At 35.1% G+C, this 72,089-nt stretch overlaps 1 protein-coding gene and 1 long non-coding RNA gene across 2 annotated transcripts; one reads left to right on the forward strand and one right to left on the reverse strand.

The window, feature by feature from the left end:
* Positions 1-561: 561 nt before the first annotated feature.
* LOC139975934 (uncharacterized) lies at positions 562-56,176 on the forward strand. Its single transcript, XM_071984230.1, has 2 exons — positions 562-1,034; positions 52,961-56,176. The coding sequence occupies exons 1-2, from the start codon at positions 888-890 to the stop codon at positions 53,231-53,233; spliced, it is 420 nt and encodes a 139-aa protein (XP_071840331.1). The 5' UTR covers positions 562-887; the 3' UTR covers positions 53,234-56,176.
* Positions 34,826-38,393, reverse strand: LOC139975872 (uncharacterized). The gene is made up of 3 exons (XR_011795936.1): positions 38,098-38,393; positions 37,206-37,367; positions 34,826-36,803 (listed from the first exon to the last, which is right to left on the reverse strand). It is a non-coding gene; the product is annotated as an uncharacterized lncRNA (long non-coding RNA).
* Positions 56,177-72,089: the final 15,913 nt, after the last annotated feature.

Here is a 72,089-nt window from a genome sequence, read left to right on the forward strand (position 1 = left end):
ACTGGGACCTTGCTCCAATTAACCGTCTATTATCTCCTCGCTTCTGAATGCATTGTACATATTCAACGGAAATTCCTGTTGTTTTATTTCGAGTGTAATAAAAAATATTTCGTTGAGCTTTAAGAGTACTTTCGTATTTTTTTTATTGCCAGTTGACTTTTCATCCTCACATCTCAGGTGTGAACGGATAACCTCTCATGCTGTGATCTCAATAGGTTAGAATACTAATAACATCACACGTGACCTTCACAAAACGTTTTCCTGTCGACCAAGTTTACCTCTTGTACGTAATAACGATGAGACTTCTCCTTCCCACCTACTCATCATATTCTCTTTTCATTCATTTCATTTCACAATAAAAAAAAAATCATATTTAAAATAAAACATTCTGTTTCCTCTTTGTACACCGGATATAGTACAGTGTAAAGTCCTTTTCAACTCTTTCAAATAACATTCCATTGTGTTAAGAGTTGCCGTTCCATTCATTTTAATGATGGTTCTTAACGGCCACCGTAGATATAAGCTTCCGATAGTCAGGTGAATTCTATAAAACTAAGGAATCAACAACGGATCCTTTCTATTCCAGTCCAGTCGAAGTACAAGTGGGTGATCGAAGAAGTCTTAATTAAAGTTCCGTCATCGAGAACACTTTTCAACTCCGAGGAAGAAAATCGAGCCTCTTTTTTTTCATCGAGTTTTATTTTTCAAAAAGATCTTTATTTTCTCAAGCCGAAGTGAAGATAGAATCCGTATCAAGAGATTTTCAATTTTCCTTGGTCGAAAGTACTAACACCGACATCTTGGCCTTAAAAAGAGATCACTTGTTCTTCTTGACTTAGAAAACAGCCAAAGAAACGATAAGTAAAGACTTAAAAACAGAAGCAGAAATGATCATGTCAGGTAAGACGAATTTGGTTATCCTGGTGTTTGGGATCGTGATAACAGTGGCCGCCGCCAGAAGTCTGGATTTACGAGACTTTAACGGAGCCCCTCAAGAACCAAATGAACAAAATTTTGAAGATCTAGTTAATGAGGTAAGTTTGATCATTGAAGATGACTTTAGAACATGGTGACGAGACGAATATGAAGAAAAGTACCTTATCATCATAAATTCAAACAATGTGCATCAGAAAAGAAGTTTAAAACGGCGTTATGTTTGTTTAAAATATTGTCAGGAAAAAAAAACATCATGGCCTGACTGGTTTAAAAGTAAGCCGAAAACATTAAAAAAAAATGAATAGGCCTGCCACAATTGAATGAGCTTTAATGAGTTGTGTTTTTAAAGAGATTTTTATAAACTGAAAACTGGCTTAGTATGGTGACAGTTTATAATACAATCATTGACAATATATTGTTCTAGATTATCAACAGTACTTTTGGTGTTTAACAAAGCACACGACAGTAGTGACCAAATATTAAATATTGCTGTAAAAATAGTAGAACTAATTTTTCATATGTAATATGTTTTACAAACCTTTCTTTCCCATCATCGTAAAAAAAACTTTAAAAGCAAAGCTTTATCTGATGAAAACGAAATCTCGTGACCCATGATGCTCAGGTTATCAGTTGGTTAAATGGTTTATGTTTAGATACCATCTGTTACCGTTTATGCTTATCCTATATTGGTTCTTGTTCTCTGTTTTTGTAAATTGATTTTATCACTTCATCAGTGTTATACATCAGTATATTAGAACGCTACATTATACATGTATGGTCAGTGGAATCGTACCGTTTACCAATAACTCTGATAAAAGAAAAGATTAAAAATATACATTGGAAATAGACGAACATTTGTAATAAAATTTAATGAAACATTCAAAGGTTCGTTTGTCCCCAATTAGGAGGAGCATTTTTGCTTGATATATCTTTTCTTGTTAAATGGTTGCGGTAGAGTTGTCTTTCATCACGACTGCTTTCAATTCATCTGTGTTATCGTAATTAGCTTACGTCAGCTCAAAGACCACGGGGGCCTTCAATAGGCAAGATTGAATTTCTATTATTTTATGCCACGCTATGCTCTTTGCTGAATTATTGGGCTGCCAAGTGTTATAACCATATATCGTAAAGCTTGCATACCAACAGAACTAACAAAAAATTGCGTTTACTCGGTAGAGATATAAGCTACTTGTTGATACAAGAAAGAAAAACAGTTTGATAAAACTAATATGAGAGACCAATTTCCTGAAAGAAACGAAACGAAATATTGTCTTTAGAGAACAATTATATTGTGAGAAAGCTGAATTACAACGAGACAAAAATAAAATAAAAAATAAACAATCAAACACACATAGAAACTCGCTATATGCAAACGCTCTCTATACGAGTGATATCCAAATTCAAAAAATAAAGTTTGTTATGTATTTTTGCATCAAGAGTAACATTTTGATTATTTGTCGTCAACTTTCTTCCCTTATAACGGTTATTTTGCGATATAAATACCTAAAAATGCTATTAATTAACGCACTGTCACCTGACTACATGCTTGGCGTATCGTTAGTTTCGTTTTGTAAACTATATTTACCGTGAAATACCATATTTTCGTATCGTTTCTCAGTAGAATATGTTATAAAATTCGTATGTCATCAGAGTTTAAGTCTCATCATGTCTCAATAATAATATAGTAAAGTGTATTTCATATGCGAAATTAGCAATTTCATTGCTACTGTAAAAAAGTAACACGGAGATCATGTGAAGCACTTAATAAAGGATATATATATATATATATATATATATATCATTTATACAATGTTCAAGTTGAACGCCAATGTTGAAATGCTGATCCAAACAGCCCTCTCGTACATGAACGTCCATTTGTAACAATATAGTTATTAGTATTATTCCATAATTTTGCAAACTGAAAAGACACAATATTATTTCATCGCAAATTTACATATTTGTCTCAACAAGCACGATATTCAGATTTGGCTAATATCTTTAATAAGCAAATTCACGGAGCCTGACTTATTGAATTTAAATTGATACAATTGTTTCTTTTGGGGGATTAGTTTCATTCTTTACTACTTTCACATTGCGGTAATTACAACATATATTAAGCAGCACAGTATTACTCCGCACATCGCTGAACAAATACTCTCATCCGCCGTAAGTAATATAGATACACGCAATCAATATCTCCTGACTATAAAACAGACGTATCAACTGCATTGACCAAACTATAGATTGTGTTTCATACAGCGCAGAGTAAATTTGGTCTTCGTAAACACCACCAGATAGTCCCTTACTACTTTGGGAATGGTCGAATATGAACGTTGCTCTGCGCTTTGTGGGTTTTCTTGGATTCATTTAGAACATGACACCATCTTAAACCCAAAAGGTGATAGATTTGTCCTCCAAGTATTGTGCCGTGGATGGCTTTCCTCGGTTTTGTCATGTTGTGTCACTTTTCATGTAGATGGAGGGCATTTCAGCAGTGTTCTTAATGGTTAATACATCACGTTGAACTTACTCATGTAAATACGGTTAAAGAAAGAAGGAAGAAAGCAATAAATACATAAAGAAATAAACTGGTTAGAGGTTATACAGCATGTTGTAAAAAGTTGTCGTAAAATCCCAATTTCTTGATCACGTCCCTTATTTCTTAATTAATCCGACTTTCACGCCGTTTGGATTCGGTTTAAAGATGAGCTTAGTCTTAAATTCTAATCCAACATTAGGTGATTATTACGGTATATGACTCAGTGCTGATCAATATGAAAATTGATCGATTCATATAGAAGGAAATATATCCCTTAATTTGATCACTTTCTATTTCTTGTTCCGTAGTAAATGGAAAAAAATGTTACATAATATGATATTCGATTGTTTATAGTCATATTCCCATCTCTACCAATAACAACGTGGCAAACATTGAAAGAACAGGGTAGCTATTGCCAGCTACGTTTTTTTGACTACGTACTACGTACCGTACTATTTCGTCCTATACAGGCTGCGTGTTTCTCCAGCACTGTCATGAAGGACGATGGAAATTCTACTTACTGCCCTCTTGAACAATTATCATGAATGTTAATTTGCGAGTCCATTGACCACCTCAGTATGATACTACTGCCCTATTGAATTTGGCAATCCATTCACTGCCGCAATGTTCTAGTGACCGCCCTCTTCAACAATTAGCATGAATAATAATTTGCGAGTCCATTGCCCACCTCAGTATCATACTACTGCCCTATGTAATTTGGCAATCCATTCACTGCCGCAATGTTTTACTTACCGCCCACTTCAACAATTATCATGAATGTTAATTTGCGAGTCCATTGACCACCTCAGTATCATACTACTGCCCTATGTAATTTGGCAATCCATTCACTGCCGCAATGTTTTACTTACCGCCCACTTCAACAATTATCATGAATGTTAATTTGCGAGTCCATTGACCACCTCAGTATCATACTACTGCCCTATGTAATTTGGCAATCCATTCACTGCCGCAATGTTTTACTTACCGCCCACTTCAACAATTATCATAAATGTTAATTTGCGAGTCCATTGACCACCTCAGTCAGTATCATACCACTGCCCTATTTAATTTGGCAATCCATTCACTGCCGCAATGTTCTACTGACCGCCCTCTTCAACAATTATCATGAATGTTAATTTGCGAGTCCATTGACCACCTCAGTATCATACTACTGCCCTGTTAAATTTGACATCTATTCACTACTACCGCAATGTTCTACTTACTGCCCTCTTTAAAGTAATTTACATTGCTAGATAATTTGACAAGCCAGCTACCAGTTCATTATTCTCGGTACCTGTTCTGACTTGAACTTCCATACTTTCGACGCCTTTCGGAAGCATCTCCTTTTGTATTACACACCATCAAAATGGATATTGGCTTTTGAGTCTCAACACGCTGTCACTTGATCACACTTTAGTGCAGACGGATTTGTCACTTTCAGTTGTGGAATTGACGGCTGGTAACAGTTTAGACGTATCATATATGCCTTGGCGTTAAGTTAAGCGTTTAGCATGGTGCTAACATATGTCAAAACGATAACATTGTTTTCTTTTTAACTTTGCTTTATATTATTTAGTTTGATTTGTCAGATGTTAGCTCAAAAAGTAAACTATAGCTACTCTACTATGTGGAGTTTGAATAGCGATGATCGTGCTTGAACAAATCGAAAGTTAAAATACTCATTATAATAATAATAATATAAATATTAAAACAGAAAACAATAACACGAGAAGAAAAACCCTGTTACGTCCCCATTCATGCTGATATTATGACTCAGTATACACCAGCAGCCTAATCACACTAATGTACGCTGGCTAGTGGCAATGTGTCTGCCTTACGTGTCATCTAAAATTCCATTTAGGACACAAATGAATACAATAGATTGAACTTACTATATTCAGGCAACTGTTTAGTCCATTAGTTTCTTTGTCCTTAGAGAGAAATACAGTCCTCTAAATTATACGATTTTTGTCGAAAGAAGGAATTAAAAAAGCGACAGCCGCGAAAGGCTTTTACATGTTATTTTCTGTCAATGTCTGCATGTTGACGCCTTTGCGTATAGGCGACATTCGAATACCTTCTTACTGTATTAGTTCTACAATGGTTACAAATACGATACGTTGCGATATGGAGAAAATTAAATATGAGTTTGAAATAATGAAATATGTAACAACATGAGCTCTACAAAGAGGTGTGCCAAGCTGTTTCACCTTCTGTTGATACAAAATTATTGTCCGACCAAGTTAGTAAAATAAAGAGATTTCTGTTACCAGAGTATTATCATTTTTAATATGTGATGCTGAAATGATTGGGAATATAATTGGACGAAATTAAGCTTTTTTTGTGTGAAAAAGGTAAAATATAGAGATTCTTTGTATATATGCCGAAGGTTGTTATGAAATAAAGCGGACCTTGATAGCTTTGCTGAAAATGAAACTCAAATATGTTACATGTGATTAATCGATTAATTACCAGAAGATATCTCTCATACCAGAAAAAAAAGTCTATTGACTGTAAATCTCAACGACTGTCGTGATTTACATGTATAATCACCAAAACTTTTGCGTTTTTTTAATCAGAATAATCATACAATTTTCTTCACAAATGTACTATTTTCCCTTCAATTTTACTACCGTTGCAATTAAAAGAACATACTTGGTTGGATTAGACGAGGAAGATATTTTTTGTAAATTTCGTGCACAATGAAAAAAGAAAAGATAAACAGAGTACGATTTTTCTAGGTTGGTATAAGAAAGAAAATAACAAATATTGTGGTTGCACTTTTCCCTGCATAATCTTCAAACTGTTTGTCATGAAAGGAAGGCGAGGTATGCGAGAGGGTGGATGACTAACAAGAGAGAGAGAGGAGGTGTTAAGTGATATCAAGTACGTAACGAGAATAGAAAGACATTTAAGGTGATACCGAGTGTGTTAGGAAAATAAGATAAAAATACAGAGAAAAGCGGAAAATAGAGATCGATTATGAAAGTATCAAGCAAGAAGGGAAATCAGTGTTTTGAAAATCATATGTCAACTCGTGTGATGACGTAAGATCTGAGCGGTATTTGATTGTATTCGATAACGGAAAAGATATTGCATTGCTAATAATACATGTGCATTTTCTGGAACTTGCATATGTGCAGTTTATAATAGATTTGCGGTACGAATGCAAAATTCTGCACATGAGTACAATTGTAATTCCCGTAGCTTGAGTACCAATGCAAGTGTAGGCTCTAAGCGTGGGTACGAGTACGTGTGCTTAATCTGACATCTTAAGACCTACATGTGTAACTATTAGATTTAAGAATTACCTCGCGTACGAGTAAATCTCCATTAGGTGGGGGGGGGGGGTAGGGGGAACGAGGAAGGAATGCGGGTATCAGTGCGGACTCATGTACTCCTAGTCTGCTTTCGAACATATTTCTTCAAAAGGTCACTCTACTTACTTACAGTAAGTCTGCAGTGATAAATGAATCCTTTATTCCTCGTTTTTTTGTTTGGGCAGTGAGGCGATCCCCCCGTTTATAGCGCTGTACAGTTTCAAGCTTAATTTGATTTTACTGAAAAGGCTTAAAATGGCAAAAAGTAACAGCATATCTCTTAAAGTATTTTTGAAGAATATTTACATTTATGTTAATTTAAAATGTTGTTACGATGTAAAGACCAATTTACATGGTAAAATAAACTGTAATGAAGGCAGTATTCAATGTTATCAAACTTCGAACTTTGTCGCACATTATTGCTGCAGCGTATATATATATATATATATATATATATATATATATATATATATATATATATATATACTGTTAGTGCACAATGATCACGTTTTCAAGTCGTGATTTCAGTCTTCCCCTGCAGAATGAATGTCGGGCAAATTTTGGGCCATTTTATAGAATGAAATCGAGTTTTTAGGTGAATTACCATGCCGCCACTCCGTTACTAGAGTGATATTCACTCATCTCAGTGATCCTTACCAAATCGGTAACTGAGTGTGTGTTTAAAGAAGCTTATCATATTTGAAGTGATATATATATATATATATATATATATATATATATATATATATATATATATATATATATATATATATATATATATATATATATATATATATTTATACCGACACTACAGTTGCAATATACAGCTTAAATGCGAATATCAAAATTATCTATTTCTTTTCCGATGTTGATTTAAAGTAAAACGGAGACTAACCTGGCCAGTCAAAACCCCAACTGAAAACAATGCAGTCATCACACCTTACAACGGTTCCATCTATTTTGTTACATTAAGGCCTCTGGCGTCCCTATAAGTATCTAATATAAAACCGTTGACTAGAATAGACTTTCAAGTTTTATCGGTGAATCCAACTAAAATACAACATGCCTCTTTAAAATGAGATAAATTAATGAAATACAGTTCATAAAACTCTCGGGATCTCGACGATCAATCCTTTTATCCTACAACCCAATTCGATAGCTAACATTGTGTGTTTTTACACCTCAAAAACACATTTTTCTCTGGTGATTTGCTTAACCTTTCTATTCGATTCCATGACCATTAAATCTTTCAGGCTGTAGGATATGTTTCAATGTTGTAGGTGTATATATCGCCTGCAGTAAGCCTCAGGCATACAGGCATCTAACAGGCGTCCGAAAATTGCGTGCATCAAGCCTATTGAACATGCCTACTACTGTCTCAATCACGCGCACATCAAGCCTCAAACATGCATTGAGCATGCGTCAAGCATGCGTGCTGAAATATCAATGTTTATATATATCTTGCGCCAAACTTGTGCCTATATACGTGTATCAAGTATAGGTATAGGTAACACAGTTGACAAAACGAACAGGGAACCAATCGTGCAAGTATACTACACCATGGTCGTACATCTAAGAACATGCGTCATTTCTAAGGATTGGACGAGTAAATCAAGTACAAAGTATACTTATAAAATAATCACCGACAGACTATTGTATAGAGGAAAACGCTAATGGTGAAGTCACCAAGAGTTCTAAAAGTTATATCTCATTAGCGGAGTGTGATGCAAAGAGATGAGATTGGTACAGAGATTGAGAGATCGAGAATGAGACAGGGAGATGTCGTGAGGGGTTGAGGGGGGGGGGTGTCAAGGGGTCAAGATTAATGCAACCATAATATCAATAATGTTTTTGTGTCTACGGTGAATTGTTACTTTTTACGACTTTAAGATTACTAAACAAAGTCATATCATATACTGATTATCATATCCCATTTATAAGTAAACAATAAACAATGAACACATAAAGAGTTATTATTGTCCCTGAATCATATACCAGAAAATCCAAAACCTTTGACATGAGCTCGAAATTTATCCATCCTTTCACTGGCCTTTCCCACAGAGCATTTTCTATCGCCATAATATTGAATGTTGTTTTTAAATAATGCAAGTAAGGTTAAAGTACTCTTGTTATAAGATTAATTTAAGAGTAATACAAATAGCGCTTCATTCAGGAATAAACAACTTTCAGCTTTTTTGTGTTTTGATTCTATGTCATATTCTTCTTTGGTCATGTAGTAAAACCAAACAGACTTAGCTTCCCTACTTATCACGACTTGATAATCGATACAGCGCTTTTCATGAGTATATTTCCAGGTCTTATAAAAACGCAGTTCTCATCCTTTTAAGACTTTCATCACGAACTATACAAAAAAAAACGATGAAAACAAAAAACGATGAAAAAAGAAGAAGATGAAGAAAGAGAAGAAAAGAAGGAAAAATCGAAGTGGCCTTGTTTGCTCTCGAGTGATTTTCAATCGAGTCGTAGAGGTTGATATTTTAATGAAAGTGTATCAGACTCTACCGGAATGAATAACCGTTGGCAGTCTTTTGTATAAAGAGAACAAGTCCAGTATATTATGATTGTGTTTATTACATTTATTTGCGACCAGATACTGTAGGTAACAATTGTTGGTAGAAAAGGCAAGATAAAGAATGATGGAGGAAAACAACCAGGAGTCGTATATGGAAAGAAAGTCCGCTGTGTCCATCATCACAGTTTTTTATTTATTATTTTATATAAAATAGTAGGATCATATCAAATAATGTTTTTCATAGCATGCTTAGTCAGATATTATCCCCATTGGGAAAACTACTTTAATAAAAATTGCATATACATTGCAAATCTTTGTCACTTTGCTTTCAATTACAAGCCAAAAATAGTAATATGATACCCAAATAATGCATATTCGTAAAGTGAACTGTCTAAAATTTGTTGTCACGCCAATGTGGTAAAAAGTAATTTGCATGATGATGCCGCGACCACAAACAGTTTTGTAACTAATTATTCTGTGGTGTATACATAAAATACCTGCTGCAGGAGACAAAACACAAGGTTTGTACATAATTAAATGACAGACAATCAGTAAAACATATACAAACTTACCGATAACCTATACGGGAAGAAAGCCTGTGACACAAACACTTAAGAAAGTGAGAAAGTTGAAAGTAAAGGGTAACACGTGTTTTTGGAAGGTTAACGGGGCTGATTATGTTTCAGTAAATTGTACAACCCTTGTGGAGACTATCTGCCTTATGCTTTCCTTTTTGTTATCGCTGACGTCACTTGAACATTGTCGAAGGAACGCTGTAGGAACTTTTTTTCTCTCATGGTTCAGTCCATTGGTTGGCGTAATCACATTGATGCAAATAATATCATACATGGTCAAACACTTAATTCAATCCACAGACCTATGTACAAAGAAAAGTAAATCGGAGGACATCCAAACAATACACCTTAGTATATAAGGAAAGTTGATATATTGGTATGGGACTCTTACCTGCTATAAAATACCATCCTAAAATCTATATGCATTTTGATAGACCGTGAAGTTACCAAAATCAATATTCAACACCAACCCATCGGCTTCCCTTCAGTCTAAACCAAGCACAACGAAGCCACTCTAACGTGGCGACTGCAATTATTGTCTTACATACCGTTGCAGTTCGATTCAGTTTTAAGCAGTCTGTGACAACCGATACGTTAAAGTCATAGAAATTCTCCTTATTCCGTAGCTGTGACATATTTTAATTGACTGTATAGTTTTATTTGTTTAGTTCCAATACTTTACCTATGATAACTGTTGACGCAACACTTAAGTCATATGACCAACCGTAATGTCAACATTCTATCAATCTGTCTTTACTTTCCACTCCAGAAAAGTAATCACAGATTCTCTTATCAATCACACATACTTCATTTTATCGCATCCTTCAACAAATATAGCTTGTATTACAGCTGACAATAACAGTGAAAGACAACCCAATGTACAACGCATACGCAGTAAATGGCTAAATGTTTGGAAGATAAGGACAAAAGTCAAAGAAGAGGGCAAAAAGAAGGAAAGAATGAATAACATTAACAAAACAGCGAGATAAAATAGGAATAAAATCGAAGTCTCTGTTTTTTTTTTTTTGCGAAGATGTAGTTTAATATACAGAAGCGTACAACTCTAGATCCATAACTCATTAAATTGTTGAAAATATGCAGTTCCGAATAAACGCCATTCTGTATATATTTTTATTATTAGTATAAACTAGAAGATATAAAGTGTAAATGCACCGATTGTTCCAGTCGTTTTACGTATATTACTTTTGCACCTGAAACAGTCTGGACAAATTGAAAACATTTGAAACCAGGTGTGATGCCCACTGTCTATCAATCGAAACATTATGACAGTTTAGAATTCGCCAGGTTATTGGAGAGGTATATAGGTGTCTTTTCGTGTATACAAGTATGACAACAACAGTAGTTGATCTTTGGGTATGCGTTTTATGGAAACTGATGATTTTACATTGCAACATCTAAACATGTTACTCCTGCATGAGGTTCGGTGCTGTGGCCGAGTGGAAAAAGGCGGTGGCATTTGAAGCAATAAGGCTTAGCAATCGGGAGGATCGGGGTTCGACCCCCGGCCAGACCATAATTAGGTGGGTTTTCCATCCAAGAGCAATCTACGGTTTCCCCATCTGAAATGACTTTCTAAATTGAAAAGATTCCAAATTTGAGTTGAAATGTTGAAGTGCATGGAAACCATCGACGTGAAAGTTGTAAGCCCATCCGGGCTTCTCCCACATTCGTTGGGAATACATAATGCAGTAAACCATATTTCTATACCGTTCACGTAATTGACCTCAGGTCCAGTGACAGCGTTAAATGAAAAGCAACCTAGAAAGATAAGTAATTTAGATATCTGAAATGTTCATACACGATTGTTAGTAAATATTAGATATTGTATCCAAACCTATAACAATGGCTAACAGATCGATATGTTTGACACATATTGCCAGAGAAATATTTCATTTCAGATTTGAAAACTTTGTCAATGTGTCGGCAAGCTTTTTGTTCGAAGATTTAGTTGTGTCCTTGGAATTGTTTTCATCCAAAAATAAATATTTTCATAAACTTATTAAAATTTAAATAAAAATGTCCTTGTCTTTTTTTATTATATATCGATGACATCTATAAAGGTTATTTGTTCCACTGAATGACGAAAATGGCTTCAATTACACCGGAATTACGTCATACAAAATAAAACAAGGTCATTACCTACAAAACCCAAAATAAAATATTCTCTAGAACAACGTAAAATAAATATCCGCGTTTAATTACTTTTCTCCTGTTACTGAAAACATACAAATAATTAAAACTTAATTATAAAAGACAATCAGAGAGAACTTACATACATTTTATCGACCGCGTTTAAAAGCAATAATCTCACCGTGAAATAGTTGGTCTTACCTAGAAAGGTGTGGAATTTATTCATATGTTCGTGAATCAATAATGTATCTAATAAAACGAAACATGATATTTGTATAGAAGCATTCTCCTATGATTGAGAGACATAAGAAATTAATGTTTTTAGAGGTGAAATATGACGTAATGATAACGAAATGAATTTAGAATTGTCTAAACAAAGGCAGTGTATGATAAAACCAAGGTTTCGAAGAAGTTTAGAGATTAGAAAGAGACCCGATAAGTGTTCTAAAGTTAACTTGTTTGCAACTTAGTCAATCAAAGTATTGCATACATAAATACCAACGACGCAACAGTATATCATATAATGCCGTCTTGCAAGAAAGTTATCAACTTTCCTATCATTATCACGTTGAAAGTAGGTCAACGAATACAGATCTGTGCATTTTGACGGTCTATAAATGATTAATCGAAATATGAAGACCTTTCCAATAAACTTTCAAGACCAGTTGATGTTAAAGACTCAAAGAATTCTTCGAAATTACCAATTTAATGAAATTGAAGCAGGGCGTGAAGGAGGCTATGCATGAACACCATTCAAGTGTCATTCAGTCGCGTAATATAGAAAGAAAAAAGAAGAAAGATAATGGACATTGACCCTTTCCTACAATGATGACAACTTTGAATACACTAGGTCGGTTGATACTGAATAGATTTGATCTGAAAGAAAGCACAGAGGAATTCGAAAGACGTTTGTTTCAACACTCACTAATAAACACGATGTTACAAAGGTCAGTCTTGGCATATTTTTCTACACCAAATATCTCACTCACACGCGTAAACTAATCCCCTTTAGCAGTGTATATTTAATTCATCGTTTCCAAATTATATACTATATCTAATTAGGTCGATGCGAAATGTCCTATAACGAGCATGAAAGATTCCTTCAGAATATTTGAATGACCTTAAAGGTTTAGCATCAATTTGGTGATAAATTGTTTCTCCTGACCCCACATACTTAAATAAAATCTGACCATTGACAAATATTTTTTTTTTACGGGTATTGGTTCATCAATGCATATTTTCATAGTGCTTATTTAAAAGTTTAAAACAATATTACATTATAACTGACTGATATTTTGTCAAGCAAACTTGAAACAACTGAGAACTTGTTATCATATTTCTTAAGCGTTAACAATGAAAATAGTTTCATGTGGTATAAACATTTCTGAAACCAATTCACAATACTTTTATAATTATGACGACATACCTAACTCACATTTTAGAACTTGTTTACAGATGTTTTAAACATAACTCTAGTTTAAAAACATGATTCTTTTTGCTACTATACCTAGACTACTGCTCTCTGAAATGAATACATGTTTAGTGCTATTTGATACTTTACTATATATTGATTACATTTTCATGAGAATAATTGTCGATGTTCTTTGAGGTACACTTGTATTGTGGAAATAGTCTACGTTATTTGTATTTCATGGATAGTTATTTCACGTTAACACACATGTCGTACGCAACATAATTTCTACTTCAACACTCTTATATTTGTAAACGGGATTATCCTGTGTATTTCAGTGATCCTAGTCCGGGTAAAACTTAGGGCTGTACGGGGTGGTTATAAGACATTACCTTTAAACACTCTTAAATCAATGTTGACTTCTCCTAGTTCCTCAGTGATCTTGAAGTTATAGGATTGAACTCGAAACTACTATCGAATTTGTAGTTGAAACACTTTTAGATCAAAGATATAATCTCTCCCAGACCAACATTGATATTGTGTGTAATTACATGGATGTGTAGGTTATATGGATACATTGCTTTTAGGAATGTTTCTTAATTGCTAAAAAATAAATTATCAAAACTTTAAGCTCAAATATAATTTGAAAAACACTTTTACAACGCAGTCGTCAAAACAGTGCTTTATTGTTTATAGCAGTGGTGACATGTGCGGCGGAGGTATGGGTTGGGGCGGAGGTAGGGTGGGTAGGTGTGGGGTGGGGGTTGGGGAGTTCACATGGGTAGGAAGAGGTGCTTTGAACCCTTAGTAGTATCAATTATACCTGTATCTAATGTGACGTCAAGAGAAGTGCCTTTGATGTTTGTCGTCCTGTGAAGATGCTTATAACAAAATGAGGAAATGCTTAACGATAATAACGGGTTGATCGTAAGAGGAAGTGAGATAAAACTTGTGAGCTGATAGTTTAAAATATAATTCCTTTTGTACATGATCTGAGATATTTATGGTATCCGGTGAACCACAACATTCCCCTATTTCATAAAGAACTTGGAAATATGAAGACAACAGAAAGTTTATGTGTGAAATATGTTCCGCGTTTAAATTATGTTATAAAACGATGACAAACTATAAAAATATAATTCATATTTCCATAATTTATTAACACCAAGCCTTTACAAATATCAAGAAATTTGTTTGTTAGTAATACTCTGTATCCGTTTCCAAGTACTCTACGAATGAAACCCGTCCTTTAATCAGGTTAAATGGCTGGTGAAGTGTTAATTTTACCTTATATTTGATTAATGATCATATTTTTTATAAAGACCATACAACGTGAACTATTATATTTGCGATATTCTTTTTTGTTCATATGCTCCTTTTTTTGTTCTGTCAAGATGTTGACAAGAACCCTATAATAGTCAAACAACTTTATTTTCGGTAGAGAGTCACCTAACATGTTGGTGAAAGCTCAAGAGACCAGTGATAATCTCATTATAGGTATCAAAAAAAGAGCGTCAATTTGAAATGACACAGTCAAACTAGATGTACGATAACTAATCAACAGAGACCACATTGATCGAAACCTGTGGAAGAGAAAGAGGTAAAAATTCAAATTTTCCCCAAAGACTTTTCCTTCAGGAAACTCTTCTTCTTTTTTTTTTAAACGGTAATTACTTCTTTATTGATTAATGAAATTTCACATTAACCAGAGTATATTACAGGCGAAGGAAGTTCCCCGAAGCAAACGCTGAGAAGACTAATTGATTTAGCATAGTTCCATGGTAATTAAAGTCATGGAAACACGGCTTGAACGTTTCTCAAGGAAAAAAACCCTAAGATAGAAGGTTTATAACCTATTTTTTTTTCTGCTGGTTCCATTTGTTAATTGGTCGTCTCTTATACGCGTAACGATCTTTTATTTGGTTTTTCTATGGAATCTTATTTGGGTGAACACTTAAATACATTATGCTGTACTCAATATTTCACCGCAGGCTAGATATGACAATTTCCATTGACTTCCTCTGCGCACGCTCTAATTGGAAGCACTTTATCCGGAGATAGCTTGTATAAAAGTGTGAGGAACTTCAATGAACAAATGAATTGTAGAAAACAGAACATTATAGTTCGAGATGTCATGGGATGGGCAGATGACGTTTCGTTTATTTAGTTGAACTTACCATGAGTTTGAATACTTTAAGTTATGTTCATAATAACTTATAATAATTTATTTTTATGAAATATATAAATAGTGCTAAAATGAATGATGATTAATTTAAGCAAATAGTTAGTAATTAACATACAAAATTGATATGCTAATAGGTAAAAAATTATTTTACATAATATATTTTATATTAAGCTTAAATGTTACAGAAACGACTGAGTTATTCTTAAACCATTTTTTCTGATGGTTAAAGCAGACTCTTTTCTTTATTTTCATTACTGCTAAAAGCAAATCAACAAGGCAATGACACTACCACAAACACACACACGGTCATTACTCGAAAATATGTTCTAGGACTGGTACATTAACACATACTTTATAGTCACTGGCAATGTTATTCCATAACTGTCCAAATAATTAACCAGTTTTCACAGTGGCGGAGCTAGGGGTATTGGTCAGGGGGCGAGAATGGTCTGTAGGGGCGCTTTCGACACTACCTAAGCGGAGCGCCACCACAGGTTGGCGCGGAGCGTACAGATTTTTTTTGAGTAAAGATGCTCCCTAGATCGCCGGAAATGACCCTTGCTAATTTGCAGATAATGTGACAAATGTCAATAGGTAGATGAGAGCACAATAAAAAAAGTCAATAATCGCGAATAAGTAAAAAGTGGTAAAAAGCTGAAAAGGGCGCCAGTAGTCCATTTGAGTCCGTCGGAGGGGGGGGGGGGATCCGCCCCCTGACTGTATGGACGCTACGCCACTGAGTTTTCATAACAAGAATTAACCGTCATTACTGAACCAGTTCATATTTATATTTCAAGACAGGGCACAGCACATATATTTTCCGAGGGAATGGAATTGCCGCTTGCCAACTCCTATGGATATAAGTAAAACAAATAGAAGGACAGAACAGTTCATTGGTAATATGAATTCGAGGATCAAAGGTTTGGAAATCCGAGGAGAGTATAGAAATGGACCCGAATAACACCCAACAAAATGCCAATTGAATAATTAACATGTTCATACGCAGAACCTTTGGTATACTATAGTAAATTTATTGACAGCTATTTGCTCTCTTTCAAAATGAATACCCGCAAACAAAATATAAGTTCTCATTATTCGAATGGTGTGAGAAATGCAGATAGATTCACTCATGCATGCATCAAAGATGTAGTGATATCTTTGAGCAAAAACAACGTAAAAATCTTTCGCACGTTGATATCAAACTACCGAGGTTGTTATCAAGAAGGAGAGATATCAGCCTAAGTAGTTAATAGAATCATATCGTTGCTTGTCAGGAGTTGTCACATATTTTAAAGACATCTGACAGACAAGGGGACATTTGTTGGCAACTAATGTTATGGGGACGACACGTGGGATATAATGATTGACTTGAAGATAAGTGAATATTGACAAGATAAGGGAAACCTGAACATAGTCGCAGTAATACCGCTAAAGGGTAACTGTTTATAGATTCGATGACTTTCACTAAATCATGGCAACTCATGTCGGGAATATACATGTCACGTAAAAGTGCGTATAAACGATGGCTTCCCTTAGCATATAGTGACTGGAACAACAGCAACATCTTGCAGTATATGAGAGAGATAACAAAAATTGTTTACCTTCTTATTGAATATTTGCACCAAAGTACAAAGGTCTTGATTTAGAGCCGATATTTTGCGACTTATTTTACCAGTTTTAAACGTTATCTGTAATATACAATTCCACAATTTTCCGTTGAAGAAAATACAGTGATTTGTGTAATGTATACCATTTACTTCACACACTGCTCTTGCTTTCGGCAGGGTGCAAAGTAAATCCTTTTTTACCCTTTAAAAGACAGCTGTGACTCATGCTTGTATAATACACAATAGGTTGACAAAGCTTTTAGTTACCAGTGTTCAGATGGTGCATAACGAACAGTCTCCGTGTGAACTCCCAAGTGACTGGACAAACTGTACAGGTTAGACGATGCGTTACCAATCTGGGTAATACTAAGTCCGTCTTTACTCGACACGAAGAGGAAACGAATACATCTTTATCTTACAAAAGAACGTAACTGCTACTGAATTAATTAGAGCTAATTGATTTAATGGGCAATTGACGAGGATCTCTTCAGTGTGTATTTGAATACAGTCTGTCTTTTCCAACTTATCGCTGGACTATTTCCAAATCAAGGTACGATATGTGTCCCAGTGGAGTTCAATTTGAGCTCCAACGGGGCTCTTGCATTCTGGGGAAACTTGGCACGTTAATTCTGGTATAAAAGACACTAATTTAAGCAAAAAGGCCGATACACAGGTTATAGACTGCATATTAAATGTTTACAAAAAGTTTGAATCCAGGCCTTCGAACGCCCTATGACCTACTGCGCTATAGCCAATGATTGAAGTTATATCTTCAGTGGTTAAAACATCATATACTGTACTTTAGGCCAAGCATTCGATGGCACATTAAAAGTCCGGTTTGTGACGTATTTTGAATTAAAATACTTTCAGGCATGGCAGAGCACTCATTGCTTTCGAAAATTGTCCAAAATGTATTTTATGTTCCCTCCCAAATAGTTAAAGGCATTATCTTGAAAAAAATATCCCTTTTTCTCACAGACAAGCCGTCAGAAACCGACCGATGGCTTTGGGTTAATTATTATTGATTGGAGGAAATTACAAACAAATGTTTCATTCGGTTCAGCTGATCCTCAATTAAGGAGGTTTGACCAAGGGAATATATCGCCGAAATTTGTAATAATATACTAAGTTCGTCTTTAGTAATCTGTAAATATTCTTGTTGAGCTCAACCAATTTTTCCCCAATGTTTTTTTGTTTATTAAAAGGTCATTGCTCGAAGCTGGGTAATACGAATGCAACATGAAGACCTATTTCCATTTGTCTGCTAACTAAACTGTCCAACACTTGACCGAGAAACTAGTTCATATTTACTTAGCAAAATCGACCCTCCCGCTGACAAACCTAAGATAAACTGATAATGTAATATGTCATTACCCACTTTCTCTTTCGGAATTACCATTGGTATGTTATAATGTAAGAATAAAGCAAGAGTGTAGATTAACATTAAATCTCTCTTAAGCATATTCGATCAATAACAAAAATAACTGTCTAATCCGTTAATTTTTAAACTTGGAATTGACAGTATATCGATATTATTGGGAATCCTTTTAATTTTGCGAGTTCTGTCCAGTTCTTTATCATGTTATGAAAAACATTCTCAAAAATATCCCTGGCCTCGTTTTGACATCTGAGTACGAAAAGCGTATATCACGAGTAATGTTTTGTGTATGATTACACATCGTTTTCAAATCACCTATACTTAACATTTAATGAGGTGGTATAAAATTATGTGAGTACATTTTCTTTAAAAATCTAGACTTTTATTGCAAGACTCAAGGCTTTATCTTGTAACCGTTCATTAACTTCGAATATAATATTTACAAATATTGATTTGTTCCTTACTTTTCGAGGTTCATTAATGCTTATCATTATACCTTTTCCTTATTACGAACCTCACTGATGAGTTAAGTGACATCATTAATGTGCTAAAAGTGTGTAATTTAAGTTATTTTAGATACAAATCAGATCCTGAGGTCTCACCATGGTCTCATTATCATTTTAATTTTGACCAAAAGGTGAATATTTCGTTCTAGTTATCTCGCCTCACATCGAATTGCTTTCTTATCACCGTTTCTATCCACTCGTATGACGTTTTCATGAGAGAAAAACCACACTTCTATTACAAACAGAATGAACAGAGAATCATCATCAACAGAAGGAAGCAATTACCCTATATTTCTCCTCGTCATTATTGCTTTTACCTTTCAAATATTTGGTCATTACCACATATCAGGTCATTTTATATTTAGGTCATTAGTGTTCTACATGGGGATATGTTAGGTTAGTTACAGTTTCCCTCGGGATCTGACAATATAACGCCAAGGCCGACGTATATGTAAACTAAAGGCATAAGAAAAATATGTTAAACTGTTTATTGTATCTCTGAGATTAATCAACGAAATGGAGACAAAATAACGTGAAGGAGGCGTAGATTTGATTTACGATAAAATACTTTGGACTGTGTGCGTCTGTAAACAAGAAGAAATAGGATAAAACTTGGTTAATAAGTTGACACTGCGTCAATTGTTATTAGGGATATGAAACATTTCTAATCAATGGACATAGAGAGGCAGTTATTGTGGAGGATCTGGCATATTTTTCTAGGGTTGAAAGAGTTGGATATCCCTTGGCTACTGGCCACATCACGACTCTCATTGAACGCATAAGCACGTGTGTGTGTGTGTGTATGTAATTATTGTCCTGGTTATAAGCAAACATTGACTGTTTTACTTGTAATCATTCACTTAAAGCAGCATTTTGCGTCCTTTTCTATGATTTTTCTCAACCTCACCAGTGGCGGCGGAACCGGGGGGGGGGGGGGGGGGGGCTTGGGGGGGCTCAGCCCCCCCAATGAAAAAGTTGAGGGGGCAAATGCATGATAAGCCCCCCCAATATATACCAAGGCTCCGAAACGTGCATCTGCCCATTTTTCAATGCATACTTGTCGATCTGTCCGATGCACATGTATACTATATAGGTGTTATAATTTTAGTAATTGCTGGGGGACCCTGGTCCCTCGGCCCGTCCCCTGGCTATAGACCACATTGTCACCCCAACCGCGTCTTCACGCCCCGTGAAAAGTGGAAGCAGTTAGTGTGAGTACCGGTAAGCGTAACACAACTTCATCTTAGGCCAATGACTTGCCTCATTTCAGCCAGTTCTCCAACATCCCCTTACTTAGTGGCGGAGCGTCCATATATACAGTCAGGGGGCGGATCCCTCGCCCCTCCTGACGGACTCAAATGGACTGCTGGCGCCCTTTTCAGCTTTTCACTACTTTTAACTTATTCGCGATTATTGACTGTTTTATTGCGCTCTCATATACCTATTGACATTTGTCATATTCTGTTGGTTTAATTTTCCGACAAAATGGCGACGACACCTATTTATTCTCCGTTTATCTGCAAATTAGCAAGGCCCGGAAAGGGTCATTTCCTGCAATCTAGGGAGTAACTTTACTCAAAAATTTTCTGTACGCTCCGCGCCGACCTGTGGTGGCGCTCCGCTTAGATAGTGTCGAAAGCGCCCCTACAGACCATTCTTTCCCCCCTGACCAATACCCCTAGCTCCGTCACTGCCCTTACTACACTCAAAAACGTCTTTGCGAGTACACTACGAGTAATAACTACTCTCATAAAACACTATCGAATATACAAATTACAATGTTTTTACAGACTTTTACGTGCAATCTGAGAAATTGCAGACTTGAGACCCATATTTTAGGGCTAGGTATTCGCAGCATAAAACACTCGGGAAGTGCCGTTTCCGGCCATCTGGGGGTTTGAAAAAACCCAAAATTTTCTTGAACGCTCCGCGCCAACCGATGGTGCCGCTCCGCTTAGATAGTCTCCACACATTAGCCCCCCCAATAATTTTTCCGTTCCGCCGCGCCTGAACCTCACTGATTCCACTTTGCCATAACGACATACATAACTAGCTAATCTAATTATATTTTACTTCAAATGGTGGCATAAAAGTCGAAAAAATTGCAACTTTCAACTTTGTTGTTCTCCAAGATATTTTCCGTTGGGAACCCAATAAACCTCGCCCATAATATGAATATTTAAACACTACGAACGTCATTGACAGATACGTAATATAACACCACGCTTGATTTGTGTACAGTCTATATGGCAGTTGTACCAGGGAGTTGCATAACAACTCCCTGGTACAACCAACGCGAAGTCTTGAATCTATTTTTAGCAACGGCTCATAACTAAACCTGCATCTCTGATTGGTTGAATTCAAACTAGTGGGTTTGGCGGAATTGTATGCGATTAATTTTAACTGTGAAATTTGTCGAGGACACTCTTCTCATTTATCGACATAAATCGTTAATTACTCGCTAATTAACGCTCTTGGCAGGGTGAAACTTGGATGGTATCTTAGATTGCTGTTTTATGATTGATACATGCAAAAAAATCGATGCACATGTTAAAAAAGTGGAAAAAAGCGACCCAACGCAAAATGCTGCTTTAATTTAATATTTGTATGTCACTCGTTGTTGACGATGTACGCAATTCAGTGATATTTTAATCACTGTTTAATCCAATATCCCTACACATTAATAATTATAATAATAGTAGATAAAATAGCTGTCTGCGTCAGTTTAGTACGGTACGTTACCACGTGACCACCGTCGAATGCCTGATAGCAAAATATGTACACGGCTGCTTGGCCAAAATTGCTATGATTCTCTGCCTCAAAGAAGCGACAGAGAAGTTAAGATTACACCCTGCTCTTCGTCGCCTAGAGAGAAAAGCACAAGTCCGAGATGACGGCTCTAAAACGGCTCCCCATGTATTCTGAAGATTACAGTAATCTGAATTGAACGACTGGGGTTACTTTGGGTCAGTATGCCACTCGGCAATGTTAACGACCCAATGTCGAAATTTCACCTGCAACCGTTCCCGACAAATCTGATTAAGACCCAGTAATCGACACATTTCCGACTGTTATTTATTGATATGAGCTGTCAGGATTTTAAGTTTGATCATAAATGACAAAACTGATCTATTCAGAGAGAGACATTACCTTTTTCTTCACCAGCGGTTTTTCATTAAAGAACTTCAAAGATGGAAAGGCCAAATTGATTTGTTTGGTGAGGTTCATGATAAAAGAAAGCAAAGAGTGTGATTTATTTATATAAAAGGTCATCTCCTCTTTTTCACGGAGTGTCCTTACGGGTAATACAATGTATTCTTCTTCAAATTCCTACTTTATGCCGAGACTAATTTCTAAATTTCTTTCTTAATTCTGTAATAAAATCGGACGACCTAAAATGTGGTGTACCATGAAGAAGGATGATCATGAGGAGGTTATGTACTTGTTTCAAGAACTTACATTTATGTTGAAAGATGTTAAAGCAGCTATATATGGAACGCTAAACGGCTCACCTTTCTGACTATCTTTATCCGACTATCGGGCATGTTTGGGGAGTGGGGGGGGGGCGAAATAATGATGATCTTTCAAATAGTGTAGGTGGGAAGGGGGGGGGGTGGGGATTGTGACAATAATTCAAATGGTATACTGTATATAGGCCTACAGTGGAAGTAACCTTTTTAAATCTTCAGTAATCAAAGTTTTCCTATTATGCTCATTTGCTTTGAAGCGTAAATCCAACTTTACATTTGCTGTGTAATTTCCTTGTTGATCTCAATCATATGGCAGAGAAAAGAAGCAAAAAGAAAGTTAACAGGTGCAAACAAAGACGGGAATAAACCAACAAAAAGTACATTATACTTACAGAAAGCAATTCAATTCCTTTCCTCTCTCGTTGTTTACCTAAGCTTATATCAAATGCTTGCATCGGGGTCGTCTATTTTCTCGCAGTAGTCTCCTAGTCGCCTAGTCTCGCACTAGTGAACGGTTACGAGAATTACTTTCAAATAAAGTTTCACCTACTTACTCAGCACACTTTTTACAGATCTTCATTGTACATTTGTAATCATGCAAAAATGATATGTAAACTATGACAAAAAACGTTTTCATCACCCCCCCCCCCTTACCTTCATTTCTTGCTAAAGGGAATTGATTTCGCAAACCTGCTAAAATCCATTAATATGGGATTTTTTATTGCTTGGAATATTTACAAACATCAACACTAACAGCTGCTTGAACCAAATACTGGAAAATGATGATAATAACTTTCAAAAGATATATAGGAATTAATAACTGTACTTTTTGAATCACCGCCTAAACATTTCATGAGATGCAAAATACTTCTCTTTAGGTGCATATTAATGAAGGATACACACAATATAATGAGATATGCTGCTGCGTGAACCTGGAAAGTTCCCTTATTAACGATTTTTATAATTTAGACAACGTGGCACAAATACATTCTGTTGTCAAGGAATAGTGTCTGCTAACGTTGTATATTTTCCAAACGACTTGAAAAAAATGACTTTATATTTAACGAGATGTTACAAGGCATACATTTGGAAATCAATTAAAGGTTCTTATTCTCCATATAATACTACAGACGTGGTCACTGATTTTAAAGTATTTCGCATTATCCTTTGGATACCAGAAAACGCAAGTGTTCATGTTTTACGTATTACATGATTCACAATTAATTACATTCTTTTTAGACTCGATGATTCGCGTTTAAAGATATTTCGTATTACTGTTTCACATTTATAGGTAACTGCTAACTTTATCCTGACGTTATTTTGTAGACTATAGGCTTCTTCCTATATATTATACTAGCCTGTATAATATTGTATTTCTCATAGGTCAAGATGCCCGAACAATTCTCGAGATAGTAGCCAGCCCTATGAATTTGTATATTAAGGAATTTCTCAGTTAAATGTTCCTCATTGAGGTATCCTTACCAACACGAGAATTGACCTTGCCTACAAAAGTGTTACCGTAGCTCTTAAGTATCATCATCCTGACAAATATACTTTATAGACTTAACTGTGTACGTTTGTTCATGTTAACATATTACTGTTGTAATACTTAGTGTATCCCACGATACTAGAGACTTGAACAAATACTGTTTTTTTTTAGTTGTAATTTAAGCGTAAGCCACAATGCCCATAGTTGTAATTTTAGTTTACTTGTAGGCCAAAATGCCCCCACGAGATTCGGTATACTCCAATAGACTTTGTCAGTACATGCCTTTCTCGGTATACTGATCCTTATTGGTAAACAACATCCAAATGATACTCTATATTAATGTAATATGTTGTTATCTTTTTGTAGAATTGTATTTTTTTTACAGGGAATAAACATCCTCGAGAGGTTGTTAGCGAATTCATGGCTTCGTTTTGCTGTGTTACTTACTACTTTTTTTACTACATCTAAATTTATTATGCTCTTTTTTCAAGCATTAATGTTCCTCGCATCTTCTCAAATATTTCTACGAGGTGACCCAATTAAGCAAGTGTAATTACGAAGATCAGCTTTGATGCTGCACAATTAATCTTTTCAAGTTATCTTATCATGTCTATCTGTACATTTAGTACAGGGAGTCCCTTGATAAATACTCCCAACAAGAATGAGGTCAGCCGTGCGTCGGGCATATCATCCTATCGTTATTACTTCATGCATGATAATCAGTTTCCAGATTTGCATAATTCTCTTGTAAATTGCCTTTTGTTTTAGCAATGTCGAATTGTAATGTAAGACAACAGTATCGTCAAAACGTTTTGTTTTAATACTTACTGCAACCCTAGTTTATACTTACTGCAAACCTAGACTAAAGTATGTTTTGTTTGTCTTTATATATTTAATGTAATATTAAATGCAATATTTAAATTAGTGTGCAGTCTTAAGAGTAAGGCTGCTCTAGATTTGGTTTATGCTTTTGGACATTTTTTTCTGGTAAACAAAGAACAATGATCATCATTTTAATTTGATTACTGAAATGTGACCTTTTGTAGAATGCAGACTACATTAAACCTTATTTTCAATATCAAGTAAGCGTTACCCTATTTGAACTAATGAACCATGTGTAACTATATAATTAAAACGGAATAAGAAGAGGGAAGAACGTAGATTACAAATAAGATTGAATTCTTAAATTTGTTGATGAATGTTAAAAGAAATATTGAACTTTTCTTCTGGAGAAGACAGTTTCCTTACAAATAAAGCTAGGTTATATACCTGTACCATAGAATAGTATGGTAGGTCTACGCTCAGTGTGAGATGATTTTGTTGATCCTTTTCTCTAAATGTTTAGAATCAGTTGTAACATTAATGTCACAAACTAACAAGAAAGTAATTTCACCGGAATATAACCTTCCCTGTTAATACATTAGATTAATATCATTTCCATATTTTCATATCTATATAAATGTGGAATGTTCCATTTTAAAGCTTGCTTCTATCTATCACATTTCTTCCGGATAACTAACAGTTTCTACTAGAGAGTTATTTTGGAGAATATGTCTTCGGTGAACCCTTAAATGGTCAGTGTGTTCGAGAAAAAAAAAACATGTTCCTTTTAAGCGGCAGCAAATTTTAAGCTTTACTATAGGTGGCATTTCATACCTAACTATTGAACTGTTCTTACTGGGTGCAATGCTAAAGATATTTAGCGTAAGAATTCATAGCATGACACAGTATGACACAGTATGACACAGTATGACACAGTATTTTGATAAATTTAATAAAATTTTGTGTAAAAGTAAGTGGACCTGACGTTTCGATCCTAGCAAGATCTTCTTCAGAGACTGAATAACAAGTATTACAAAAACTACAAGGGACAAAATACAAGCACAAAATACAGATAGTTTAATGAGCAGGGTGAACACAAAAGAGATTGATATAAGAAGATTAAGAGGATTAGTTGACAAAAGGTGGAGAGAAGAAGAAAAGAAAAGAAAGGAACCAATAAGGGGAAGACGAGAGGTAGGAGATCAACCGTAGAAGGACAAAGAGAAGATTAAGGGAAGAGGGTGGGGTATAAATTGCAGAACGACAAAGACAAGAAAGTGTGGAGAAACGGGGTGGAAGAGAGCTATAGGAGAAGAGGTGTGACAGAGGGGGAACTGGGGAGGGGGGAGAGGGGGAGCAGAAGAACGATTAGTCATTACCTTCCTGATTGTTGAGCCTCTAAAGAAGATCCTGCTAACATCGAAACGTCAGACCCTCTTACTTTTACACATTCTCTTACACAGGCTCTTTAGTGGATAAGCAGTTTGCTAACAGTTTTTGTTTTATTTGAATCAAACGTTAATGACAGAGCGGCATCAATAATAAGTCTATCTTATAACGCAGCAAAGTGTAGCCAACAAAATAAACGGACGAATGAAGGTCTCAACAGCGCGAGTAGCCTTAATTATATAAACAAGAGCTTATAGTATACGGCTTATGGTTATCATGATAATGTTAAGTAGCTTAATATCAGAAGTGCCATGCATCAATTACCCCAACAACCTACTGCAGCGTCTAATTAATAATTTTTTTAGTAAATTCAGTTACGATTATAACGCATGTTATATGGATACAATGAGAAGGCGACTGTAAAGTATTATAATGGGAGATGTGGAATTAAACGGATACAGTTACAAAATTGACCTCAAAATCAATCGTGAACAAGTAATCCATCCGATATTCATCGATAATTTGTGTAAACGGAAACTGCATTGTTTAGGGATTGAATTCTATAACTTTCCAATTCTCCTTCCTTTTCATCTGTTACATGGAACGTAGTCTCAGACAACTAACTGACTAGACCTGAAGAATGAAGTAAAATGTGAAAGTAAACCATATTCTATATCATTGAAAATCTCTAATTAGCGGTACAATTGGGATCGCCTTAGTAGTACACACCTACTGAAAATGTAAGGAAGCTTGTAATGTACATATACTGATTTTAAAGTATCGTTGTTTGTATTTAAACATTTACCGTTTGAGTGTTTTTCAAAGTTTGTATTTAAACATTTATCGTCTAAGAGTATTCAATCCTCCACCAATTTAATACAAGGTATTCTGTTCAAGTGATCTATGTAAATTCTATAAATGTGTATACCTTCGATAAAAGATGTTTGAGCTGATAGTTATCTACACCAGGTAATTTACTTAGTAATATGAAGATCAGCTCCAGTGTCTGATATCTGAAGAGATGCCTATAAGCCATCAAAATCAGTGTTTAAAGTCTGTAAGCTATAAAGCTGTGATGTTTGTCTTAGAAATACTAGTACGATTTCATTCGTTTTTCATTTCCTCCATAAAAATTAATAAAACAAAATATGAATATTCCATCTGTTCAAGAAACCTGCATTGGACTTTGGAAAAAGTGATAAAAGGAACGAAACGAGCTGTTTTAGTGTGTGGAATATAACCTTTAGGAATTTAGTTGTTTGCTTCCCTTAAAGCAAACTGTGATATCTTGCGTCCATGTCATTTATTTTATATGAAAAAGTAGCGTGACCCATTGATGGCAGTGTTTGTTGATGGCTCACTGGCTGTTATATAGCGTTTTAATAAAACTTCTTACCACAGTTATGCTATGACATTTCTCACCTACTGACGCACTCGTTTGATCATCGTCAGTATCAGAACAACATTTCTGTCACTCGCTCTCATCAGAAGTATGAAGATGAACACACAAAAATGACATATTTACTAAGAATGCTAACTTTCCTCTTCGTTAAAATGATATGATAGAAACAACAACAAAAAAAAAATCGAAGAGGAAAATTGGTATCCTTCGTAAATAAGGTATTTATTATTCATCTTTATACTTCTTGATGAGAGTGATTGACAATAAATGCTGTTCTCATAATAATCCTTGGATACATTATTTATGTTCAATTAATGTTCTCTTATTGTCTAACTATTTACAAATTCTTCGTCCATATATCTGTATCTTCATGATTCTTGTTTCCATAATTGTTTTGTTATTGTTGTTGTTGGTGTCGTGGTAGTATTACCTCGGTAAAATTCTTATGACCGCACTTTAATTTGTTATTAACAACGTACATCCATTTCGTTATTTCTATATTGATATATTACTGTATTTTCACACTCTACAACCTCTAAAAAATGGTTCATAAATCAAATGCTGAGGCAACTTGAAACATAAGTTAAATCTGTCTCTCATTGTTCCATTTCATACCATAAACATGTTATTACAGTTTCAGATCTTGCCGTCGGTCGTATAAATTGTTCACGAAAACTTTAAGTATCATATTTAAAGTTATATTTTATATGATGACGTAGTATGCTCACTCACTCATTTGTAGCTATCAGCGTCAGAGGTTTAATCACAATTATGATAGCAGATGTTTCGTCTCAGCAGAAATGCTTTCAGAATGTTAGGAATAAATCAGATATCTCGTTCTCAAAACATGTTTTAAATCCCACTAGGGGATTTATTGTTCGAAGCTACATATAGGTAATCGAAACGTATAGTAAGACATGTTATGCCGCAGTACCTTCAAGTTGACACATAAATCAAACATTTCATTTGTTACGTTAGTTGGAGTCATTTAGTATGAAATATTAGAAAACTTTCAGGTAATTGCAATATGAAAATAAAGCTTGGCATAATTCACGCAGTCGATCAGGTTTCAAAGTAATTAATAAATATTTTGGTACCTATGTAATTAATCATATGATCTAGGACCAGAGGTCAATCATAATACATGTTTTGCTTACCACAGTCAAACAAGGTCCTTGCCGGACAGACACCAATCCTTAAGTCTATATATGGATTACTTGAATACGACATTACATTCATAAAAACCAGAAATGCATTAAACATTTCGTTTTATGGCATCAAATTATTCTTCTCGAAAATCCACCAAGCAGTTTCATTCTCAGTGTAATATGTAATTTAGTATTTAAATATGTGAAGTATACATACGGTCATATTATTATATCTGACGTGCCGATCATACATCACTCATGACACTTTACATATCACTGTAATATATCATACACCATATATCATGTGTTTCAATTGACTGTCACATATTATAATTATTATTATTACATAATTTGATACGAATATGATACACATTGTCTCTCAGTAACAAGCCATCACGTGTCATATAGCGTCTGTAATATTTTATAAGATGCCTACCATGTATAATGCATTACGTAATATTTCAATTCCCTTACATCCATACGGGACATATTACGTAAATAGTAAGGCAACATTATAACCCAAAGCGTCAAATATTCATCACATGTTTAATCCTTATATGTAATATAAACTGCTGTAATGTATAATGTAATACTTCCCAACATTCATAATCGTCGAGTGCATACCATAAAAAAACGTGAAATATTATGTATACCTTAGTAGTGTAACATTATGATCAATAGTGTCGACCAGCAATCAACATTTACGTTACACATTAAATATATATATAATGAAGTAGTTGATTGCCGTTATATACATCCAATGAAAACCAGGCATCCAAAAGGGTTATATCTGCTCATCGCAAAGGGACGCTATAACAATATAGGAAACAAATGCTATCGGGCATAGTTTCTCTTACCCTGATAAACAAATGCTATCGGGCATAGTTTCTCTTACCCTGATAAACAAATGCTATCGGGCATAGTTTCCCATACCCTGATAATCAAATTCATTGAACAAACTTGACGCAACATTAGACAGTAACGTATGGTATCTATTTGATTGGCCATGGCTAATAGAATTCCGTCATGGTTTCAACTTTGGAAGGAATGAAGGAATCGCAATTTAATAAAACAATTCACTTTCTAACTTGGCTGTGTAAACAAGCTTCTCTTTTTCTTTAATAAAATGAGGCAATGTCTCTCAGGGTGTCCTGTGTAATTGAAAGGTAATATTGATAGCCTTCTTTCTTCTTCCCCCCAAGATGGGTGTTTATTAGGTTAGAATCGTTATGGGAACCTGTTGTTGTCTGTTTTGTTTCTTTAGGATCTAAAAAGCAAATGTTAAGCAAATCACATTGGGTTCTAAATCTAGATGTGTGTGTGTTGTGCTTTCTGCTACGATAGCACGAAGTTGGCAGTTCCACAAATGTAACTTTTACTTTCAAATTATCATAAACAATTATGCATTCGACATCATTATCGCGATATAAACACTGGTAGGAAGAAATGTGTATGGAGTGATGAAATGAGATACACCTTTGACATTTTGCGCATAACCCCCCCCCCTCTCCCACCCCAAAGAAACATACCCTATGTTCACAGTCTTGTTTGTTATGCTGTTCGCCTGTGTTTGCTTACATGTTGTGACATTACAACATGGAAGGAAATGAAATGGCACAGAGGAGGTTTTGGGGATATTAAAAAAACAAATTCTCATCAACAAATTCGATTTCTTTTCCTCGTAAACGCATCGGGACTTGCGTTTATTCCACAAGTTAAAGCACATGATTCCCTGGCTTCCTGGATTCAAGTGAGAAGTGATGAAAAACATAGCCAACGTTTCGTTGAGATCAAGGAAACATCTTTTGCTCAGAATTTCTCTTCGTATTATTTAGTTACACGTTTATTGAAGAAAAGTATTACTACTAACCCAAGATTCTGTCATTCCCAAGGGAAACAATTGCATCCGTAAAATTGTCCTTACCCCATCTCGAGCCGACCAGTCAATAATTTCAAATACTAAATTTCAACACTGTAACTTGAGAGAAAACTTTCGTACAGAGAGCTATTTTTAATTAAATTTTTCCCTTTGGTATATACATTTTCCTTTGTCTTTGTTATCGGTATTTAAGGTAGATTAATGTTTCTCAAGCAAGTCACTCACACACCGTAATTGTACTAAATCGTAAAATGTTGTCGCGGTTTAAAATACCTTTTTGGGTTGATTTCCGTTGGTATTCGAATTCAAAATCCCCAAGCACCGAAGATAACTTGACATCCTATAATAATATTGATTTCAAATAACAAAATGAAACTTTCCAATTTCGTATTGTACCTTGCATGTGACTATGACCAACACAGCAACAAAATGGAGATCTCGACGAGCAATGTGGAATGTTTCTGTTTGATACTTGTATTTTTGTCCAAGTCATTCTAATTTCAATGAACAAAGTATTGAATTCTGGTATTTAATAAACGTAAACTTGTCATAATAATAATAATAATAATGAAAAAAAATATAGCAGTTATTTTTAAGACGCTTAAGCGACCACAAATGTGGGAGAAACTCGCAAGGGCTTATGGATTACAACTTACATGTCGGGTGGCTTCCAATCCAACATGAAAGTCAAAAAGAACTACATAGCTGTATCTACCTCTGTATAAACAGTACACATACGGGAAGCATTAAATACTTATATCAAGTGTTATATGAACGTTTAATCACTTTATCAACATTCATATGTCCATAACTGCAAGCCGCGAAGTATTTCTTACTTGTATCTAGGACGTTTTCAACATTGACATAGGTCAATAGACTATTTCGCACACAAAGTAACAACATACTGCCTGTCTCTAGGTGAGTGAACATAGACATAGTGAGCATAGTGTACATTAGACTAATCATTGGGCTATGCCCACTTCACCTGTGTACATGCATAACCTGAAAATAACATACTTTAACTGTTTTCGATGAATATACAGAATATCTTGGACATGGATATTTCCGTATCCATCCGATGTATCACTAAAACTATAAATACAATGTGGTGCATCCGTTATATTGACCTTTAAACACACAAATTCCTTTGTTTTAGATTAATGATACTATTAACGATTTTGTTTCTGTTAACGATATGTTAAACCTTTGACGTTCGTTTGGGGGACTTTTCAAGCTGCACGTGATATTTATTTACGGGAACCATTTATCTCTCTTCAAGCAGATTACTAATTTACTTTATGGTCGTAAAAACATCAACACCAAACTGATTTCACCTTATACCAAAGCCATATACTCGAGAGCGATCAAATTACTACTTGGGAAATAAATTTAACTATAAGGGGCTACTCTGTCACTCAGGGAGGAGGTTGTTTTGAAACTGAAATTGTGATTGGCAAATCTAAAAGTCAAACCAACTTCACAGATACACAATTTGTCAAAGAAAGAAATCTCTCTTGACTAACTGCTCATCTGATGAGCAGAGATAGAAGTTTCAAGTCCCCTCACCTTTATAAGATTACAAACTCCTATTTCACTATTAATATTTCAATGTTGGGGGATAATTCTTATAAATGTAGACAAATACATTAACTGATGAACTTCCAGCTGCATGGAAAGCTCATCAAACTTTGAAATGTTTTTCCGAATGGCAATAGTGCTGCAGAAATAGTAATGAAATCAGCTGTGTATCATTAATCTGCGCATCTCTGGATAACCTACCAATTGGCTTCACAGCTTAGTTAGTATATTATGTCACTTTATTACCCAAGCCGAAGAATCCCGGTATAAAGACCAAATCAAGTTTCACTTGATCTGACGGAGCAGTAATTGCTTTTCGTTTGCTAAACTTTTTAACATAATGCAATGTCAGACCGAGAAGTCCTCGTTTAAGGTTGACCAATCCACCGCTACCAAATGTAAGACATACTTTGAGATCAATACACTATTTTGGCTGACGCGTAGGACACACATCACTGGTCATAGGTGAAGACATGGGGATGCATGACCACCCTTAGTGGCTTGGTAAATCAGTTTCACAGCACAAGTCCTATAAGACAAGGTAATCTCTGAATATCCAGTTTCTTATTTGAGCCGACAAGAAATACATTGCAGTAATCCAACCTAGAAAGAATCAGGGCGTGGACATGATGGGGTAGCGTCATACTCCATGAATGTGCATATTTATGAAATGGTATATGCAGCTAGAGCAGAGGGAGTTTGAGATGTGTTCAGCATTGGGAGTAAAAGGTGACCACTACTTTCTGTCATTGTTGGGTGGGTTGATTACTTTACCACCAAGCATCGGGGAGATGATAGATAGATAGATTTACTATACTGTGGTACGGCGATATTATTATCGTTAACTCATTATTTGCCTCATTTTATCTTTAGCACATTCTGAGTCATCTATGTTTACTAAGCATGCTAATGGCAAAATTAATTGGAGAAGGGTGTTTGGAGTGAAAACTCATGGTTTTCATATCACGCGCATGATGAAAACGTCATACTGTATGAGATGTTAAATATGAATGTTGTACATGGCAGATTCCACAGAGACGCCTGCACGACGAAGCTTGATGGAAGCTTATGGATCTTGTCCACGGTTTAACGTAGTTTGGAAATTATTCCGATGGTTGAGAGAACTTTTGTTCTGCCTGACAAGAATGATCTATTCCCCACAGTACCTTGTATGCTGAGTCCGTCAAGTCTACCTGACATAATAGAATGATTCACACTGTCAAAGTTATTGCTTAAGTTCACTTGATGATAAGATTGATGGCATCTCTGATAAGTTATGAAAGTTAGACACAGTTCTATTGTAATCTTTTTGGAAGGATAATTTTGTTTTGGCGTAGTCATTTATTTGTATTCATTGATTTGTTTCTTACGTTTTGATGTGAGCACAAATGATGAAAGATGACGTAAGTAAAGGAACGACCCGCCTACATATTTCTAAATAGTCAATATACAATTCAACATTCGGAAGATTACATATGATACCCCCCGAAAAAAAAAACAGATGCGCTCTCCATTACACCTCGTCATATGAAAGTAGCTAGATATAGGGATGCCAATTATGTATTCTTTTTAAGGCCTTTTAACTTCATTCAAAATTGCACCACATTCAAGATGGACTAAACCTTCAAGTCCTTAGGAAATAAAAAAGACCCTTAGTTAATCTATGCAAAGAGGTTTCTTAATCAAAATGAGTTTTCTCTTAATCTTGAACACCAGCGATGATATCGTGATATTGAATTCATATATTCAATTTAATTTTGAATTGCATAACGCGTTAGTTATTAAAAAATTCCTGACTCGTTGAATGACACAACAATGCTGTATACCCAGAACGAAACATGACATGCCCATGAGTTAATTCGTTGCATTATGGTAAGAGAGTTTTTTTTTTATAGATTTCTTATCTGTGACAGTGAAAGATAGGTTTTCATTGACTTAGTATCAGAAGTGGACGAGTCCCTTGCTAAAACTTTAAGGAAAGGTTAGGAGCTTATTGACGCCGTGGAGGTGAGAAAAAGTTATTACAAACTGAGCAATTTACGTTTGAAAGGATCCATTTGACACTACAACACCCTTTATTATACCCATAGGACCATAATCGCTGTATTTGGAGCATCGTTGTCTGTGATGATGGAGTTAGAAATTAAATAATAAAAAAGAAATCTTTTTACTGTTCAGTTGTTTCCCCTTGCATCTAAATGTCCATAACCCGAGCATCGGTGATGTATAGGTTTTATTATGCATGCTTTGAGCATTGCATTGTTCTTGTGCAAGATATCATCTCGCATTAATTTATTGATCCATAACCCACTTTTTGCAATGTATTGATCTTCAAACAAACAAAAAGTATAAAAAAAATCATCGGTCTACTACATTCATAAGGTTTGAAGAAGATGAAAACCTTTTAATTTAAGTGTTTGAATAGACTGGAAAATCATTTAAACTGATCGATAAATTTTTTGAAAGATAAGACAGAATCACAAAAAGCTAAGTTTGAAAATTTACCTGCACTGTAAAAACACTTGGGTCATTTTTTGACCCAAATTTGACCCAGCAACTTAGTGGAATCTCCACCAGCCCAGGTTTGGGTCAATTTGACCAAGGATCTGTGTCATTTGACATCTGACCTAAAACTGGGTTATTTTGACCCATACGCTACTTTGACCCATATGCTACTTTGACCCAGCTTTTGACCCAGTGGTTAGTGCAATCTCCACCAGCCCAGGAGATTGGGTCAAAAAAATTGACCACGTAAATGGGTCAAAGCTGAATTTACATTTGCAGTTGCAGGAAGGCTATAAAAGAAATGACATAAGACTTCGATTCCTAAAGATAAATTAATTTATTCAAATCACAAAGTGGTGTTACAATAAAGCATGCAACTTCTTCTATTTCACATATAATTATCGATATTCATTTTGTTTTATTCCAACTAGAACATCATAGTAACACTGAAAATCAGAGTAATGTGATACCCATAAAACTAAACAAACAATGAACACAAGAACATAGGCTAAGTCTAATGTACCAACTGAGAATCATTGGAAACTAAGCAATGTTCATTAAAATCCTGACATACTTAACCAAAACAACTGATCATTTATTCATGTGCACAAATTTTAGTTCACTGAGGAATATGTTCTGTACTACTTGAAAGACTTTAATTGTTGATCTCACAGCTAGGTTTGCTGCAGTGTTTGTAATATTAAGTTAATCAAGACTGGAGCATGCACTCACTCTCTACTTGTATCCTTAGTCACTGTAGTAATTTGATTATTAGCTAGCATTTCTAATTGTTTTTAAAGAATATAAATAAACAACATTCCATAGTTATCAATTGGATAAAATGTTAGGTATACAAAGAAGACATGTAGTACATCAATGGTGGCTGTAAGAAATCAAATATTTTGGAAAGCTCAATGTTTGGTGGGGGCTTTGTCAATGTCAAAAGTCAAAGACAATATCAAACATATTTTGCAGTGGGTTGGTGGGGCAAGACAAACCCTATGGCCAGCTGCCAATTAATAAAATCTTGCAAGCATATCCCAAAGGTGATAATTTCCTCAGTAGTTCTTGTACCTAAACAGCATTAGATTTGAATGAGGAAAAGCTGTTTATAACATACAGTACAAGAGTTATAATCACTCAAAAGTCATCAATAAATGGAAACACTGTGAATAAATATTTTTGCACCACCAATATGTTACAATATGTATAAAATTTTCAGTTGCTCAGGCAAAAAATGTACATCAGTCATGCTTTTGGCTAGTTGTGCATGTATGATGTATGGTTGGAACACTAGTTTTGCACCACTGTTTGTGAGGCAGTTCTGCTTCTTTAGTCCCTCTAAACTTAACAATAACAAATACCAAATGAAACCTTGTTCAAGGTAATATAACATGCAGACATAAATAGAAAACAACTTTGTCACATTATGTAAATTAAAAACCTCATGTAATCATCCCATCATGTTAATGACCATGAACTAAGTGTTAACCTAATGTTGCACTGCCCAAGGTTTACAGGAGATATGTTCATATCCCTTATATGTGTTTTGAGAAAATTATACGATAAAAGGTTACAATGTATAAAAAAAAACAAATAAATCATATTAAACACGACTTTTGACAAAGTTGTTTACATACCTTTCTTTCTCTTACTGACTACTTAAAAAAACACGTAGGCTTCTTACTGAAGGGGATGTCGTACCTTTCCCTTCCCTTCACTAAGCTTAAAGAGGAATTTGTGTATAAATTCCCAGGTTGTTTGACACTGGCAGGGGTAGGATATGTCAAACAAGTACAATGATTTGAAACAAATATCAAAAGCTGCAATCAAATCTGTTGCTGGCAGAGCAACCCCTTCGATGATCACAAATGACTGAGTCGGACACCTTCTATCACCAAATGCAAGGACGAATGGCTGCTTTCGAGTTCTATCTTGCTTAAGCTCATCTTCCATGAATTGAGAAAGATTGGTCCCAACCTTTGGAAGAAAGAAAATAAATTGCTGCTTTCAATGCACACTTAATTCTGTTGTCACTAATTTAAATAATTAGCAAATCTTTTCACTTGAATCATTACCATAGCAGATTTAAGATTCTGTTGACCTCACATAACCTTGGACCTCCATGAAAAAATAGAGGGATCATCTACTCACAAAGGGCTACCTACATACTAAGTTTAAGGTTCAAGCAACTTAACTTGGCACCTGACTGTTATAAGTGAAAAATCATCATGACATTTTATGCGATTTAATTACATACCAGTAGGAATGACTGAGGATGTAGGAATATCAGTTACTTAGCCTACACAGTTAAAAAAAATTGACCCTTATCCCTTACTGAGTATATTGTATGTAGACTGTTCAAGATAATGGTATTAGTACCTTTTGGATCTGTTTTTATGTTGCACTTTACAGGTGTAGGCTTCTTTACTTCTTTCGGTGTTGCTTCTTGTTTCTTAAAGGCATGGGATCGTTTTCGGGCAATCTTTCCTCAAGATAGTCTGTAGCAGGATGTTTCCAATGGGCTTTTGTGTACCATGCTACCTATAGTCCACAGATAAAAATAGGACATATATAGTTAACTTCAATTGTTCAATTACACCGACTATAGTCTTGGCAAAGACTGTTTGTTGGAGTATATCATATTTTACTGCAGTGGCATAACCAGTAGGGGAAAAGCCCCCAATTGGTCACCCCCATCCGCCCCAAATTGACATACAAGTAAATTAGTATGATAGAAATGATGAACCATTTTACATCTTGTCCACCCCTTAAATACAAGAATTTTATCCCTCCCCTTACACCCCTTCCCCATATCTTGTCCCCCTCCCATTGCACAGACTCCTTGCTACCCTTCAGCTCTCCCCCACCCCACCCCCACTAAAAAGTCTGATTATGCTACTGTTTTACTACATTTAATAGCACACTGTTAACTCTCTGTTCAGCAAGATAGCTATTAACAAGTAACATTATACTAGTCTTAGCCTCTAACGTTGTATTTAGTTAAACTTACGTAGTGAGGTTAGGCCTATGCTTTATCAAAGACCAAACGTTAGGTCTAACATTACAGCTATCTATGTATCACTATCAGTATCACTGTATCAGGGTAATTATGGCCTTGTCTGAACCACGGCGCTCGCAGCACTAATAACATGTTACTTAGGCCTAGCCTATCATCATATCTACAATGGCATACTATAATATAGTATTTAACTAATAAACGTTGCGAGCACCTGTGGCCTGAACTAGTCAGCATACTTTGGCGTATATTTACCTTTGAATATTGGTATTTACATTGGCAAACCCCAGTCATCAAGGATGGAATTAACAAACGTGTCCATTTTCAGAGCCCATCAAAGTTTTTGATTCAACTTAGACTGCCTTCTTGGTCCTGAATTTACGTATGATTTGTAGATTTGTGTGACGGTGTTCAGCTGTCGTCTACGAAAGGCGTCATGCAAAAACGCTGATAGTGGTCACATGACATAACTTATCCAATGAGAAAAGTCTTTGAGAGTGACCCAGTGCAAAAAGTCAAACTTTCATCGAGCTATTTCACAATTGAAAACAATCTTGCGTAATAACTCAACCAATACGACCCATTTCTGGGTAAAGTATGGCTGACTCAGCAGATGGGTCACACAAAATAACCCAGGTGTTTTTACAGTGTGTGATTAAAGTCTTTGCAATGATAACACCGACAAACCTTTACCTTCACATAAGGAAGAGAATGAAAAGAAAATTGGGACAAAAAGAGAAGCAAAAATAACACCCATTCCACCGGTGAAGATTTACAATGGCATTTTAGAGAAACGTGATCAGTGAAAAAACATCAAATGGTTCCTCAACAGTCGATGAAAGACAGATGGCTTTGTAAATTTACGTCGAGCTTCGTCTTGCATCAATGACGAGAGAATTTGATAACACCTTCAAGAAAAAGCGAAAGTCTAATAGTAAATAAATGACACGAGGTAATGTTTTCACGAGTCATTACATCAGTCAATTAATTCGGCGGGATTCTGACAGGAGAATCCCTTCACGGTCAGCTAGTCTCATACGTGAAACATCAACTATTCATTTATCATAGAGGCCAATTCTGTCAAGTGTTCATAATTATTATACCTATCATCGTATCTGCGTTACGATAAAAATCGGTTAGATCAATTTTGCTTGTCTAAAAACTATATTTATATTAATCCCGCTTTAAAGTGGAGTCACAGTTTGTATGACTTTTGTCAGAGCATTTTTTTACTAACAGATATAAAACGAAAACAGAGATTGAAGATGAAATGGATGCCTTAATTCTCAGCGGAATAAATTATTACCAACAATTCAAATAAATAAATAAGTAAATAAATAATTAAATAAATAAGTATCTGACCTCAAAGTCCTTCGTCAGATGAAACTGACGAACAGTGACAACAAAACATTTTTGATATACAATACCGATAGAAGAACACAGATCAGTTTATAGTTTATCTCTCGAAGACTCACAGTACAACCCATTCCCTTGAAATAAAAAGTGCGACAACCGACTTCATTCTGAAGTTGTGCAATAATTTACTTTTGAAAGTAAACTTTACTTGCTCATAATGTTTTGGTGGGATGTTTTGGGAATCGGATGTTGACACCTATGCGCCAATTGCAAGTTTCATACAAATCGCATTTGTACCTCACACCGTGTTTTGTCAACTAGTCTTTCGTTGAATAAGCTTCTTAGTATTTTATTTCGTTGCTGACTTTGTCCTCAAATGAAATTTGAAATAGTTGAATATAAGTTTATTAGTTCTCAGTATGTATATATCGATGATAATTTCACCCCAAACATATCAGGAGTTATTTTTGATTTTAGTTAATAATAGTTTGCATTCTAACTGGTAAGGATATAATTACCTTCGGTAGAGAACACTAATTTACTAATCAGCTCGTACCTGAATTCACTAATCAAAAGCGGTCATTACCCAATCAATCCATTACGTTCATGGCGTTCCCAAATCATTCTTTATTAGCTTTGCTTTGATATGACATGTGGGGGAAAATACTTTTATTAGGGATAAATTTGTTACTGTGATCACTAAAATGATACATGACATTGATAGTTCTGACTCAAAAAGTTTTCTTCTGCATGTAGATATAATTTAGGGCTTGGCATAAGAAAGTTGGATAAAAAGGAACTCCTTTACCGTTATACCATCTTCTTTATCGAATAGCTTTTAATCCCAGAGGTTATTTTCATTTCGAACTTCAGTCAATTCCACTTTTTCTGTAGCTTTAAAGCTTAGCTGGGGTAGTACATGGCGTTAAATACTTATACGTTACAGTCTTATTGGGGTTTCGTAATGCGTGGTATGTTGTGTTGTACGGAATACTTTATTAAGGATTAAATTGGCACGCAGTAAGTTCTGCTGTGGTGCATTGTATGTTACGCTCTGGTTACGAACGTATACACGCGAAATTTGTTGTGTTGCGCGGTTCGTACTCATACGATCGTGGCACACACGGTTTATTGTGTATGTATGTTGCATGCAATGGTAATTCGTAGCGGCGAACGCTCTACATACATGGCCGTTGTATTCTTACCGATGATGAGTGGAGCCAGAACACATGGTAGTTATTACCGTGTCATAGTACGTACAAGATCTATCATATTGTAGGCCATACGGTACTGCATGATTCCTTAAATTCAGGAACATGAATAGTAGTCATATCAACAAGCTCTTAAGAATACTGTCTAGTTTCTGCAGTATGAATAATTCAATGGGAACTTACATAATAATTGTTTACATAGACTAGTGTGTAGTGAGGAGCTTGCTCTTGTCAAGCTCATCAGCCTGGTTGACAGCATACTCCCTCTTCGTATAGTAACTTTTCACAAACGTTTCTCAGTAAAATGTGGGTTCTTTTCTTGAATTGGCATTGCTATTATGGAGTAGTATATGAATGAATAAATGAATGTAATACGGAAACATTTCATCGCCTCTGATTTATTCATTCAAAGCTTGGATTAAATTATGCACACAATTTTGTTTTTGCATCATTACACACGTGGAAATGAGCCCAAAGCCATTCTGTGGTAACAATGTAAATTTACAGTTAACGATGTAAGTTGTTTATATATTAAATGTAGATTCCCTCTCAGTATTTCTGTTACCCTTTCAAGTCGTTTTTTGACATATTATATCTGAAAATGTTAATAAGTAGGGTAATATGTGCCCTACCTCTTGAGATATTATTCTTTTTTTCTTAATTTTTGTGAGATTTATTTCAACTATTCGTTAGAAGACAACCATTGCCTGTTTTTGTTATGCTTTGAAAGATATAGCTCAACATTGCGTATTGAAAACAAAACATCTATGTCACTGATAAGAATTTACGTTATTAATCTTTCTGATTGGGTTTCTCGTTAATAATCTTCTTATTTCGTTCTCTCGTTATCAATCTTCGTAGTGCCTTCTCTGTTCTTACAGGAGGAAATCATTATCTGATGAATCAATCGGTTAACAACTTTTAAACAAACAAGTAGAGCAATCTAACATCGGCTTAATAAACGTAACTAGCCATGCATGTATATATGACGAACCCTCAGCAAGTATTACTAACAAAAATCCTTTCTTTAATAAGATATTTTAGAAATATCCATTTTTATCCTGAATTCTACTTTAAATTGCATAATTATGGACACGGGGTTCTTCTCCAGTGACCCACTTCAAGGCTGAAGCCTTATGTGTAGATATCTTTTATAAAGTAAACATCTTCAGAAAGCTTCTTGTAAGGACAGATGGCATTCAAAGAGCAAATACTACATAATAGAGACACTTGATATGAAAACATCCTGAAACAAGAGTACAGATGCAATGGTCTTCCTAGCATTTTGTGTTGTTTCATGTGCATCCCTACGAAACTGTTTCGATTTGCGAAACTCAAATAACTCAAATAGTTTAACGATATGTTGGAGGTGTAAGCTTATAGATTAAATCACAATGATTAGTTACAAGGCAAATACCAACTCGGAATATCAAAGTTCGTTATCTTTTTAAGACCAACGCTGAGAAAACAAAAAACACGTTTTACCTGAGTTGTTGAGAATGGGAATCCCACTGCTTTTATATTAATCATACTTATAATACTTATAAAACCACCAGTGTTTACTATAACTTGGTATTACGACTATACGGTGTCGTTTACATACGGATATGTATTCATGAGCTGAAACAACAGTACTTTATCACTGATTAAAAGCTTTATGAATATGAGCGTGTCTAGATTTGCATCATACTACACTAAGGAATCTCACGGATGATCAGAGTTGATGTGACATAACGCACGGAGAGATAATTTTAATATATATATATATATATATATATATATATATATATATATATATATATATATATATATATATATATATATATATATATATATATATATATATATATATATATATATATAATGTATTATAATGTGCGTTGCCGCAAAACAAATGACAATTTATACTGAAGAGTTATATACTATATAACTACGGAGAGGATATAACCTGAATGAGGAAGTGAGAATTGTCAGTAAACAATAACTAACTAAACAGATTCATCTACGAACTTAAATATTCCAGTACCCATCATGTTCAATATGTTTATGCTAACTTTTTTATAAATATATTTTTTGTAAGTGAATTTGATGAATGCTATATTTTTAATATCTACCCATGTAACCTTTATACTCTGCAGTGTATTGTTCTCGTGGTATTATTTTAATTAAGTAATACATATCTTGATTTGTATCTAGCATATTTCCTTAAACAGAAAGATCTAGTCAGACGCAATACAGAAATATTAAAAAGCTATATGAAAGAAATGGATTGACATTGGGTAAAACGAAGAAAATGTGGGCGTGAAATGTAAAGAGTATATTGGGGTTGGGGGGGGGGGGTAGGGAGGGGGAAATTTCTATAAGAATGTGCGTGAGTTTCTCAGTAAGACGAATTTAATGTGACTTTATCAATTGAGATATCAAACAAATTTTTCAAAGCTAGAATGAAGGTTGCGGATAAAAAATTTTTTTTAAAAGATTTTAACATATAAATTCAGAGACAGATTACTTTGTAATAAAAAGATTCGCAGCAAATATATTTACAGATTGATACCATTTTTTTTTTTCAGTTAGTACCGGTATTTTATACATGCTAGCATAGTAAACTGCGCTGAATGTTAACACGGCTACATTGGTATACATTACTAGAGCAATCTTTGACAGTAGTGAGTCTACCGGACTATAAATTATATATATTGATATAGATACGGAATGTATGTTTTTTCCCCTACTCATACGAGAAGACCTATGGAAAAGTTTGCACATGTCTGTTTCAATTTTGTGACTCTGAAAGTTATCGCTGAGTTCAGTTTGCTTCGAAAATGCTCGGTTAAAATTCGATCAATATTTATCCAACTGTCTGTTTGACGATTAATGGCAATATTAGCAAACCAACTGTTAAGCGGAAATCGTTAACTCGATTACAGAAGAGCCCGAAATGCCGCCCAAAGAGATTCTATTCAAATTTTGTGTCAATTTAGCAATTACTTGTAGTTGGCGTCTTGCTTCATTTAATTAACAACCTCACCGCTAGGCATTGCGCCTTGCGGTCAAGAGAACACACTAGTTGACGTAGAGATCAATACAGACGTCGCCATCACGAAGAAAACGAAAGAGAGAAACCACCATGGAGTGCTCTGGGGTTGAGCACCATATCTACGTCACCTCGTCGACACGCCCATGCAGTAACCGACGATCGCTTTTGAATAGTTCCTCCCGTGACGGCCTGTCAAAACAACAGGTGTTGTTGATTACTCAAACTATAATTACGCCAAAAATAATCGTAGTTAAGCCACCTAAAAAGTGCACTGCATTGACTTTCTATGATATATATTCCATTATCAATATATTTTACAGACTGAAAATAACTTCGAACCTTCAACGGGATAAGATGTATCGTATAGTCTCACTAACACATGCAACTACAAAATGTTCAAAAAGAAACCTAATTAATATTTACTCTGGCAACGACACGTGGACATTCGAATAAACCATATAGATTTACCTCTTTCCCAGGCAGTAGAATATTGATCGAATGTTATTTACATAATCGAACGTTGATTGTTCGAACCAATTTGAATATTCATCACGGATACGTTAATTATAAAATTAAATTTTGTTCATTGCCGATTTGTCTACAGGTCCTCGTGGTAATTTGTTCATAGCGGGGATATGAGAATGCACGGAATTTAAAGTGCACCATCCTTTCGATTCCACATCAAAAGAGCAATATTTGCAGGACTACTAAACTTTAATTGCAACTTTTTTTGATAAAATGGGACACCGTTAACTCTCAAAATGAGCTTTACGCTACCATAACTAAGAGTCATATACACCCCTTGATATTACATCTTCTTGAAACTCGTAAAGTGTACCACTTATCATAGCTATCTGGAGAAGAGAGATTTAACTCCGATAGATGCGAGCGGATGATGATTGGCTGAGAAGGCCCTATTTATCTTAATTCCAAGGCATGCCATCTGTCTTCATTTCCACAGTCTCTGATATTTAAAGCATACAATAATAAAGAAATGGTACAGTTTTTAAGATAGGTTATGTTTACTACATCTATCACTGTGATATATTTCTCTCTTTGCTCACGTTTGTGTTTTAAGCACCGTAATATTTTAGATTTTATGATCTATTTATTAGAAACAAAAATTGAGTTAACAGTGCAATTGAATTTGTAACGGAAGCACTTGTTTAAGATATATATGGTAGAAAAACACAATACACAGACGAAACCTCGTGAAAGTCTGCCAACATTTTCTGTCATATTAAACTTTTTTTTTAAATTGCAATATTTAGATCACCTCTCTAAGACTTTCACGCGAAAATATACATTCTAATTGATATTAAGTCACTATATAGGCTTATAAAAAGCCGATTGTGTTTTTTTACTCAATGGAGCAGGGGGAGGTTGGGGGGAGGGTTAATAGCGTTGTGATATTATATAAAATGATCCGTGAGCAACCGCTTTAACACGGTATTTTAGGCGTACCGGGACACTTAAGAATTCACCAGAAGCAAAGGTCATTCTTAAGTGATGCCACGAGACAAATAGAGGGATACAATCAGATAACATCAGGTACTAGCAATGCCTTACGGAATCATCCAGATAAAGTAAGATATTTTCCTACACTATGAGCAATCGAATACAAAACTCAAGAAAGTCTTAATGTCAGATCACGTCTCACGTATTGCAAAAAGGGAACTATTTTATATTTGTGTCTTTTGCTACAACATTTGTTCTTTTTAAGATTACCATTGCGTGATCAAATACTGTTTTTCTCCTCTTGCTCAGGCTGTTAGTTCGTACTTCTATCCCCCTCCCTTAGTTCCCATGAGGGGAAAGGAAAAGTTCTTAAAGCCTGGCTAACAGCATGGCTAACTATATAGCGTATTGTTTACTCTCTTTAAAAACTATTAATTGCGCGTGCACATTTATACATAAAGTATACGTTTCAGTGTGGAAATTCCTTTCAATATCTATGTATCGATGAGGATTTTACACTTTTTTACTCTGAGGATTTTACACTTTGTGATATTAGGTCAAGTTTCTTTCCACATTCTGCTACCAGAAATTCCAGTAGATGATCGGATCTATTCGCGTCTATAGAATCGAATAACTTGCTGCGCAGAGCAAACATTATAACCATGCATAAGACACAAGGAATATGAGGTGAAAGTGTCCTTATAGTAGAGTTAAGTCCGGGACCAAAAGGCTATGTAGAGGGGCGGGAGGGGAAGGGCGGGAGGGGAAGGGCGGGAGGGGAAGGGCGGGAGGGGAAGGGCGGGAGGGGAAGGGCGGGAGGGGAGGGAGGGCGGGAGGAGCGGGGATAATGGGACTCCATGAATATCTCTTTCCCAATGTGTGGGTGAGATTTGTAATTGGAAACATAAAAGAAAGTGAATTAAAAGTAGTTCACAGCTGAACCAAACCTGGAAAGCCAAAACTCATTAAATAGATAATATCGTCTGCGTTCACCCTTTTCCTGATAGTGTACTTCAGACGTATGCATTCCTGTTATATCCATACGGCGGTGTGAGGAGGGGGTGGGGGAAGGTAGGAGTGCTCGTTACCTATAATTGTGCATAATAAGTTTGAAGGACGATTCTGACAAAAAAAGACAATCGTCTTTTAACGAGAGAACTCCCAAAGTTTCAACTGGTTCTCCAACCCTGGAAAACAGGTTCTTATACCTCTTCCTCTCCCTCCTCCTCCTCTTCCTCCTCATAATCCTAATCATCCTACTCTTCATCATCCCCATCATCATCATCATCATCATCATCATCATCATCATTATCATCATCCACCCACACAGATTGAAACCTTATTGACGATACTAAATGTTAAGCCTGAAATGAAAAATTCTAACATTTCAGATTCAGAGTTTCTAGTCCCGGGTGTCATCACGAAAAGTTAAGAAGAAAAACAAAATCATTGCCATACCGAACGATGTAGAAAATTTGTTCAGAAGTAAAGATTTGTCTCAATCATTGGATACGACGTTTGACTCACTGGTATGATGATAAGTAGGTCAATCTGAGTCCCGAGTAGTCCTAAATCTTATCAAGCAATTTTCACGATGCCTCTCACTTGACAAATCAAGAGCGTAATATCCCTGATACGGCCTTCACTTCTTCTAGTAGTTTTTTTTTTTCCTCCAAATTTATCAACGTGTCCTACTTTGCTTAGAAATTCTAAACACCAGTGAAAACTAATGGAAGCCTAAGGATGCGGTTGTCAGGAACGGAAGCAACGAATTCCACAGAGGATAGCAATTCTTCTTTTAACACATTGTTTTGGGTACCCAAACTTTTCCTAAACCTTATCATACAGTCAAAATGTTTCCATATTAGATTTTGGGAGATTGTCAAAATGGTAACAAATTGCGTTTAACCGAGGGTTACGTTGTTTTCACACTCAATTAACGAAACATTAGACACCAAACGACACAGCCAAAATCGACATTTTTAATCTGGAACACATTTCTACTTTCAAGAATGACCTTAGTTACACTGTATATATTTAAGTCCTTTTTATTCCCAAATCATATAAAAAAGAGGGAGGGGGTGGGGAGGTGGGGGAAGATAGGAGAAGAAGATAAACAAGAAGGATACAGAATGAACCGGGAAAATAGTCTGATGATTGTAGTTAACGTTATGACCTTTTTTTCCATATCTGGCCTAAATCCTCATAGTCGAAACAGAACGTGCGAATTGTAAACTTTTTTACTATATACCCAGAACACTTCATGCTTGCTAAACCAAAAGTATATTGAGGTGTAAATGGTCATTAAATTTATAGAACCTAACAACGGTACTTTATCTCAGAAGTCTGAAGTCTTACTTGACCACTTCATGGTTTTATGTAACTGACCAACCATAAAAACGATATTTTATAACTTCCGACGAAACTGTTCAAATTCTTCAGCTCCTTCATTAATTGAAAAATGCATGGCGGTTGTTCTAATAGGTGCAAATTTCTGACATTTGTTCTTTCTTCAGATCAAGGTGACTTTTCACAACAACTAGATGACATTTGGCTAAATTCCCACGTACTATCGTTCAACTGAACGGTCATGAGGTCAATGATAAATGAGGAATACAGTACAATACAATACAATTCAATTCAATTCAATTCAATACGATACAATACAATACAATACAATACAATATAATACAATACAATACAATGCAATACAATACAATACAATACAATACAATTCAATATTATCATTGTTTTCTCCGTAAGTTAAATTAGTAAAGTATCATGTAGGTTATCTCTGGAAATTCTGACGTACGTACATATTTCTGATACAATGGGTCATATACATCATTTGTGTCATACTAAATAAGTAGCTAATTTCAACGGAAAACCGTTGTTTGTGAAAGTTTAATAGCATTTTGTTTCTTTCAATTCTTACTTCCTCTCTGTCTCTTTTAGGCAGTAGTTATTACCGTCGGTTTGTATTGCATTAACCTCTTCCGACGGTGCCTTCGAGGCATTAGTCTCCTGTACGACTCGCTGTATATTTGTGTTAACTTACACGAGAAATGAGGCATCAATCTTAAATGGTAGACTTTCACAACAAATTATCAAACGTTTCCAATGGATTTAGTTATGTACTGTATCAGAAAGCAGGTCAAAATGTCTATTTTAGTTGGCACTCCTCACTTTACGAAATTACCGGAGGGTCTTACTTTCATTCGCTTTGGTTGAAAAAAAAAAAACTCTCTGAAATAGGGCAAGAAGTACCTAACTACTTTGGTGGAGGCTTCTAATGCATTAGGCTATTTTCTTTCTCTTTCCAAGATAAAGTTTGTGTAGTCTCACAAGTCAAAAGAAAGGTAGATAATACCATTAACTTTGGAAGCATTTATTCGACACCAAGTCATACTGCTATTAAATGTTGTAGATCCAGAAAATATATGATTCCGGTTGCTTACCCATTTATAGCCTACGCATCGCATCTTTAAAATATATATATTACGGAGTAAATAGTGGATATTTGCACTTAATGCATGTCTTGTTTATAGATGTTTGATATACCTATATAGATAATCTCACTGTAAATAATTTACAATTCAATTCAATAGATAATGAAGTCCAAAATATTAAATACAGAGCTTGTGAAACGAAATATATTGATCCAACTTCAAGTTTCATAGCTTGTTCAGTTGTTGAAATATAGATCAAATATGTTTATTTCCGCCTTACTCTGCAATATATATATATTTATATTGCTGTGTCGTTATCCCTTTAATGAAGGTGGTCGTTTTATGTGAAGCAGTATGAATAGGATATCCTCTTATCTAGCAACTCATGTTTACGTGTATTTTGTGTAAAGGTCATCGAAATTGGCAGTAACTGTATGCTAAAAATAGCGACCATTTTCCCAAAATATGGTACTTCCCTGGACGTTCTGACCCTCGACATTATTGCCAGACATTAAGGAATATTCCACTAGATAATAATTAAAGGTCTTTATGCGGAGGAAAATTGTGATGGATGCAAAATGCTGGTGAACTTCTTACCGCAAATGACAATTGACCGACATTCAGCATAATTGCAATCACTACTTGTTACTTTAAGTAATATGAAAGTCTATACTTTCCCTGTATTGTAGTAGTCGGTTCTCCAACACCGACACCCGGATGCAATTAATAGATGGCAGTAAACAGCCAACCTTAAAGTTTTGGTGTTAAGGAAAGATATACAGCTTCGTTTCCGTGAGAATATTTCACATAACATATGATATTTGCTCTTTTTTGTTTGTTACTAGTGCTGAAATGGTATGTATACATAATATATATATATATATATATATATGTATATATATATATATATATTACAAAATATATATTATGTACATTGGTTTCGCGAAGTGGAGCTTTTCCGGTGTGATAATGCTGTAATAATCTAACACACCATATCCGATACAACAATAATTATATATTTTCTTGCTATAGGTGTAACATCATATGTATAATTAATGCAAGAATGCAAGCTAGTGAATTCTGATGCGTGAGCATATAACGAACTCCTTTAAGCGACTGTCACTAAATATGACGCCCATAGACAAAAACAAAATCCTTTTGAAAGAAAGCGGATGCCATTGCTTCAGATTACGGTAAATTATCTAATGATCTAATGTTCATGCACTTGAGGATACTTATCTGAATTTGTGGCCTCGATAGAGTTGCCATGGCTTTCTCTCATTGGGTGTTATTCTAGATTGTATTCGACTATTTCTGGAGTAAGGTTATATATATATATGAAAATACGCTAGTTGTGCTTGAATTGACTAACCATTGAAGGCATTGGATGAGGTCCTAGGGGAAATCAACTAATGAAACTCATATTCTTACAATTTGGTACGTGACAAAATGAGAACTGTAGTGGGAGGTAATTCCCATCACACGTATTGAAGAATATCTGACATGGAATAATGTTTAAGATATCACATCACTCATGTTGCCATGTTGTGTATAGACTTTATATCCATAGGTCAGATCGATCCCGAGGGATACGATCATACCTATACGAACACTCTTGATAGTCCATATATGAAATTAAAGCTTAGGGCGAATTTCAGTTTTGTAGTTTCAAAGCTTTTGTAAAACACGCAGTGAATTTGCGTTAAAAACAATACAATTTGATTGTCGAATAACTCAGCGTATGAAATGTGATGGACACAATTGATACTGTTGATATATAAAAGTTGTAATTCTAGGCATGACAAGTTTCAATTTTGGACTATCGAAATGTATGCATCTTTGTTTGACTTTTTCTAAAACAGAAAATCTAACCGCCTTTTGCTTTTCAATTGGTTGCACTTTATCAAGCTTAAATACTTTTCTCTACTACATGTTCTTGTATATTGGTAATCTTGGAAAGTTATCTCGTTCCTGTAATACTTCGTTGAAATGGTATAGTCCAATTGGAGATTTTTTTCAAAAGACCATTATGAGTTTTTCAAGTTTTGTTCTCAAATTTGTAAAAATATTACAAAGTGTGCCAAGTAATGTTCAACAAAAGATTCAAATCATTGAAACACGTCTTCACCGTCTATACTCAATCCACTTAGTGGTTCATTCCCAAAACTTGAAATAATTTGGTCATTTACATAGACATTTTGGCAGATATTGCAGTCTAAAAGCATTATATTTGAGTTATATAATGATACGAGTCAAAACTGTAATACTCGTGGGTATTTGATAAACAAATTGATGAGACCAAGGTGCTTCAAAAGCCTATATACGGTACTGTTGGAGAACATTTCAAATCACAACAGAGTGATCTTTCAATAGTTTAAAAAAAAAAAACCGAAAGCAAAACAGGTTTCTGTGACTGCTTTTCTCCGAGTAACAATTTCACGCTTTGTTCACACTGAAGGTTATCTTCATCAATTTCATTTGCCGTGACCTTCAGGCTGGCTTGATTTGTCTTGTAAGTTATATGATGTTGTCCTTTAAACTAGCAATTAAATATGCCGTATGCATCGACTTCTAACTTAGCATGATTATGATTAAACAAGGTCAGACTGTTTACAATATTAGATATTAATAAATATATCTATATCTATATATCTATATCTATATATACATACATATATATATATATATATATATATATATATATATATTTATATTTATAGAGAGAGTTAGATATTTTTGAAGTTTTAAACATGGTCATTTACACCTGAAGCAAAGTAATACAAGAAATAGAACAAAAGGAAAAATTGTGCCCGATTGAATAAGTTGTGTTCTTTCAATTGAAAAACATTTGTGTATTACCTCAAAAGTTAATGTTTGATTGATTTCTTCAAGGACTGAATTCAAAATCTAAATCAATGACACTATAAAATATGATTGGATCTAATGGAACAAACAACATTGACTTCTTTCGTTTAGTCAAGAAGCCATTTTTGTGGAAAACAAATATAAATCCTTGTTTTTAATTTGAGTAGCCCACTAAATACGTTTCTTTTCTATATCACCATCTTAATGTGTGCTTCTGTTTTGAAATATAGAATATGCATTTTTTTATAATAACATCGTCGTGTATATGTCAAAGCGTAATTCTGAGAGTTGAGCGGAAACCTGATCCCTACACTTAGTGACGAGATTTATGTATGTTTACTTTAAGCCACAATCATAATCGTGGACAAATTATTACCCCAATTGGGTCACCGGCTTAATTACAAACCAAATCACACATCTTCACAGTCAGCTTTAGCTACACTAAGGAAAACAAATCGAGTCTTGTTATAGTAATACCATTAAAAGACTTTGGGAACTACACATATAGATGCTTTATTCTTAAAAGAAAAACTTGTGAAGTAAAGTAATGACCAACCTCCATTCTAGGAACTGTTGTCCAAGTAAATACATCTTGCTCTGTCACAAATTGCACAATAGTCAATGTTGATTGGAAATGTTTTAGAAGGAAATATGTCGTTATTTCGGAATAACTTTCTGTGCGTAAAGTCCAAATCGCATAAAGCACATACTTATGCAGATGTCACTGTATGCCTTTTAAAAAATTCTCTGACAACAAATTTAATTCATAATTTGTTAAGTGTAGCGGCTAAACAAGGATTTTTTTTTTATAAAGGAGAGGATAATGTATTTAGGCAGATTCCATATTGTGTTGCTGTTGGGAGGAGGGGGGGGGGGGGAAGGGTTTTACGCAGAAAGCAAATCAACATTCAAGTGGTGCAATATGAGGCGGTAGTTTAAGTTTATAATTATTTTCTAATCACAAGTTTGTCCTACTAACTGTTATAACTACTTTTGATTATTTGCGTAATGTTGAAGGAGAGGGGGTGGGGAGTGGTGGGGGTGTATACTCACATACCCTCGGGATCCTCGTCTGAAGAGCTCATACATTTTTAATGAAGTCACCATTAAGTATAACTTCATGAACATTTTATAAATAGTTCAATGTTGTCACGAACGAGAACCATGCAAACTGAAACATCAGGAGTTTACATTTGAAATGTCTCCGCATTGAATGAGGGATACCTATGTTCCCTACTGTTATTACGGACATAACAATGAACGATAAGCATGACCATATTCACCCTATTCTACCATCACGTCAAAGTTGTCAATATATTATTTGTCATATGTTTATAACACGTTGAGACTTGCATAGGCAATGTTATCTGACATCTAATAAATAACTAGTTTTCAAATGACTCTATGAACTAAATTACAGTGCTGAGATTAAATTGCATGAATTACATAGGCCACTGCACATATTTATTGTTCGATAACGAATGAGAAGTAAAGTATGAATTGCAATATTGAAATTAAAGGGTTATTAAATAGCAACGTTTATTCGAGTTTTTGATAGCCCCTTTCATATTTCGTGCGTCCTATATATTTCGCAGAACACATACCGCATTCTGTTTGTCATATTGTGATGGTACAAATTTGATTTGAGGTATTTACAAAACAAAGTGGATATATATGATGAAGAATGAAGAACTCATAAGTTTTGAAATATAAACCTTTTGCTTTCTTTTTGTCTTTGCCAGGTGCCCAACTCTCCCTCAAGAACAGTAAGCCAACGTATAAAGGACGAACTTATGGCCAAACTGCTAGATCTCCTCGGAAAAGTTGGTGACAACGCTGGTCCGTACGAGTACATTCCGCCCATGAACACTAGACCCGAGTTTTCCGACGATGACGCTGCCAGATTCGAAGAAGGAAACCTTTCCAAGAGGAGTAAAAGTCGTTACAACAACCGTTGGTGCAACCTGGTGGACATCTGGAAGGGTCAAGGTGGTTCCAATCACCGATGCCGTTAAAAAAGTACTAATACGATGGTTTACATAGTTATACATACTGTAGCAGAGAACAGCTGTCAGTTATCCGCTAAGTTGATTTTCACCATGTCCAGTCATGTCCAATGGCACAACTTGGCCTTATTTTTGTCTTTGGATGCTGATCATTGGATTTAAAGGTGGTGGGTCGTGTAGTCATGCGTGACGTCACACTGTACGGTGTCCACGATCGTAGAACACTCTATCTCCTGATACGTTGCACGAGGAAACCAGACTGGACTATATAAGTTGTCATATGCTAATTCATAGTTTAATTCACACCTGTCACCGCCACTAAAATATTCTTCCCTACACATTTTACCCCGTTATGAAATGAATAATCAGATTTAAGGATTGATTTAATTGAGAGAGAGAGAAAGAGAAAGAAAGCAACAGAAAGAGAAATATGCTTTAGCAATTATAAGAATAAAATCAAATTTCCACCCACACTAAACATGATGTGCCTTTGTGTATTTCAACATCGCATGATAGCATACCCTTATCGCGTAAGTATGCATTAGTGTGTACTGAAACATGGGTACATGGTCCAATTAGCATCCTCCGCAAAGACATAATTCAAACCAAAAAAAAAATAAAATACGAATGAAAGAGAGAAGAACACCAAGGAATAAAGAAGAAGCAGATGGAAAGGAAAAAGACACAGGATAAAAGCACTTAATTGTAAATGTTAACATACGGCATATGTTAGCCTACACCTATTAGAAAAAAGGATGTGTTGTGACTCAATATAACCTAACTTATTGAAACTAACACGGCTAAAACAAAAACCATCTATTAAGCAAAGCCATTTTGATGATATATTCAAATATATTCGAATAAATAATGAGTATTCAAGATAAGTCTGTTCTCTTTCATTGGTCAATCTATAAAATGACCAACGTTAATTGGTAATTTGTTAAATGTGTCGGTACAATGTGTCACAAGACCGTGTAAGAATGGCAAATCAACCCCGGTTTGGTTTTAAGCTGCCTGGCTTAAGCTAACGTTTCGGGCCGTTAAGAGGAAAGAACATCATACGTTATAATGGTATCAGTAACAAGCCATATTTAATCAAATATTATAGTCACTATCATATCCTTGCTTTCAATCGAATTTATCTGCATTTGACTATGAAACGATTAATTATATGTTCGATTAACAACATAAACACTCATTGTATTGTCTTACATTGTCTTGAGATAACTTTCAAAGAATGATATAATGCAGTTACAAAATATTGAACTATTGAACAATTGATAGGTTCATTAGGTAGTCAACGATATATAAAACCTGTCAATAATTACCAGAAAAATGTCGTGGAGTAGCATATATTCGGTTCATTTGTTTCAACATGCACCTTTGCGGCGTATTTAAATATCTTAATACTCTGCAGGGACTGAGGTAAAATATGGAGATTTATTTAGCGGAAACCACGTCCGTCTACAGCAGCATTTTAATGTTAAGTCACTTGTTTGCACTTTGCATCTGTAAAAAAACGTTAACGAATACAAACTCAAGAGAGACAACAATGTACCTTGATTACTTTATCTTGTTACTTGAATGTAACTTGCATTTTTATTAGAACATTATATAAATCCTCAGATTAAACACAAACTGCTGCTTTATGACATTTGAATTTTTTCTTTGTTTTCGGATAATTTGAACAGTAAGAGCAATTCACATGAAATGAATACGATTGTTTCAATTGTTAATGTTATCTGTAAATGTTCATCTACCTAAGATGCTATAACAGTTATTGCATATTATATCGTAAAGATATTAAATAGCGTCATATCACATCGTTTTCATTGGATGATATGATATTGTACGTCAGATTCAGACATTTAAAGTATTTAGTGGAGTCTTATTATACTTGTTGTAAACCTTCTTGAATAAAACATAACATTACGAAAGACTGATCCTTCGCACAGATCGTTCTTACTGAGAAGGATAGGTTGTGTCAGCTATTTTGTTGTAATGTTATTGAAAAAGGACGTATCAGTTTATTGTCCTCGCACATGTTGTATGGTATACCTCAACATTATTTACAATGCTTATACTATTTTGTCAAAACACTCTATTATTTAACTCCATGTAACATGTTTATCTCTTAATTTCCTGAGGTAATATCGAAGTGGGTAGGAACCTTCTTTTCCAGATGCTATTTATGTAGAAAAATCCCTCGACTGGAGATTTTCATTTGCAATTTGTTATGATGTAGTACAATGGTGTCAACATTAAGGACCTTACTTCAGAATTGTTTGAAGTAATTTGTGAAAATAGCATTAAAAAACCTTGTCATTACAATAAGTAATTAAAAAAAAAACAGCATTTTATTCGTTGAAGAGTTATTGGACACGTATTACAAATTATGACCCACGCTAATAACAAATATCTATATCCCACAATGTCTCACTGTGATGGGTTGTATTTGGTAAGGTTTTTAGAGGCAGTGTACGCCGTTATGTTCTGTCATACATCATAAAGCATTTGATCTCGTGTTTAGAGACCGTCTGGTCGTAAAGTAAGTCTAGCTTCGATAAAACAAGGAAAAATCAATCTGATGCATACTTCATCTCTTTTCGATTTGTATATTAAGTTTATAGACATCTCTCAGCATACATACTACAAAAAATGGCATATCACAAAAAAAATTAATGTGACAACATGAAGTGTAAAATATGATATGCAATGTGAACTTATGTGAAAGTCAGGAAAATACAATATTTCTTATACTTTATATTACATCATATAAGTATTCGCTGGTTTGAAACAAAAATACAATTTCCCCCTCTGTTTAATATCTAGAGCCTGTCAGTCAAAATGCTCTATATCGGACCTCTATAGTATACATTTGTAATGATATCTTCTTGTGCCATGTATAGACAGCTTCATGAATAGAAAAAAACAACAGAATGTGAATTTTCATATTTTTTTCCTGTCGGTTTTGCCTGTTGTCTATATTCATCTGTGTAAGAACGAGAGGAACGGTGGGTGGGTTTGGTATGTTGATTTTTAGTTGGCGTGCAGGGGGAGGGGGGAGGGGGAGTGGGGTCGATTTGTGGAAGAGTGAGCAGGAGGGACCATTTATCCCTCGCACCGGGACATGAAAGTACAGTATGGAAAACAGTATCTCATCTGGATGAAATTTATGCCACGATCGTGAATATTCATGACAGACTTACGCCCATTGGTCCTTATAGCACTCAAGAAAGAGAAAGGTTGTATTTATTCATTCACTCATTGAAACATGTGTAAGCATTCAATTCGTGAAATTACTTGGGTTCAGTTGCACAATGATGTAGTTTCAAGCCACATTAACATCCCGTGACAATACACAGTTAAGAAGTTTCCTTTAAACGGTTTCGGCAATATTACCTTTGACTTTTACAAGAACTAATATTTTAAACAGATGACTAAAACACATGAACGCCCTTGGGTTAATTAGCATACGTGCAATATATGAAAAACTTAACTCGGTGATGTATCAATATCAATGTTACAAAGATGAAGATATCATGCATAATTATGTAAAACCTTTCAGCTAATCTCTCATGACTCTTGGCAGCAAAATAATTAGAAACAAGGAACTAAAAAGTACACGCAGCCAGTGTTACCTCCTGACGAACAGTAAAGTTTTTCAGTCTACGGTAGTACTGTATGTACTGCAGGTATTTCACCTCATACGCCTAATGTCTTACGGAATTTAGAGTGTTGAAAGAAAGCAAAAATCGAGCACATATACAGTCGAGGGCGTAGTAAGTACTCTATGCATAAACATAAGTGTTATTGGCTGGTAAATAGCAACTTCTTATCACATATTGATATAAGAGGTGCCAAGGCTGCACAGTCTCAGATCAGTTGGATAATAGTGCCAATGAGGGTTCGTTGGTTAGTGCTAGTCTTTTAAGGAAATATGTCAACAAATGAATAAAATATGTACACTATATTGTGATTTCACACCTTTATAAATGTCCTTGCTCTTAAAGTTCTAGTTTATGTAGTTTGGACGAAATATGAGCTGCTGGTTGTTGGAAGCTAGTCAGGGTAATATGGCGCTGGCACGAAGGAACGAGGATATATCAGAATTCGATGACTACTTCATCTCATAAACGTTTTTCCGTTTCTTTATAAAGTCAACCGGTTGAATCTTCCTTAAAAGGATGAAATTTTACATGTTTGTCCAGCATTAAATGTAGGCCGTATACGCAAAGTTGAATTCTACGTGGAACTTATTTTAGAATCTGCAAGTACTAGGTTTTCCAATTGGTCGCTCTTCAATCCTTGAATGAGTGTTTCGCAACATTTTCTATAATGGCCTAACTAGTTTAGCTAATTTCCATTTAGAAGCAGCTAAGTGAATTTAACCCATATATGGATATTAGTTGAAATGAGGGATACCCAAATATATGAAATTACCGTGGTCAGACCCGATTACAATGCTTAAATTGCTTGTCCAAAGCTTAGTTACTATTTCACACAAAATTCAATCGATACTAAGTTCATAACAAAATACTCACTAGTTTTAAACAAATGCATCTTCCTTTCTAGTAGATATATTTTATTATCTGTACAAGGGCCCCATAAGTTACGAAGTTAAGAAACGAAATTCCCACAAGTATATTCCTGGAGGCCATAATCCTTCCAATTATTCTAATATTTCGAGGGAAGAACAATTTGGTCCATGAATTACTTATTGAGACGATCGAACAATACGTGATGGCAACAATGAAGTATTTTTCTCTTTTTTTTCGATGGAAATGTCATTAGTCTTTTCTCTAGTGTACCGTACTTAGTCATTCTTCTGTTAAATAATTCATCAAGTGTTTCAGTGCAAACACATCAAGCAAGCATTAACAGAATAATATTTAAAGGATAAATCATGAAAGAGATCAAGATTGATTGCCAGCCGTTTCGCTTGAACAAACACAATTTAACACATTACATTCCTCTGGGAAGGACTGTCGGGACCCCCCAATAAAGGGGATATAACGAAATTCTAATTAGCTTAAAATCTGGATACACAAACTATAATAAGGCAAGGATTCAAAGGGCACCGAAAACCACGTTAAACCTTACAATACTTTAAAAGGGCCCTATACGATACATTAAACAACAGTGATTTTTTCACCTCATTATCAATACTTTCAGCGACGGGCCAAAGGTAAATCAAATTTTCTTTGAAGAACAGCCAGGTGCACCTAACATAGAGACAGAGTACGAAACCCAGCAACTGAATCCAATCTGAAACCTCAGCACCCTTATATTGAGACTGCAACCGTGCGATCATGACCGTCTTACGTCCAGTCGGGTATCACGACCTTTTTTTCTTCTTTTGGACTAAAGGGAATACCGTATTTCTAATTTGGAGCCATTTTCTGAACGACAAGGTTGTGTATAAACTGAAACCACATTGTATGTTCCGTTACACTAATCCTCGAACTCTCTAGAAAGAAACCAACTAACTGCCTAGTTGCCCGGGAAACATGCCGCATGTAAAATAGCATTGCATGTTGCACTAACGATTAGAAGTGTTCCTAGCTGTTCCCTTTTTTGTCATGCATGCAGATGCCGTATAGGTATTCTGGAATTTGGTTTTCAAAAAAATATTCATCAAGTCAAAACAACATCAACGTTCACATTGTGTATATGACTTACTGAGCTTAATCTGCTAAAGGAACCACGTGATGTGACAAAATGACTAGAATAATAATAATAATATGAATAATAAAAAAAAAAAAAAAAAAAAAAAAAAAAAAAAAAAAAATAATAATAATAATAATAATAATAATAATAGTAATAATAATAATAATAATAATAATAATAATAATAATAATAATAATAATAATAATAATAATAATTATAATAATAATAATAATAATTAAAATAAAATAAAACTGTTAGCAAACTGCTTATCCACTAGAGAGCCTGTGTAATAGAATGTGTAAAAGTAAGTTGGCCTGACGTTTCGATCCTAGCAGGATCTTCTTCAGAGGCTAAATGACAAGTTACAGTAACAGAGGGGACAAAAACACGCACAGAATACAGACAGGTTAATGAGCACGGTGAACACAAAGAGTTGCGTTCACCGTGCTCATTAACCTGTCTGTATTCTGTGCGTGTTTTTGTCCCCTCTGTTACTGTAACTTGTCATTTAGCCTCTGAAGAAGATCCTGCTAGGATCGAAACGTCAGGCCAACTTACTTTTACACAATAATAATAATTATAATAATAATAATTTATATTATTTTCATTATTATAATAATAGTAAAATAATTCAACAAATAATCCGTTAACGACACACTAAGGATTGATACAAACCAACCCGTAGATGTTGATGATACTTTTAACAGCTTTCCTATATATAACCATAAAAGCATTTCCCAGTTTCAGAAGTAAAGAGAAAATGAGCATATCCTACAAGTCTTAACGGTTGACGAGTTTTATAAAGCATAAAAAAAGCAAACCCATCTTAAATGAAATTACTTTAATACAACAAGCGGTATGATGTAAATTGTGTAAATAGTCTTCATGGAACGTTCCCGTATTGATCTTGTTCCGTAATCCTCACAAACTTAATAGAACAATTCACGGCATTCAAATTAAATTTTAAAAAGAAGATACTATTAATATAATACAAAACACCAAGTTTTAAATCAATTGCATTACCACGTCGAGTGATATCTAACATTGAATAACTCCCTTAAGCGCCATTTAATAATGAAGAAGGACGAACTAGGATATCACGTTGTGCATATTATCTAAAGTAGTTAGCGCGGTACTATTCAAACTAGATTGGATACCGTTTGATATAAATGGCATTAACCAACAATACGTACCTACATGCCTATGTAGTGTTGTTACGACTCACTTTGTTGATTAAGCTCCGTCTATCAGTATTGTGGACTACATTTTACATGTTCGAAAGTGCGCTGAAAGTGTTATAAAGTGCTTCAGCTCGTAAACACGAACATTGGACCGAATCCTGACGAATTTCAGCCTGTTCGCCGCCGAGTAGCAGTGATGACAACTAGGGTAGTTGCTAGTAATGGCGTTGGTACCAGTTCCACCAATACTACTTAACTCCTTTGCAGAATAAGCGTCATTCTTAAACTGATCCTCATCATGAGACGACCTTACTTATTTTAAGTTGGTAGGTCGCAAACGTAAACTTGTCGGTTCCAATGGCATAGAGCCATGCTTTATATCTACTTGGTTCCTTTTGTTGGTCAGAAATTGGGAAAACTCGCCTATTCTCGTGTTTTTGAAGGCCTATTTGTACAACCAAATACTTGGCACAACGACATTCCCACAGATAGTTATAGCGTGGGTATAGCATATGCCCAGCTGTGTTTACAAAACAAAATGAATGGATGATTTACACACTACAGGAGCTATGAATACTTATGAAAGTATCCGTCGTTGAAACTGATAACGACTTTGACATCAATTTGCAATCGTTACTTAAAAATACGGATTCTAAGTTACACTGTAAAAAGTGTCTGGTGATGTAACAGCTTTAAACTGTTCACCGACTAAAATTAATTTTGTTGTTAACAAAGTTTGTTGTCCATTTACAAAAAGGTAACAACATTTGTAAAACTTCATAAGAATACATAAACTACACTCTCGGAACAAAACATGAGGCTCGATCCAAGTTTTCATTGTGCGGCAGAAGTTGCTACCCTAAATCTTGGATCATAAAACGATAATCGGATTTCGTAAGTTGTTAGAATTAAATGATAATAATGGCATATACGTTTAGTCTTATGCAATCAACGAGTCTTTGACCGAAATAGTAAAGTTAACGACTGTGTTGCAAAGTTGTAGATGACCTTTGTACACTACAGTGCAGTGATGCTGACCGCGCGCACCGAAGTCTCTGTAATTACGGTAAATTGTCATCATTTCAAAGCATTTCAGTTTTATTTTAATCAAACGTGAGTGCAACTAGTGGTTTGAGTCATATCTAACTACTTTTTATTGACGTAAGGGTTATGTTAAACGTTCTTTGTTTGGAAAAAAGCAAAGCAAGTAGGCTAGGCTTACAGCACAGCTCGCTGTCGGTTCATTGTGTGCAGGTTAGCATGAGATGCTACGGCAGTGCAGTATGTTAGGCTAGCATATGCGATCGCTTACATCTAGCATATCGTCGTAGCTGTTTTGACAATCATACCAAACATAAGCTTACATTCAGTTTCGTTTCGATTGGCTATGTTATAACGAGGCCCCAGTAGACACTGATCTCTAATCAGTGTCTAGGCCTTGCTATATAGCATTATAGATTATCTAAACAAACTTCTTGATAGTACTTTCAGTTTGAAGCCACCGATCGGCATTAAATCTTGGGGAGTCGTGAAGACCTCTATGGCACGCCAGATGGTAAACTTCAGAAATAGGCAATCTAGGCTAGGTTTGTGGTCAATAAATTATGTTTATTGACCAATACTAGCAGGTCTGTCACTTATAAAGCAAGATTTGTGACTAAAAACCATTACCGATCAATAAAACCAGGTTTTCTAGTTTGATAAATCACGTTTATCCAGTCAAAAATCGGAATTATCTAACATCTCTGCTAATTTTTTTTTCGCGTTGAATTTTGAAAACTATAGTATCGGTCGGAATTTTTTTTTATTCCTTGCCGAAGGCTAATGGATGCCCTGTATGCGATGGGGATGGTCGGTGTATGTGTGCGCATGTGTATGTGAAGCCTTGGCTTATAGACACGATATCTCAAGAACCAAAGTTGCTTGAACTTCAAACTTGATATGTAGGTATATCCCTTGGCGAGTAGATGATCCCTATTGTCAGTAAATAGATGTGTTTGTACTTCCTTCATGTTACAACAAGTAAATTGGGTTAGGCTTCTTCAACTACCTAATCCAGGCGTATTTGTCAGGATATTGTAAGGCTTAAAACTATCATTATTACTAATAGTTATTTATTTTATTATTATTAGTTTTCAGTGGGAGAGGGCAAATATGGTAAATGAAATATTAAAATAAAAATTCCTGAAGGAAATTCTTTGTAAATGTGAATTGTGAGTATTGGGAGCAAGATTTGTTTCAGGCAAAGCCTACCTCCTAGCCGCCCCCCCTCCCCCTCCAGAACTACGAGTTACTAAGCCCATGTTTATGTCATGAAGAGTTGCTGCATGTACTGTTTTATGCCATACCAACCTAATATCAGCACGGATGTGGTGAGTGTTGGTGTTATGAATTATGCAAAGCTGTAACCTACTTACACTATTAACTGTCAATATATGTAACCAAAAATGTGTTTTTGATTTTCTTTCATAGGACAGGCTTTAGCTAGACATGAGATCAGGGGCATCGGATATGTAATGTGTTGTCGGAGATCCTAACGCATATCTGAAAGGTTTTCAATTTCCATATGTTTTTACTCTCTTGCACATGGTTACTTCTTCATGTGTTGTTCATTATGATACTTCTGCTAGACAGCTGTGTCAATACAAGGGGTAGTACAGGCTTCTTCAAAATCAACCAAATTACCAAGTTACGTATCCTGAGGAAAATTGCAAAATAATGTTTGTAAGTAACTCAGCTTTGAAAAGTAACTTCTATCGAGACCATATGGAGAAGATAGAATTGAAATACACCAAAGATTATGTAATAGACTGTTTGATGTACAAATGCATTGCAAATTACAGTTTTACAGAAAAACTTCCTCTAATTTCGCAGATTTAAAAAAAAAAAAACATCTTGTAGAGCATCTAGAATTTGGTTTCGAAGTATTTTGTTCATTTGAAAATTGCAAAAACAAATTCTCCTCCAAAAATACTTTAAGATGTCATCATATCTCCAGGAACCATCAATCTACAGTTGATAACTTTACTGAGACTGCAACAGTTGCAGGAAGCCCCGCATGTAAACTCCTTCAAAATAGACATGATGAAGATATTGCTAACCACAACAATTACCATATGATAATGATTCTGAAAATATTGCACTGTTGTACTTAAATCTCCACGCAAAATTTCTTGTTCAATATTCTACTTTGCAGTATATAATTGAAAACATAGGGATATCAGCGGTTTGATATCAACGAAAAAAAAAAAAAAAAAAAAAAACCATTGTGTGATCTGAGTGACGAATGGCCTTTTGCTTTTCTGACATCCTTCCTAATTGACAACCCATTTCTATGAGCTTACAAGCATTTCTTGTAAAAGGTTTCAGACCAACTTGACAAAGAAAGTGGACCCACCCCCTCTAGTTATTTCTTTGTGATACAAAACAGGGCAAGTTCTCAACAAAAAGAGAACAGAAGATGGAAAAGGCAAAAGAGTCTGAAAATATGGAGCATTGTGTCACCCTCGCAGCAGTGTTTCTGCTATGTGAATATTTTGAAGAAGACAAAGATGGTGATGTTCAAAGAAGTAGAGGTATATGTAACCATTTTTAACAGCTAGTCCTTGGCTAAATTGATGTGATATTTGCATTTCTTATGCTAGGAATTTGTACATTATGATCGCTAATAAAATAAGGAATTTGGTAAAATAGGAAGTTTCATTGCAGAGGCATTTTGTAAATTAAAGAGCAGTGAAAGAAATGTGAGTTTGATGATTGGTACATTACAAGCACTATTGACCTCTAGAAATTCATCCAGAGTGCAAGAGTTACCTTTGCAGGTTACGCTTGCGTATGTTATAATAAAAGACATTGCTTTTAAAATGATAATCCATGAATCAATATACTAAAAGATATTAATCAAAAATGCTTTTGTTCTTGTGTATCAGTGGCAATCCATTTCTAAGAAATAGAATGGCAATAACAGTCGATCGGGAGCCTCTCCTCTGTATCTTACACCCATTATTGCTGCGTTGAAGATGTTGTTCATGAGCTATTATGTCTTCAACATATGCTATCACACAGAGGTTCAAGCAACCATGGAAACATTAATATTTTTAATATCACCAGCTTTGCTTGTTGTCATGCACCACAAGTTGTGGCAGCCTACACCAGTTGATTGTCATATCGAAGACAAAATTCATGTTGATACCCTGAAAGTATTTTTATAATTTTTAGTATAATTTTTGATAAGTTTTAAAATACCAACATATAACCACAAACCCATTTTAGCCCAACAGATTAATACTATAGATGTTGTACATAATTTCAACTGCAGAGATATTTGGAAACCTCATGTGTGGGTAGGACTAAAGTAGTTTATAAGGATATTCCCTCTTATTATTATTATTGTTGTTTTTATTATTATTATTATGATTATTATTATTGTAATTATTATTGCCATTATGTTTGTTAGGGTGGGGGGTTGGTGTAAAAGTTATTCAACTTTTATGAACATGAAGCACCGAGTGTGATGCACAAAAATTCACCGACAGCCATTGCAGTGGCATTAATATGTCTTCACAACGTTAAATAGCACATTTATACACTGACCCCACAAACTGTTGTATTCAGAGAGCAAGCCAGCATAAGATATGACCTCATCAAATGACAGCTTTAATCTTCATTAACTTCTGATTGGTAGGTAGCCAGACCAGGCTTGGGCGGATACTCCCCTTCCTCTGCTGTTACAGGAACTGTGTGGATTTTTTTTTACTAATTTAGGTAATTAATTTTACCAAAGTTTGAATGAATTGAGTTTTTAAACACAATGGTGCTTTCGGTGAACAATGATAGATTGGGTGTATGTAACCTTTTTTTTAAAAATTATCCCCTACATATGTCGGTTCGAGATTGATCCAGGAAGAGGCTCCGAGGCAAAGAAATCACACAGATGGAGTATCAAGCCAAAAGTCACTTCACTTTGTGAGCGGATGAAGGAGAGTACAGAATAAGATATGCAACACATGTGGTTCTACTCTGCGCTATCTGCAACTGGACTGACAAAGGGTTCAATGTGTTATTGATCTTGAGGACGTGTAAAAAGTTCAGCCACATTAGCCAAAAGTATTAAATTATACTTCAGTTAACTGCGTTTCAAATTTTGCTTACTGCCTTTTACCCTTTATTGTTTTGTTTATTGATTCCTCCATTTCAAGATTCATGTTCCAATGTTACTTTAGTTGACTTTTAACATACTCAATAAACAATAATGTTATCTGTTTCCTTAATAAGTCTTTCAACCAAGCATTTTTATTTTCTCAAATAAAAGTATGAGTCTGTTCAGAACAAATTCCATAGCTTTCCAGTACAAATTGATTTTTTTCAATAATATAAAAAAGATCCCAAGGTTTAGCAATAACAAGTAGATGTTCTGATTGTTATGTACCCCCACATTTTGAAAAGGGTTAGGTTGACCAGCATTACAATGGAAGTTCCACCACTGTGACATTGACCATCGATCCAAATATTTTCTTTTTCTTTCTAGTTTATTACGAGATATATATATATATATATATATTCAACGCATTGGTAATTATCCCTCTTGTGGAATGATATCTAAACATTTGTGTACCAAAAAAATGCAAGCTTAGAGAAACTTTATTAAAACTGTGACATGTTTGTGAAATATTATATTGTTACATTCGTGGTTTGCGGTGCTAATTCCACATTTACTGTATATGTTATCTTAAAAGTCAGAGATAGCCAGCGGTGTACAGAACGCTACTGAACTAAAATATCAAGAGAGAAATGCTCAAGAAATAATTCAGTAGGTGCTCTCAAATATGATAGTTCATACTTACTTCACATATCATTTTAGCCATATTCACTGTCAGTGCACAGTATACTTAAGTTTCCCTTTTTCAAGTAGCATAGCTGAATGGATATTCAATTTCGTTCGTAATAGCGTGAGTAAAATTTTTCAATAAAAGCACACTCATATACCCAACTTACTTCATCGCCATTTTTCTTCTGCATGTCATATTTAACATTCATACCGCATGATAGACTTTGAGGGCTCCGAAGAACGTGCAGATAAAGATAAAGAACTGCAAACACGAAACGGAGCGAGACGGAAAAAAAACTAAGCAAAATCAGCAGTTTTAATTACGTTAATGGGTGATCTCAAAATAGGATTTTCTTGCCTATAGCTGATCGGATTGTTTTCGACATTTTAGATGACTCTAACGTTAATTATAAGCCCATCGGCCTCAAACAAAGCGGTTAGATCACTTTTCACAAATTAAAACATTGCCAACTGTTTCAACCCCCGAATATCTGCTTGCACTTTTGATGCGACTTGACCAAGTTACCGGTGGGTTGTGGTAGAGTGCGTTTAGTTCGGGTTAAAGTGTCGAAGGCACGAATTTCCTCTTGATCGCCACAGATGCTAGTTTTATGCGAGGCGCCACGTGGCTTGCTTGTTGTAAGGCCCCGGCGCAGCCGGTTGGACACCTTGACTTTGGTGACAATCGGTGTTCCAGTCCTGCTCCCTGAGGGGCAGGAGGGGGGGGGGGATCTTCTTCTGGTGGTCAACAAGTCTTCAAGTTTCATTAAAAGCGACCAACTTAAATGAACTCATTTTAATTAACTTTCGCTACGAGCAATTCGTTTAATATCGTTAGTTTGTTTGTACTAGCTTACGTTGGAGGGGGCAGAGTGATAATAAGCACTGCCAAGAAGACACATTGATTCCCACATAAAGGCAAAATGATTATTCAGACGGCGTGCGTAAAGAAGCTAACGCATTTCTTCAATCAATGACATTACTTTAAATACGTCTTGGGATGACAACTACCACCCCCTTTGAGTAGTAACAACCCAGCCTTTCGCCTTACCAACCTATAATTTTTGCATAGCTTTCGTGAGTACATTCCCCATCACAGCTCTTAGGCCAATATGACCTGCTACCAACATGCACCGACTTGAAAATGCAACCGTTTTCTGGCTCACCCATAGAGAGAAATCGACGCCCGCCCATCAACCCATGTATCGCTGTAAAGGTCATCGGTCAGAATAGTCAAAAAGTTGAATCTATCCAGGTTTTCACCCTAGTTACGTCATCACTGCCGATTGGAGACCAGAAACAATGCAGTATGTACACCATCATATCAGTTGTGTTTCAACTCCACTAGAGAAGAAATTATGAAGAAGTATTTGTAGACTATTGTAGACTAATAAAATAACTTCACAGTGTTTTGCTTTTCCGCCATTAGACACATTCTGGTTTTAAATAATTTTAATTTTCAAATAACTCATTAATAATATGATTAAGTTTTTAAATTCGTATTCGTTTATACATATCGATCGTATTCGGTGTTTCTTTCTATACTTATTTGTATTCGATATATCATAGCTATCCTGCGTGGGAAATCAATATTTCAAGCTGTTTATAACATCGGCCTACACGAGAAAAATCGCTTGTAATAAATTCGATCCTGCCTCGTAAAACCTGACAGGTATTTCATGCATCTCAAATCAAGGGATTCATAAACACCTAACAGTCGAATCCTTTAGCACAAATTGGAACTTTAACAGACAGCTATTTTCGTATTTTTTTGACGCAATAAATAACAATGTTAAATAAACGCATGCGCATTGCGAGAGGCCTCAGTACTTCATTCAGAGCACGCAATATGGTTCACACAAAGGTTACAGTCACTTTCAGTGCGATGTTTGTGGGCGTTTGTAACAAGACTAAGAGTTGGTGGGTGGATGGCGGGAATTTATTCTAATATGGGTTAAGAAGCCCACGTTTCAATTCAGTTGTATCTAAAAGAATTCAAACAAAAGTCTTAGAAACGCTATCAAGAGGTGCCAACGATGTAAATTTCATGTTATTAATATATTAGCATAGCAAGAGAAGAAACATACGTGTTAAGTGTATACTGTCTTGTTAGCATCTTTATTAACTTAGACAAACGTTGCGTTGGTCTATGAATTTATTCACCACAAGGTTGAAGAAAACAACATTATGTGAGACAACCTGGATGGAAAAGTAATGGAAAAGTACCATACGGATACGGCTGTCCTTATTGAATGCCATCCTTTGGGGCAACTTAATATTAGAATATATGAACATGTATGCTATATTTCTCTTTCTCCACACCTGTATACCTGCAAATCCCAAACAAATTCAGGAATAATGGGGGCACTGCAACTTTCTCCTAACATGGCCAAAGCTTGGTAGAGGTCAGATATACTCTTAACGGTCCAAATACAACACGGACACTTTTTTAATAACGTCTTACAAAATTTAAAATGTTTAAAGTCTAATTCTGTTCGTATTTTGTGGAACTTAACATCTTTAAAGGAAAGTCACATCTTGTTGAAGAGTCTGTGGTATTGGCACGTGAAAAGCATATCGCCCAATCATTGGCTCATCAAGAATAGTATGATTAATTTTAATATATTTGCATTAAGTTACATAAAACATAAGTAATTTATTAATCGCCGAACTGTTGAAAGGTTGCATTACTCTGTCAGTTTGCAGTTTTTTTCCTTCTGTAGTAAATGTGAAGATGTCTTGTTTTGAATCTGTTTCAGAACACGATGGGTTATGAATACATAGGAATATATTAATCGCAAGTTCAGCAGTCATTACAATATCACTGACACCTTTTTACATTGTTAAACTGTATGAAGATCGTCATATCGTATACTGAAGAGAAATCCTGCAAAGCTACCGCAGATTAGCACATACTCATATATGTCTATATATGCCTATCTATATATAACAACAACGTTGCTATAAGGAGGAACATCAATGAAAAAATATTAACGATAACAGTTACTATTATTTATAAACATTTTACAAAACTATTTTCCTGGAGGCTTTTTCACCTCTCCAAATGAATACCAGACGTCTCAAGATTAAATTTAACAATTAACATTCTCAACGAACCAAGGTTCTCTAAAGAAGGCAGTATAGCAACTGTCACAAGTTGACAAAGGTTTGACCATTTTAACAATATGTATATATATATATATATATATATATATATATATATATATATAGCGAGTATTTGTTCAGTTGGGCGTGAAACTCCGAGTAACAGCTGTACTTACCAAGGCATTTACTTATATGTTTAGGCTCTGCTTTTATAGCATAGAGCACTCTTCTTGCAGTCCTGATCCTTCCTTGTTATATATATATATATATATATATATATATATATATATATATATATATATATATAGCCTATATAGCCTATATAGCCTATATATATATATATATATATATATATATATATATATATAGGGGATCATTTGACTTCTTTGACAGTTCTGGAATCAAAACATAAGATATACATTGAACGCATCAAGATAACGCCACAAGTGGATTGGGCTGATCAAATGTGAACAGCTAGTCGTCTACTGACTGGCCATTTAAACTCTACAAAGAGGCCACAAAAGATCCCATATCGTCATGAGAGCATCTTCTTTACTAAAAGGATGCTCAGATTTGAAGCAAATAAGGAAGCAGTACAGTGGTTTACGGTCTAAGCTGCGTTTCATTCAGCTAGGGACATTTACGGTACTAACAAACATTAATATTGCAAATTTTCCAGACTGCGGAGAGTGACGTCATGTTTTACGCTATAACGATGACGGCGTTCATGACGACGTCTGAAAAGTAAACTCCGAACCTAGAGTTTAAAATAAGTTAATAACTACTCACGATTCGGGGCTGAATTCATTGTTTTAATAGGGAGGAGGAAGGTTGGCGTGTTGAGAGTGATTTCGAGATAAAGTAGCATTTATGAGACCTCTGTGACTGGCCGAGCAACGTATAGAAAAGTAGGCCTACACCATTCCAAGCGAGTCAAAGGTGTGATGCCTTCACACCCTCCCCCAGTATGTATGCCCTTCCAAGCTCAACAAACACGAGCACCGTAGCATAGATCTCAGTTAATGAAAAAGACATTGAATTCTTCTGACTTCTTTTCCTTTAGAACATTTTGTAAACTATTAGAAGCACTTTTTTTTGGTCCTGCCAAAAGATTTGAGTATGTACATAAATTTGACAGTCGCTAGAGAAAAATCGATTTCCTCCTCTAAAACTAAAGGAAACTATCAAATTAAATTGAACGTATGGTAAGTGAATTCATTTATTGTGAATAGGAGGTTCTGTGCAAGAGACGAGCAATTCTTGTAACAAACCATTCATGGAAAATTCTGAAGTGAAACGAAATAAGGCCCGTCGCGACAAGAAATATGATTCGAGTTATTAAAATCGAACTTTTCCATTAATTTAGTTTTTAAGAACTAAAAAGAGACAAACAATTTTAAAAGGAAATGAATGTGTTTAGATTTGAATACTTAAATTCCTAGATTTACTGTTCCATTGTAGGTCATTATTGCTTAAATTATACATTCTGTAATAGAGGAAGATTGCCAAGGCTATAGTACAGTTCTTCTTTTTCTGGTATTGCGATGTACGTACACGAAGACAATAGAGAATACAAATAGGTGTTCCCTCATATAAGCTAGTGTAAACATTGCAGAACTGTAGACAGGAAACGGCATGCTAGCAAAAGAACAAGAGAGAAGGCAAATGAATACGAATAAACATAAAGTGGGGGCGCTATGACTATTTCCATTTTACTCTCGTTCCCCATTGCTGCTAGCGACTGCAGGTTAGTAGAATGTAACTTTAACAACTGATTAGTCGAGAAAGAGGAAAGTCAAAACATATTCCGATGTATTTCTAGACTCATGCATGTTTACATTTAGCAGTGTGATATCTTTAGCGTCCTATCACGTGTATGACAAGCCAAATGCTCTTAAATCGAAGAACATGGATTATCGGTAGAAAAACCATGTTTATCTACTGATAAACCATGTTTATCACTCGATAATCCATGTTTATCGACCTACAAACATGATTATTGCCAGATAAACATATTTTTCCGTGAGAAACATGGTTTTTCGAACGATAAACATGAATTTTCAGTTGATATTCCAAGTTTTTGTACTCGATTATCCAAGTTTATCGCTCTAAAATCCATGTTTATTGGTGATAAATCATGATTATCGCACGAAAATCTATGTTTTTAAACAGATAAACAGTATTTCTTGTCGATAAACCCTTTTATCGATGATTAACCACGTTCTTCGACCGATAAACCATGTTTATCGCCGAAAATACATGTTTATTTGCGATAAGCCAATGGCATATTTATTGGAGATAAATGAAACTGATGAAAATTTACCGGAAATACTTCCAAAACTCTACATGTTATATTAAAGTATATGATTTGGTTCCGAAGCCGCACGTGGACGAGCCGTACCAAAACTTCATTATGCCCCGGCCCTATCTATAATGACGAACAATGAAATATGGTCCCTGTTACCAATGTGAGATTTCATTTTGTGCTCAGGGTACACTAAGCCTGCCCGATAATTATTCCGCACTTGTGTATGTGCGGGACCATTGCTATGTTCCTACGCGATAAACATGGCAGTAGTTAAATACTTCATGCAACGTATCTCCCGTTCCTTTTCCCATGTCACTGTTGGAAATCATTTCAAAAATTTTACAATTGGCTGAATAATAAATCCAAACTTATACAAATTTATACATTAGATAAAATAAGCACACTAAAAATCCTCCAAAGGTTTACAAAGTTAGCTTAGAATATGTTGCTACATTGATATATGAAATCATCACGGTTGAAATACTCCGTTTATTTGAAAACTATATTTATCAATTTATTTCAATTAAAGTTGTACAACCACAATTCATAAAAGTTAAGACACGTAACAGTGACGTAAAACCTTCTGACGTCATTTAAATGGCATTAACAATAAATTTCGACTAACTGGAAATACAAGAAAAAACCTTGGAAGTAAATTAAGCAATAAGTTTATAATAAGATTTAATAAATCATGAAAACGGCATCAAATCAATTATTTTGAAACTTACGAAGCGTCGATTTTCACTAGTAAATGTCAAAAATGTCTCTCGGTTT

The sequence above is a fragment of the Apostichopus japonicus genome, chromosome 11 (assembly GCF_037975245.1).
Source record: "Apostichopus japonicus isolate 1M-3 chromosome 11, ASM3797524v1, whole genome shotgun sequence".
Classification (NCBI taxonomy): Eukaryota; Metazoa; Echinodermata; class Holothuroidea; order Aspidochirotida; family Stichopodidae; genus Apostichopus; species Apostichopus japonicus.

What these genes read in the sequence shown, in the direction of transcription:
- LOC139975934 (XM_071984230.1), top strand. Translation starts at nt 888, where the DNA reads ATGATCATGTCAGGTAAGACGAATTTGGTTATCCTGGTGTTTGGGATC. An exon ending in TTGAAGATCTAGTTAATGAG is followed by an intron (nt 1,035 to 52,960) that starts GTAAGTTTGATC and finishes TGTCTTTGCCAG; the next exon opens with GTGCCCAACTCTCCCTCAAG.